This window comes from Akebia trifoliata, chromosome 5 (genome assembly GCF_017979445.1).
Source record: "Akebia trifoliata isolate Shusen 1 chromosome 5, ASM1797944v1, whole genome shotgun sequence".
NCBI classification, from domain to species: Eukaryota; Viridiplantae; Streptophyta; class Magnoliopsida; order Ranunculales; family Lardizabalaceae; genus Akebia; species Akebia trifoliata.
The window spans coordinates 5933927-6006015 of NC_141379.1; the positions used below are offsets into that span (position 1 = coordinate 5933927).

At 34.9% G+C, this 72089-nt stretch overlaps 5 protein-coding genes and 1 non-coding gene across 9 annotated transcripts; 5 read left to right on the top strand and 1 right to left on the bottom strand.

Annotated features, from left to right (window-relative positions):
* The first annotated feature begins 471 nt into the window (after positions 1 to 471).
* On the top strand, positions 472 to 6231 carry LOC147401246 (uncharacterized). 3 transcript variants are annotated; one of them, XM_086442455.1, is made up of 11 exons: positions 472 to 858; positions 1761 to 1852; positions 2171 to 2278; positions 3014 to 3096; positions 3307 to 3440; positions 3903 to 3952; positions 4142 to 4234; positions 4757 to 4848; positions 5274 to 5380; positions 5615 to 5661; positions 5740 to 6231. In XM_086442455.1, exons 1-10 carry the CDS (start codon positions 586 to 588, stop codon positions 5654 to 5656), a joined length of 1074 nt encoding a protein of 357 aa, XP_086298581.1. In that variant the 5' UTR covers positions 472 to 585; the 3' UTR covers positions 5657 to 5661; positions 5740 to 6231. The 3 variants fall into 3 exon arrangements, with proteins under 3 accessions (XP_086298581.1, XP_086298580.1, XP_086298579.1); XM_086442454.1 differs by having other exon boundaries at positions 5753 to 6231; XM_086442453.1 differs by having other exon boundaries at positions 473 to 858; positions 5763 to 6231.
* Positions 6232 to 10639: 4408 nt separating this feature from the next.
* On the top strand, positions 10640 to 12672 carry LOC147401247 (protein FEZ-like). Its single transcript, XM_086441678.1, has 3 exons — positions 10640 to 11238; positions 11619 to 11920; positions 12013 to 12672. The coding sequence occupies exons 1-3, from the start codon at positions 11058 to 11060 to the stop codon at positions 12670 to 12672; spliced, it is 1143 nt and encodes a 380-aa protein (XP_086297804.1). The 5' UTR covers positions 10640 to 11057.
* A 1942-nt stretch (positions 12673 to 14614) lies between these two features.
* TRNAL-CAG (transfer RNA leucine (anticodon CAG)) lies at positions 14615 to 14695 on the top strand. Its single transcript has one exon. It is a non-coding gene; the product is annotated as a tRNA-Leu (tRNA).
* A 1278-nt stretch (positions 14696 to 15973) lies between these two features.
* On the top strand, positions 15974 to 18256 carry LOC147401249 (glutathione S-transferase U9-like). Its single transcript, XM_086442456.1, has 2 exons — positions 15974 to 16310; positions 17509 to 18256. The coding sequence occupies exons 1-2, from the start codon at positions 16116 to 16118 to the stop codon at positions 17887 to 17889; spliced, it is 576 nt and encodes a 191-aa protein (XP_086298582.1). The 5' UTR covers positions 15974 to 16115; the 3' UTR covers positions 17890 to 18256.
* Positions 18257 to 28035: 9779 nt separating this feature from the next.
* On the bottom strand, positions 28036 to 31317 carry LOC147401250 (uncharacterized). The gene is made up of 5 exons (XM_086442451.1): positions 30842 to 31317; positions 29524 to 30724; positions 28898 to 29311; positions 28581 to 28798; positions 28036 to 28461 (listed from the first exon to the last, which is right to left on the bottom strand). The coding sequence occupies exons 2-5, from the start codon at positions 30146 to 30148 to the stop codon at positions 28210 to 28212; spliced, it is 1509 nt and encodes a 502-aa protein (XP_086298577.1). The 5' UTR covers positions 30149 to 30724; positions 30842 to 31317; the 3' UTR covers positions 28036 to 28209.
* Positions 31318 to 57175: 25858 nt separating this feature from the next.
* LOC147401251 (pentatricopeptide repeat-containing protein At1g74630-like) lies at positions 57176 to 60829 on the top strand. 2 transcript variants are annotated; one of them, XR_015178381.1, is made up of 2 exons: positions 57176 to 59669; positions 60425 to 60829. XR_015178381.1 is itself a non-coding variant. In XM_086442450.1 (1 exon), the coding sequence occupies exon 1, from the start codon at positions 57611 to 57613 to the stop codon at positions 59540 to 59542; it is 1932 nt and encodes a 643-aa protein (XP_086298576.1). In that variant the 5' UTR covers positions 57176 to 57610; the 3' UTR covers positions 59543 to 59891. The 2 variants fall into 2 exon arrangements, 1 of the variants encoding a protein (XP_086298576.1); XM_086442450.1 differs by lacking the exon at positions 60425 to 60829 and having other exon boundaries at positions 57176 to 59891.
* The last annotated feature ends 11260 nt before the right edge of the window (positions 60830 to 72089 follow it).

Here is a 72089-nt window from a genome sequence, read left to right on the forward strand (position 1 = left end):
ATGAACCACTCTAATACAGAATGGCTTTGAATGTTTTTTAATAACAAAATTAAGTAAAATGATTTTAAAACCGGATCCAAGTCATAATTTTAAATCTTGGTTTCCTCTCTCTTCTCATTCAAAATAATATTGAAAATGAATCAGATAGCTATCTTGATTTCTGAAACAATTTTGAAATTTTTCGCTAAATCTTCAAATCATAAAGAAGGAAAAGCTCGCACATTCAACTACAAATGAGAAAAAGGAATAAGAATTAGAAGACGAATTTAAGGATATTGTTATAAATCAGAAATGAGATTTTGTGGTTGTGGCACTTATTACTTCAATTTATAATAAAATTTATAATTTTAATATATTCTTCAATTGATCTGGAATCGGTTTGAACTCACACCCGCTTCAAGCCAGACTCAGCCGATCCGATCCCATAAGTTGAGTTCAGCTCAATCGTTGCACGACTAAACGGACATCTTTTTGAAATTTAAAGGTCACCAGGGGACTGACCTTATCTTCTACAACTCTGCGAAGCAAATCTGAGGGTTTAGGGTTTTGAGAAGCAGAGCGATTGAGCTGAACTCAACTTCAATCATGGTTGCAACAATAACTCCATCGCCCATTCAATCTTCGCTCCTCAGTTTCTCTTCTTTCCCAAAGCTCCTTGTTTCGAAACGAAATCACGATTTTCTTCTCAGAAAAAGCCTTAATTTTCCTCTTCGTTTCTCGCTTCACCAATCGAACCAACTTCTAGGGTTTCCATCTGTGAAGAGGTCTCCTGGTTATGAGAGAGGAATCTGTTCCATCTGTTGTAACAGCCCAAAAGAAGAATCTCAGTCTCAGAGCAATAATAATAATCAAGGAAAGGTGGGTTTCCTATCTAAGGAATTTTAAAATTTTTTTTTTTTTAAAGTCGTTTTCCAGATTTTAGTTAAATTTCTTTCTTTCATTCTCAAAGAGATTCTGTGAATTTAATGTTATAATTCTCTCTTCTTTACTCTGGCTTTGCTTTTCGATTGAAAGATGGAATCTTTACTTGAATTCAGATTGAGTTTTCATCATTTCTGTGGTTTTTTTTTTTTTTTTTTAAAAATTTGTTTGGATGATTGAGATGAATCCAAACTATATTGTAGGTTGAGAAATTTTTTTTTTTAATTATCTAAAAAATAATGGATGAGGGACACTGCAATTGGGAAGATGACCGTTGTACAGTATAGTATTATTTGCATATACAACACAATGTGGCATGAAAACCGATAACAATTGTTCTTAAAAAGTACCAAATCGGTACACTGTTCATTTTCATTCTAAATTCGGTAATTTACCAGTATCGGAATTAAAATATGAGTCATGATAATATGATTTGCCAGGTGGCATACTCAATCGACTCCCTGACGTGACAAATTTGGGAACCTTAGATCTGTACGCCTTGGGAGCCGTGTTGGGAAGTGCATTATCAGGACTCTTAAATTATTTTCGTTAAAGTAGGGAAAAAGTTCACTGTTTTATAAAACAGAACTTTTTTTTAATTGTTTTACTGAAATTAAAACAGGGAAAGCATTTACTGTTTTATGGACTAGGAAAACTCCTTGTACTCTTTTGGTAGAATATTTTAATTCTGAAAACACTAATTTACCATTTTTGGAATTAAAATGAACAATATGCTGTTTTGATAAATTTTCAATTTTACTTCACTGTTATGGTAATTTTCTCTAAAGTCTTTGGAGTTCAAAACGTGTTGGATAAATATAAGGTTGTACTCTTTTCAGGACACTGGACTGGATTGGCCCATCCTCAAGCGTTGGGAAGTGCCTTGGAAATGGCAAACATTTAGCCTCACCATGTTTGCATGCGGATTAAGGTACCTTCTATTCTTACCAAAATCTCATCTTGAAGTGCAATAAGATAATTTTTTGCTCTACAATGGGTTTTTTAGCTGAGTAGTGATCATGGTGGTCCCATTACTTGCAAAGAGATTTCTGAATACAAGTTTTCGGTGGATTTTCTAAGGGTGTTTGTAGCTCTCTTATAGTCTAATGGTTATTTTGTTTTCTTCCTTGTGCACACATATTTTCAGGAAATCCTGAAATTTGTATCCATTCTCAATCTTCAATTTTTTTTTCAGTGGAGGGATATGTAATTGTTATTGTTAGAGTGAAACTAATGTTTGTTCAGGCAGTTTTGGTTTGACAGGATTGGTAGAAGCTGCAGTTGTATCATATCTAGGATTGCAGATTGGAGAACTCAGTTTAGATGAGAAAGCAGAAATACTATTCATCGAACAGGCGTATGGATGACTATCCTTGATTCTTAGTTACATTAACTCATAGTTTTTTTTTTGATTGATATAAGATACTAGTGAGATAGACTTTTAGACGTCTACGTGCTGGATATGGTTCATAGGCAGGTATGAGATGAGAGTAGCCAACTAACCATCTGTCCAGTTGGGTTTCTTTTCTCAACCATTTTCCATATTCATTCAGACTGTCCAAAAGAATGATAGAACAGATTGTCAGTCATCAATTGGTCAAATTTATGCTCAGGATATATATATTTTTTTCCGATAGTTATAGGGTTAGTGGTTAGGAAATGAAGTTGGGTTCAAGGGGATTTTAACCTATGATGTGGGGACAACACTCCACACTTCTTACCACTTAGCCAAGTTGGCACTTCAATGTTCAGGAAATTCTAGGTGGGAAACATCAAATACCCCACCTAACACCATGTACTACACATGTATTTCTATGCCATTTTGAACATCCCCTTTTTCGTTTTTTGATAGACAAGCGCTTGAAGTTGGGTTTTGAACCCAGGTCTGTGGTACTACCAATCACAGACTTTACCAACTTATGAAGCTACACCTTCATTATTGTTGATAGCGACAATAAACTGCCCTTATGGTGGGCTAGTTGGGTACCTCAGATTTTCTCTTCTGTTTGTTGGGAAGTTTCCTCAGATGGACTTTGCAAACTCAAAATAAGTATAATATTTTCTTTTACAATCTCCATTAATTTCTTTGCAGCATAGCCACTGCAGTTGTACTGGGAGTTCTATATGGTATCGCCAACACTTCTAAACCTCTTCCAGATGATGTTTTCCGCTATGGTATGTGCATGAATACTTTTTAGTACTAGTGTTTTTCTGTTGGAACTTGGCCATTGAAAGATGACTCAGGATAAGAAGAGACAATGAGTTTTACTTAGTTTGTTGTCAAAAATGCAAAATTCAAATTTTACATGTTGCCATTGGTAGACATTTGGTTCTATGTGGATTCTTTTGCACTTTATATCACAACATAGGTTGTAATTGTTTCAGAATGGAAGGAACCTTTCAATCTACAGAACGGGTGGCTCCTGTGGGCTGGAGTTGGTTTTGTTGGTGCCCTTGCTTCTATCTCATTACTTGGAGTTTCCATGGCCTTGTTCAGTGGCGAGAACCCACAACGAGAGGTTAGATTTGGAATTTTCATTTTTTGGAACTTGATATAGAATTGTTCTCTTTATTATTACGTATTTGAGACTTAGAGCACTCTTCGCTTGCTTCTATCTCATCTTCATAGGTAATGTAGTTGAAAATGTCGTGCCTCAGGGCCTATGTGACATTGAATTTATTTATTAATACTTAATGATAAAGTAATTTAAATAACAAACACAACTTCTGTGTTTTCCCTTATTAATGAAACTAGGCTTAGTTTTCTTCAAATGATATTAGAGAAAGAATAACTGAATAGTCTTTGATACATACCTATACACACGGAGAGATATGAGCTTATATTCACATATTTTCACTTCCTCGATCCACATATCATCTGTTTGAACAAATGAGATGGATTTTTCTGCTTCTTTTTAGTTTTCCTTTACACTGCTCTAGGTATAATTTCTTTACTTGTTATTTTACAAAATTTCTTTCAGACTGATGCTCTAGTTCGCTTGCTGCCATTGATTGGCTCTTCAGGTATCAGGTAATGATGTATAGAAAGAAACACATGCTGATTTCCTGCCAATGTTGTGGCTATCAATTTCAAAACTAAGTTATTTAAAGATACTTCCCTTGTTTAACGTGATAATAATACTTGTGGATATCATTATTATGTTGCATTGCTATTTTGACAAACTAATAATATTTCAGTGTTCATTGTTGTTGGGTATAGCACTGCCTGTCTAGTGGGCATCACTGGTGTGTTGGCGCCACTGCTTGAGGAAACTGTGTTTCGAGGGTTTCTGATGGTGTTCCTTACTACGTGGTAAAATTCCTTTCTAATACTGAATAGTGGGAATGCTGATCCAGACTTAAATCCTTCCATGAATTGCCTCCCATAACATTGTTTGTTATATAGAAATGATACAACAAGATCTCAAATCAACCATGTCTTACTGATTTGAAGACGATTCCTCCATTAGGTCTTCATAAAGTCTTAAATTTTTAGACATTTTTCCTAATACTTGAGAAAATGTAGAACTCGAAGAAACTAGCGTGAGAATCTTGAATTGAGTCATATTTATTGACTTTTTAAGTTAATTGATGAGCAACGGAACTGTAACTGGAGCAAAATTCGCTAACCTGAAATTGGATTGAATTGAGCCAAATCTGAAATTTTCTGAACAAGAATCTAGATTTCGCCGTTAATATTGTTTTAGCTTGTTCATTCACCAGGTGGTGCAGGAACAAGATCTAGAGTTGTGGTTGATTTACTAATTAATTACCTGACATTTGGTTCTGAACCTTATTTATGTATTCTCTCATGATTGTTATATTATATCTGTAGGTTTCCTACTCCAGTTTCTGTTCTTTTAAGTGCAGCAATGTTTGCTCTTGCCCATCTCACTCCTGGAGAGTTTCCCCAGCTCTTTGTGCTAGGTAATACTTCTACTTCTATTGTATGGTCATCTTAGACAACCAACCCAACAAATAAAACATTTGTTGATATAGTTGATGGCTAGTTTTGAATATGCGTTAATATGTAAATACTTGTCCATAAAAAAAACACTTTTATGATGTTTAGGTCGATTGGAAAATGACAGAAATGAAAGAATTCTCCAAGTGGTGATCATTCTATCTAGTATTTGTTTGAAAATCACCTTAGGTCTGGGATTGGAATGAATTGCTATATGCTATAATTTTTGTGAATCAATCAGAGTGATAATTGAAGTCATTTTTTTTTCCCTCACTTTTTCTTAACCTTAATTTCATATAAATCATAAGAGATGTGTGAAGATCAAGTTTTGACTTGGATGTCTACTATGCTCTTTAAAGAAACCAACTGAATTTCATGATTCTTGCAGGGACCGCATTGGGATTCTCATATGCTCAAACTCGCAATCTTCTTACCCCAATCACAATACATGCACTCTGGAACTCCGGTGTTATCTTGCTTCTAACATTTCTTCAGGTAAAGCAATCAAATTTATTAATGGATTTAAATTTTCTTGATGTAGGCTACATCTGAATGTTGAACATTGATGTTACTACAAGAAAATAGTATAGACATACCTCATCATTTTTAATTGAATTCTTCCAACATACTGTTATTAAAAGCAATTTTTCGGCTCTACACCATTTAACTACCTAGGGCAATCAATTGTTTGCTAGTCTTTAAGCCCATGTTTGGTGTTTGTCCATGCAGTTTCAAGGATATGACATCAAGGAATTGTTGCAGGCATCCTGAATCAGGTTTGAATTTTTTGGTCCCGCTAAAAACTGCAGTGTTTGGAAGTTTGTGCAGTTTTCTTTATTATCTTTTCTTCTTAGTTGTTTTATTTAGTTTCATCCAGGTAAGTTGAACAAGGATGATCACTAGCCTGTATGAGTGGGAGCTAGGTGTGCCACGGGCTCTTATAATCTTATTTATATAATTTTGGGGGCCATCTACCAATCCTTATTATCAAATGATGGATGTCTCCATCATTGCAAGAGCTTTGGACAAAAAGAATCTTGTGATCTTAATTGATTCAAGATTGTCATTTGTAGTGATGAGCAGGACAAAGATGGTCAGCTTACTGCATTTGTGAATAGCAGTATGGATATGGTTTTCAAATTTATGTAACTTGTATTGTTTATGGAGTAGAGTTTGTAATCTACATTCAACTTTTCAACCTTCACTGATTGTTTGATTCAGACTGTAAAATTATTCTAACCATCTGATCAGTAGGCATCACGGTCAAGTATGGTATATGAACATGACATTTTGGATCGGGGTGGACCGAGTACCAATCTATCTGATAACAATTAGATTGGATCAAATTCAATTATTCGATTGTATATTTATAATGAGAGAAGAATAGGGTTGCAACTTGTGACACCAAAATTTTCTTCTAAAAATACTCCCATGATACATTTATTCTTACTAATTATTAGGATATTATTGGTCAAAACGAATAAAATTGCAAAATTCTCAATGCCCATATCCACATGAGATAATTTGTTAGTGGTGTATTAAATTATAAACTATGATATAAATTTACATTATTTATTTAATTTTTTTAAAGAAACTTACATATGGGCCTATCTTCTTTAATAGATCCTTTTCTCTTTGCTTCTGGGAGTCAACTTCCATGGGAATCTTAAATTTCACAAGCAAGCTGATACTACTTAGCATCAACAATGTGGTAGTATTTGAAAGAGTGGTGATAATATTACTCTCCCACGTGGCATATTCAATTAACTCCCCTTACTGGGTGTGTGTCATAACCATAGACTTTATGTATTGGGATACACAACACCACATCTCCATAAATCTGTGCAGTTGTGTATCCCGATGAAAGAAAATCTATGGTTCTAACACATCCCATTAAGGGAGTCGATTGAGTATATGCCACGTGAGGGGAGTCTTTCATACATAAAAGGCCTAATAGTAGGGTAAAAAAAAAGTCCAAAAATCTAGAAATAATAAGTTCAGAATAAAAAGGAAATAATGATTGATGTTTATAATATTTATTTTTGATTGTCTTTTATGGGTTGGGTTGGGTACTTGGAGGTCTCTAATGACCTTTCATATTAATTAAAGATGAGATTTGAATGGAAACTTGTAATAGAAGTAATTGAAAGCACACTTGGGTTATAATTTATAGAAGGCACAGCAAATTAGATTTGTGTAGCTTTCAACAAATTGATCCCTCTCAACAAAATAATATTGATCCAATTGGATGTTTGAGTGAATTGAAAGCCTGATATATTGACCTTTTGGGATACTTGAGGAATCTAAATCATTAAAAATAATAAAACTGAATTTTAAATTACCAGTAATTAAAAGTTTGATAATGTGGACTCCTACTTTGGACACATGAGTTTGTTTAAGAAGGGTTATGTTCACATCACATGGATGGTTGATCAAATTGACAACGATCCGCCAAAACAATGGAATCAATAGAAAACAATTAGTGTGGACATAATATAAATATTATAAAACCGAAAGAAAAGAAATCAAGTGATTTATCTTTTTAACATTCCCATCCATATCTAATCCTTCAATCATGATATACATGTTGAAAAAGCGCGCAGCCCGCTTCAAAATTTTGAAGGAACACTCTCCATTAGATTACACCTGGCATTTTCTCAACAAACCATTGCATTCACCCCTGCCGATCACAAACTCTTGTTTGCCTACAAAAGCGATCCAATAACAATCAGATCAGATCAGATTACTATCACATTGGGACTTGCAGGATCCAAAATCGATTCTATAAATTATCAAACCAGATTCTTATCAAAACCCAGATTCTTGAAATTTAAATTTCAATCTTTCAAATAATTTGACAATTACTATGTTGTCCAAAGGGTTGACTCAGCAGAAAAAACTAGTCAGGTGTTTGCCCCTTTTGGTCATGTTGTGTGTGCAAAAAACTTGGTGATTTCTTGGCTTACTCAGTTGTATGTTAGGAAACTCTTGTGGGGTCAACTAGTACCTGTAGTAGTAGTAGTAATAATAATAACAACAGCAGCAACAGCAACAGCACAGCAACAACAACAACAACAACAACAATGGCCTTTATATATAGAAGAACATTAACTACATGTGTAGTATGAGTTCAATGCCCGGTATGAATATTAATTCCTTAGGGGCCACCCGTGAGGGTACACCCTCATTTATCTGGTGCATGTGATGCGCAAGCAGTGCATGTGCCCCGGGAACAGTCCTTGGACCAGATCATTATCTATGGACTGGGCAAAGCCCAGATGCGGCCCAGTCTGCTGTCTATAGGGATACCACATTAGAAAAAAAAAAAAAAAAACACAAAACAAAAGAACATTAACTACATGTTACTATAACCATTATTATTTAAAATGGTACACTAAAACAACGTTTGGAGAGACATTATAAAAGCCTAATTTTTGAAACAAGTGACATTCATAAGGCAAATACTGTAAGATTGGATAGTCATGTTATAACCACGTTATGAACATTTTCTAAACAGCGTGGACTTATTAAATTAGAAATAATTTGATTTCGTGCTTGCGCAAGGGAAGGGGGGGGGGGTAATTTAATGTATGAAAGAGGTAGGAAACTTGGATTTTAAGAATTTGACAAAAAAAAATTAACTTGGGTTACAAGCATGAACAGCAAACCCTAGGTCAAGAAGTGAGAAACAAGGGTTAGATTTGGGGAAATTCACTAAATTTGGAGTTCCAAGTTAGGTATTTGACTTGAATATCTTCCCCATTTAATAGAGGATACTCCACTTGTTCTCCAGCTAGCAGACATGGTTAGCACACTTAAGTAATGGAAATTAGTTTAAATATGATGAGGGCTTTAAAGGAATGTGGACTTTAATGGTTTACCTTTAAAAAACCTCGTTTAACAATACCAATGATCAAGGATATGAGAAAATCCATATTTGGAGGTAATTTTTAAGTCTAAACTATCAAGTACATTGACTTATGAATTCTTTTACATGACTAAAATGCCCCGTAGATATAAATTTTAAAATCGGATTTATTTGTGCATGAGGATTTGAAAGCTTTCTTCTACTCTGGTTTTGGTGCAACATGGCAAGAAATTTTTTATTTTTTTTTGCTAGGTGGGGTTAGTGGTTAACAGTTAACATTAGTATAAGAAGGGGTTCGAGCCTAAAACCTTGGGAACAACCTCCACAAGGTCTTACCTCTTAAGCTAAGTGGTCATTCTTGCAACATGGCAAGAACTTGGAAAACTAAGCTAGTCAACCAAATGACCAATCCAATCATTCTAAGAAGGAGATAATGGTTAAAACAAGACCCACCTTATTTGCCTTCCCATTTTACCACTTAATATGTGATAATGACTTAGATAACTTAGTTGACTAAAATAGCATTCTGATGTTTATACTTTGTAGAAATTGTCACATTAAATGGCTCGATAACATTCCCAATTGGTTTAGTTTTATTATGAAAACTGAAGAAAAAATTAACAAGAGAAACTCTTTTTATGCCCCGAAGTTTGATGCTAGAACATATTGTAAGAGTACTCCCACATCGCCTAGGTATTATTGGGATGTGCAATGTTTATAGTGGTGGCAACCCTCTCTTTGCAAGCCGATTTTCAAGGATGAGTTAGGCCTATGAGCTTTAATATGGTATTAGAGTGGGTCTATCTCAAGGATGGGTTGGGTTAGTATCTCCAACCCTACGTGAAGGGGGAGAGCTGAGTGTCTCCAGTCCTGACGGTGAGGAGGAGTGTTAGTATAGTCCCACATCGCCTGGGTACTAATGGGATGTGCAATGCATACAGCAGGAACAACCGTCTCCTTGCAAGCTGATTTTCAAGGATGAGTTAGGTCTATGGGTTTTAACGCATATAAGTCACCAAAAATCAGGTAAACCCTACAGCCAGAATTGTCATTTTACATTGAATTTAGTATATTTATTCAACTGCTCAAGAAAGTCACCAATTACCAGAGTAAAATTATGGTTTGAGATTATACTGTTAAACAATTAAAATACAAGGCTAAAATAGTCATTATTCATAGACAAACATGATTTTTCCTATTCCATCATAAAAAAAACAGAAAAGAATAAACAAACTAATTTATTTGAAGGAAGGGTTACTAAGATTTCAAGACTATTAGTGCACCCTAAAACTTGCCAAACAGTTGAGGGCAATATAGTAGGTTTAGGGTTAGTTGCCTTAAAAAATAAGTAGTGGGCCCCTTTAATGGGGTGAGGTGGTTGTTTTACTCACAGGGTAAGTGGTCCCCCAAAGATCTAAAAAAATTCACTCTGACAGGTCAGATTTATATATCTGATTGTGAGAATGAAGAATAGAAGCTTTGAGTCAAAGAATAGAAATGGGATTTTAGGATCCTGAGATACTAAAACAGTATCTAATCCATTATCCATCTCTCTCTCTCTCTCTGAAATAGAGTAAAGGGGTCCCAAAGGAATTTTCAGTGAATCTTTTGGATTTGAATATAAATTTGAGCTTTTGTATTGTATTGGAACTTGGTTCCCCCCACGTTTACATAAAATAATTCAACAAAGATGATTTTAAAAAAATACTGTTACATTGGAAGCTTGCTTTGTCTTGGTTTGTAGAGGATAGAGGAGTTTCATGAGAAGTGTGAAAAAAAAAAATAATTTGATTTAAAAATCCACAAAAACTGCTGATTTTGTAGTCTCTTGAGATCCCTCGCTTTGGATTTAAACAACTCTTAAATGGGTACACAAGGGGAAGTGAAGAACTAAGAGTCTCCATTGAAAACTCACACCCTTGACTTTGGTTTCTTGATTAAAAACTTGGTTTGAGCTTCTCAACGAGTCACCGCAATCCTCGAAAAAAACACGCTCTCCATTACAGTCACCCCAAAAGGTGGCTGAAGCTGCGGAAGCAGACCCATTCTCAGGAAGCGTATAACTAAGTGAAATTGGGCTGTAAACTGAGTTTCTTGAGTTCTGATAGTAATTTGTGTCATAGCTTAAGCTACTCTACTGTTAGATACCAGTGTTCGAGGTTTTCGCTTATGGGTTTCGTTTAGAACTCAGTCTAGTTTGAGGAAGTCTGTTTTTGTTTGTCTTCTATTCGTGTCACCTTTCTTTCTTCCCACACTTCTGAGCATAAGTATAGAGTTAGAAGGGAGAGAGAGAAAAAGAGAGCTATGGAGGAGAAGAATGATTTCGACAAAGTAGATGAAATCATGCTCCCTGGGTTCAGATTTCATCCTACTGACGAAGAGCTTGTTGGGTTCTATTTAACGAGAAAGATTCAACAGCGTTCTCTTCCTATCGAGCTTATTAGACAGTTGGATATCTACAAATATGATCCGTGGGATCTTCCAAGTAAGTTAATGCAACTTTACTGCATGACTGACTTTGAGTTCTTTTGGTTGGATGGGAAGCAATTCTAGACTTCTTAGGCTTGCCTCTTTCTTTGATAATCAGCTTGTATGGTTTGGTTAATGAATCCAAAACTTAGATTTCTTGTGTTTTAGCTTTGCCAAGAAAGACTGACGAATGAAGCAAAGAAGTCTCATGTTTTATCATCTTTTTCTCTGTTTTCAGTGGAAGCGTTTTAGAACTCTTAAAAGATCCAATGTTTTAAAGTTAAACTGAATAAAAATATCAAAAATTTTCTTTTGCTTTTTTTTTTTATTTTCTTGTTTCCTTCATTACTTAGTTTTGAACTTGACAAACTAATTTATCCACATTTTTGCTATTAGAGTTGGCGACAACGGGGGAGAAAGAATGGTATTTCTACTGTCCAAGAGACCGAAAGTATAGAAACAGTGCAAGGCCTAACCGAGTTACAGGAGCCGGGTTTTGGAAAGCTACTGGGACCGACCGTCCTGTCTACTCCTCCGAAGGAACGAAATGCATCGGCCTTAAGAAGTCCCTTGTGTTCTACACAGGCAGAGCAGCCAAAGGGATCAAAACTGACTGGATGATGCACGAGTTTAGATTGCCTTCGCTCAGCGACACAGCTCCACAGAAGAGACCCATAGATAGAAACATCTCTGCCAATGTAATACTTTCTTCAGACTTCTATCTTGTTTTTCTATTTGGATGTGTCACTTATCAATTAATCACCAATCAATTATCTCCTTGGGCCCACAGGATTCATGGGCTATTTGCAGGATCTTCAAGAAAACAAATTCTATGGCACAGAGGGCTCTCTCTCAATCTTGGGTCTCTCCATTATCCGAAACTGCACATGGCACTCAATTCAGTTCAGAGAACATCTCTTGCACAACTGAGGCCAAATATTTACAACAACCCTCTCCTACTAATTTTTCTGTCGTAGATGTTTCGTCTTACAAACCTATTAATCCTAACCCATCTCTGCCTTCCATTGCAAATGGAGACCTTACCGATGGCTTCATATTTTCACCCCTTGATTTGTCAGGACCTCGTATGTGTGCAGTTGATGTTGCTTCCATGCTTCTAAACCTGTCTCAAGCCTTACCTGGGGACATCACTACAGCTTCCCAAAGTACAGATTTCTGTGGGATGCAACAGCAACGTAATAGTTTCTCTAACACTTCACCACATGAGATGCAGGGGAACATGGGCACTGGGGCAGAAGAGACGTTCTTGACTAAGAACCCGAACATATTCCATGTTAACAATCAGTGGGGAACCGTTCGATCAGTTGGGTTTCCCTTCAGTCCACCTCCCGATCTGTTTGATGCATGGAATCCTCGTTTATCGTGGGATTCTCCCTCGTATCCTAGCGAGATATCTACAAGTTATTCCACAAACACGTGCCATAATTGATTTAATTGTGATATACAGTACCATTATCTGTTTGCTTTGTGGATTAAGTCTTTTCGTTGGCCCTCAATCTTCTTTATGATTGTCATAGAATATAGACTAGGTTTCTAAAGTTTGAAACTAAACTGTCTTGAAGGCTACTAAGAAAATCCAAGAAGTTGAAACCACAAGTACACATAGGCAGACACCTAATCCATGCACATGATCAAGCAACCAAGATCACGATGCAATGTTAGTTGTTTTTTTTTTTTTCTTTCATATTTTGTTGATAAGTGAAAATCAAGGTTTTGGAAGGATCCTTCCTTGGACCTTTTACTGGAAGACAAGGAGCATGTTTGGATACGCATAGAAAAGTAACTTTTTTTACTTTTGAAAGTTAAAATGCTAGTTTTGATTCATTTTAGAAAATTACTTTTAAAAAGTAAAAAATCTTAACTTTTTAGAAAGCAAAAGATAACCATTTTCTATTTTTTAAAAGTTACTTTCTATCTAAACTACTTTCTACTTTCTATCCAAACGGACTCGTAAGAACCGATTGAAACGTATGAGCCTAAGCATGCTTTCACAATGCAGATATGTAATAGCTTAGCAGACTAATTGATGTTGTCAAAGTCTTGGCCATGTCAAGAAGTGACAATATTGTGAAGGACCATGAAATTTGATCTCTTTATGGCATTGGAAGACCATTCTAAAAGGAACCAGGGATCCGAATTTAGAGTAGATAGTCACTAGTGCACATCCATTAAGAACATCTCTACCAACTCTAACACGAAGATCATGCTCATGAACTTCCTCACATTTTCGTAAGGATGGAAGAGCAGAATGCATTGAGAACATCAGATAAGGTCACTTGAAGCAAGATCTCGCAGAAAATTGATCGAAGAAACCAGTAATCATTCCTCTTTGTCATGAATTTGTTACAGAACTCCATAAGCTTCCTCCAAACCACAACAATTGGATTGGATTACATTGAAAAAAATAATCATTCCAAACATCAAAAGCCAAGCTAACCAGATTTAAAAATTGTAGTATTGGACCTGTCTCCCCAAATGAATAGAGTATAAAATGTTAAGAACTCAAGTGCTACAAAATATAGAGTCACATACATTCCTGAGCTCCGGTCCTGCATAATGAAACCAAAAATAATAACTGCCTACGTCTCCATGTTTCTATGCATCCCCAAAGTAGACCAATTTAATCCATTTTTTTGGTAGATATCTATTGAAGAATATCTCTAAGTGGGATTCGAATAAAACCCAGATTTTTTATATAAAAAAAAAATATGCAGGAATGGATTTGGATAGCCTCTTCCCCATTGCTGGTTTAGCACAATCTGTGAATACTAGCAGTGTTTTTAAAGCCTAAGGAGTGAGGTTATGTGTTTCACTGGCCAAAGCTTTAAGCTTTCCGTAACTCCTAATATTGTGAGTTCTGGTTGTAACCCAATAGCACGATGTCCAATCCAGAAGATAAAGTTTGGGTGAGAAATTTGTTCGAATACGAGGAGGGCATTGCCCACTGTACCGGATTTAAAGTAGCATTTTCTGAGGAATTTGACACTGACGAGATCAGGTTGGGGAAGACTGTTTTGATGGTGTGGGCATGTTTTTTTAAAAAAAAAAAAAAAAAAAACTCTTAGTGGGATTTTGGGTTGTGGCCTGGTTATAAAACACTGAAATGGGTCGAAAGAGTGATCATTTTCATGTCCGCTTTAAAAAATTACCCGAAAAGGGAAAGAGACGATATGAATCTGTGAGAAAAGAGTGAAGAATTTGAATTGAACTTGAAGAGAGAATTCTTTTGGTTTGAATAATAGAGCTGTTATGTTGTTTAATCGTTTTCAAAAGCGCGGGAAACTGAACAACGGTAATTTGGTTTCATTTGTTTTTTCGTTTGCGACTCTCAGTTTTATAAAGAAAATTTGGTTTCTTATTTCCTAAACAAAGTCAAGATGGCCGAGTTGGTCTAAGGCGCCAGTTTCAGGTACTGGTCCGAAAGGGCATGGGTTCGAATCCCATTCTTGACAACCAATTTTTCTTTTTTATTAGTTTTAATTTTTCAAAATTAAATTGGGTGCTCTCAAGAATTTTTTTTTTTTAATCTAAAATTTTCATTTTTCAAAAAGATCTAGACTATAGATTCCCTACAATAGGGCCTATCTAGATTTGTCAATTCATCGGTTCATGTTATTTATTTGTGTCTTTTATTCGTCGTTAGGTAAGATCTCAATCAAGTGGTTAGGATAAATTCATTTTTTGAAACCTTATAAATAACAATGTTATAGGATGGTCTCCAGAACAAGGTAGAAGAGAGGTGTGCAAGGGTTTGCTTAGCTTTGAAACTAAAATTCTTGTATTTTTCTTTGATCATAGTAAAGAAGACTGGATCCATTTGTAGACGTAGGCATGGTTGTTGATCCGTTTGAATCATTGTATTCTCATTTCTTTACTTCACTTAACTTTACTTTCTTTATTTTCTTTATAATCGCATTGGATAGGCATCTTCAAAATTGCAACAATTGTTATCAGACTCATCTAGTTCGTATGGAAAAGCAATAACGATCGACTGTGCTTAGTAAATCGATTTTTCTCTTTGGTTTTGGAAGTTTTGTTATAATTGTAAATTTTAAATTCTTTTACATGCCAATTATCTTTATATAAATCCTTATGGATACTAAATTACCTAGTGTTAATGAAGAATGAATTAACATGACCAACCGGACTTGAGTTGGGTTGGGTTGATAATTTCATGTCCGAGGTCAGGTTGGGCATGGGCATGGGCATGGGTTGGTGTTTATCAAGTTAGGGTTGGACAAGGGTTGATCCCCAACCCGCCTAAATTGCAGCCCTGGTCAATCTAGATGGATGCTTTTTGTTTTCTATTATATTTTATTTTTAGAGGGGACATGTTGTTTGAACACGGATGGATTTTGTCCAAGTTCACCCCACCCTACAAGCATGAGATGAATTCCAGGTGCTGTATAGCATCCACAAAGAATTAACAAAGCTTTCTTGGGTACCAAAATTATGAATATTTAATCTTTGTGTTTATCTATTTTATTTTATCATGTATATGAGTCTTTAGAATCATCCCTTTTACCATGTATTTAGTCAGTTGTAGTCCTTATGTTCAAACCATTGGTTATCACAACCCACAGATCTCAAATACCATCCGACATTCCCATACTATTAATTTCCTCTGTTTCACTCACAATGGAAAAACAAAAAAAAAAGTCAAAAAGCAAATGTCTAATCATCCATAATACTTCATATTAAACATTACTTAAAGAAGAAAATCTGAAAAAATGGAGATGAGAGAGACAATGGGAGAAGGTGAAGGTACATGGTGTGTGGGCTAGTCCATTTTCAAAGAGAGTGGAAATAGGACTTAAGATAAAGGGGGTACCCTATGAATATGTGGAGGAAGATTTGTGCAACAAAAGTGAGATGTTGTTGCACTACAATCCTGTGTACAAGAAGGTGCCTGTGTTAGTACATGAGGGAAGACCCATCGTTGAGTCACTCGTCATCCTTGAATATATAGACGAGAATTGGAGAGAGCCTCATCACCCTAACCTACTGCCTTTGGATCCTTATCAACGAGCCAAGGTCCGCTTTTGGTCTCATTTTATCCACCAAGAGGTGAGGGTCAGGAGGATACACTAATATCTATTATTCGCATCTTGAGATATTTCAATCTCATTCCATTAAGATTTTATTTGATCTTTACTGTTATAATGAGAGAAGGCAGAGTAGAAGTGGTTCGACACCAAAAATTGTCCCCTCTTTTAACATTTAAACTTAATATACTCAGGGCCATTTTGGTAAAAGAAAATTAAGAAAGTTTTCAAAATTACAAAATATCCTTTCTTTTACTATGAAATCTTCAAAATTATTCTTTAATTAATATTTTAAATTGTAAATAAGCCCTTCAGAACTATGTGAGTTTGCACATGCCACCTTCTAGTTTAGTGATGAAATGGAATCAGTTAATGAACCTTCTATTTTTCTAAAAGAAAGAAAGATATGTTTGTTAGGCAACGAAGCTGCAGCATTTGCATTGGTGCATGTGTTTATATACATTATATAATGCACTTATAAAACATTGCACATATTCATCGTTGTCAACCCCAAAGGGTTGGCCTAGTGGCAAGTCGAGCCTTGATGAGCTCCTTAGGAAGGGTAGGTCAAGTGCTCGAAACCCCATGAAGCTATGAATTCATTGGGGCCACCCTCCAGGGTCAATTGACCCTTGACTCAACCTGTTGCATGTAGGACTTTCCAAGGGGGCGGTGCATCTGACCGTGGGATTAGTCCCACCCAAAGGGTGGCGATACCCGTGATATAAAATAATATATATATATATTCATTGTTGTCAAGATTCCTTCATTATTTGTCAAATGAATCACCGATCTTCAATCTTGACAGTTGATTAATCAATGAGGATGTACTTTGGATTGGAATACGTGAGCATGGTTATAAAAGGGTGTTCATTTGCATCGATTGTAAAGTAATTGACCATCAAATGATTGCTGGTTAAAGAGGTTTGAACATGAATTAACCATTGGATCATTGATTAAAGAAGTTTGATCATAGGTCAAACTGGTTTAATCATGCCCAAGAAAGGGGATCGTTGGTTTGAAAAATGTGCAACCTTCCAAATTGATCACTAGAGGTTGGCACCCACACGAAAGGGTCTGACCTTCTCACATTGACCATAATTACATAGCCATCTAAGTCACCTTGGTCTTGATCGAATGAGTTTGAGAACAGATCATGATTTCATACAATATTATTAGTCAAATTATGTTACTAATTCTAATTTGATCCATGCATGCAGTTGTTTCTAAGTCTTTGTGCAGTTATTCTGCAAGAAGGGGAAGAACAAGAGAAAGCCGTGAAAGAGTTTTTGGAGAATCTAAGTGTGGTGGAAGAGGGGCTTCAAAAGGACTTCTATTCTGCTCACACTCCCTTTTCCTATGCCACAGCCTCGCTAGGATTTCTTGAGATCGTCTTGAGTTCAGTTTTGTGCCCCTGTAAAGCTTATGAAGAAACAAGTGGTTTCAAGTTAATTGACCCGCAAAGGAACCCATTGATCTTCTCATGGGTCACCTCTCTCAGCGACGTTCCTGTGGTGGAGGAAACACTTTTACCAAATGAAAAGCTAGCTGCACGACTCCATTGCATTCGGGAGAAGATCATTCAATCACCTAAAGCTTGATCAAGTTCTAGCATCAGCAACAATAGTAGCACTAGTAGTAGTGAAATGGCATGGTTAAATAAGTGAGTGCCACTGATTTCAGTTATCTGTGATCATTGATGCTCTTCCTTGAACTTGTGAGATAATTTTATGTTTGGTACATCTATCATATGTGAGTTTGCTTACTATAAGAATCACATTCAATTATCCGGGCCCAAACTGAAATCGCTTAATCACAAACATCCAAGGCATGATAAGCTCTTAATCCCTTATTAGGCTGAATCATGTCTATAATGTTGTTACTTAAAAAAAAAAATGGATGTATTGATCAAAAGCAAGTGCTTATGAAAATGTTATTTCACAATTTTTGTAAATATTTTGATGTATACTGACAGGAATTTCAATATCTTTCTAGAGATATATAAGAAACTTAAACGCGATCAACTTTTGAATTTACAATTCCATCTCACTGTTCATTTTAATTACCAAAAAGTGAATGGGCAACAAATTCCGTGGTTTGAAAGTGACTATTTCTTAGGTCTAAAGTGACAATTTCACTTTTAACCTGAGAAATTGTCACGTTAAACCTGCGAAATAGTCACTTTAAAACCTCCAAATTCGTTACCCGTTAACATTTTAGTAATTAAAATGAACAGTGAGCTAGAATCGTAAATTCGTCAAAAGTTGATCACGAAAGGGTAGTCTACCCATCTTTCTATGCTATTTTAGTAAATTCCTCTTTTTTATCTTTCAAGGCTACTTCAATGTGAACCACAACCATTGGCATGAGCATGAGAGTTAGTCCTTGGAACGGATATTGTGGGAACTATTAGTTAATGAATGGATACAAGGTGATCATATTCATTATTGTTTGGGTGTGGTTTCTTATTATTTCTATCATACAAATGAACCCCTCCCCCCACCTACCCAAGAGAAAAAGAATTTTGAGCTTTAATTAAACATACTAGCCAATTTCAAATCTTTGGGATAAGGCTTTGTTGTTGTTAGTTAATGGGATTCATCGTTAGCTCATCTGATATCCATCTTTTTGTATAATATGCATGGATTCCAAAGCTTTCAATCCTTTCTTAGTAGAAGATGATTATATTAATAAATTGCAATCTCTGAGATGTTGGAAGAAACTAAAATGGTCGATTTCCTTTTGTTGGATAGTTGATTCTGACTTTGTTGCTCAGTCGGGTCTATGGGCCCAGTTTGAACTCTTCTTATAATGTAGTGCAACAAGTCCAACTACGCCCATGGATCAGGACATGTGATGGAGTAAAAATCATTAGAGGAGACCCATTCTAGATCTTCAATACACATATTATGGATTTTCATTTATAGGATTGATTCCTTTGTTTATCTTATTTTTTAGATGTTTTTACTATTTTAGAAAGTTTTCTTCTATTAATAACTTCAGTTATAGAAGTTAGAATCACACACTGTCGATTCCGCCTTACTTCTTGGATTAAGTAATATTTATTTCCATGCTTATATCATTTTTTACACTATTTTTAGAAATTTTTATATTTTTGGCTATTTTCATATTCTTTTATAGGAATAATACCTTTTCTCTATAAATGTAATTGTAAGTCCAATACGTGCGACATCTTTTATTAATAAAATTTATGTTTTTAGAGATTTTTCTTTTTCTTTTTCTTCTTCCAATTGCTTAGTGTGGCATCAGCAACAGTAGTTGGTGTGGCAATAGCATCTATCAACAATAGTTGGTGTGGCAATAACACATCTCTCTCTATTATAAATACAGTAGCTATCTTGTGGTAGATGTAAGAGAGATAGAAATCTGTAAATCTAGAGAGAGGGCTAGGAAAGATTACAAAGGAAGAGGTTGATCTTCTCTTTGATTAAAAACCAAGCCAACTTCTTGAGACGAACTTGCGGGTTGTGTAAGTCGTTGGTTTCTTCTTATAGTAGATTCTCCCTTCACCCCCCGTGGACGTAGGCACATCGCCGAACCACGTAAATATTGTGTGAGCATCTCTTTAATTGCTATTTACGTTCGTAGTTAGTTTTACTTTACTTTGATTGCTTGTAGTGTTGGTCATTGCTTGTTGGTGTGTTTTGGAACTTGGTATAAGTTCCGATTTCGGAACTTGGTATAAGTTTCGACAAATGGTTTCTCTCTAGGTGGTTTGCTTCCGTGGCTTCACTCCTAACAATTGGTATCAGAGCCCTTATTCAAATCAGGGTGGTTAAGCTCCGATTTGAGGTATTTGCTTGGGTATTGTGTAGTGTACACAAGGTGTTTGTTGAAATTCCTGAGAGAAGCTAGTGTTGTTAAACAAGCGGATAATGACGTCTATTAGCGGAACCGTCAAAGTGGGAAAGTATGAGATAGAGAAGTTCAATGGGAAGAATGACTTTTCCTATTGGAGGATGCAAATGAAAAATTTGCTAATCTCACAGAAATTGCATAAGGCGTTGGCAGGAAAAGAAAAGAAGCACAAAGACATGTCTGATGAGGATTAGGAAGAGTTAAATCTCGAAGCACGAGCGTTGATAATTCTATGCCTTGAAAGGGATGTAGCTTTCTTGGTAGATGGAGAGGTAACGGCTGCGGGTGTGTGGTCAAAGTTAGAAAACAACTTCATGACGAAGACTCTAACAAATCGGATCTATTTGAAGTCCAGATTGTATACTTGCAAGATGGAGGAAGATACACCAATCCGGGAGTACATTAACAAGTTTGATAGGATCATATCAGATTTGAAGGATATTGATGTGAAGGTAGAAGATGAGGATCAAGCACTTTTGTTGCTCCTTTCGTTGCCAAAGTCATATGAGAACCTTGTACAAACATTGATGCTTGTGGGTGAAAATTTAACGATGAATGAGACTAGAACATCACTTCTAGCGGATGATCTTCGAAAGATTGCAACTAGTGGCATGGCTATTAGTGGTAATAAGGAGCAAGCACAAGGGTTGTTTGTAAGAGGAAGAAGAAATGAGCGAGGAAAAGGCAATGGAGGAAAGTCTAGATCGAGTTCTAGACCTCTTGCGGAAAGATCGTGTTTCAAATGCGGTGAGCTTGGGCATTTCAAGGCAAATTGCCCTAACAAAAGAGTAGGCGGGAAGAAGAACAACAAAAGCAAGTTTAATGGGAAGCAACAAGGCAAGCAAGAGGCTAGCTATGCCTCGGAAGAAGGGGGTAGCGATGAATGCTACTCCGTCACGAGTGATGGAGAAATCTCCGGTAAGTGGATTCTTGATTCGAGTTGCTCTTACCATATGTGTCCAAATAGGAAGTGGTTTACTACCTACAAAGGCATTGATGGTGGAACCGTATTGATGGGTAATAATCATGCTTGTAAAACGGTGGGGCTTGGTTCAATTAGAATCAAGATGCATGATGGAGTGGTCAGAACCTTGATGGAGGTGAGACATGTCCCTGATTTGCGAAAAAACCTTATTTCTGTTGGTGCTTTGGACTCCGGTGGTTGCAAGATAGTTACGGAAAATGGAGTGAAAAAGGTTGTTCATGGTTCATTGGTAGTGATGAAGGGTATTCGTCATGGAAATCTCTATGCTCTTTTGGGTACTACAGTTACAGGAAATGTAGCAGTTGGAACAGCTGGAAGTGGTGGAGACCCAACTGAATGCACTAGGTTATGGCACAGGCGACTTGGGCATATGTCAGAAAAGGGTCTAAATCTGCTCGGTAAGGAAGGTTTGCTGAAGAACATGAAAAAGCCTTGCATGAAATTTTGTGAGCATTGTGTGTATGGAAAGGCACACCGGGTTCAGTTTTCTTCAAGCAAACACAGAAGCAGAGGTATATTAGACTATGTGCATACAGATGTTTGGGGTCCGGCTACGATAACTTCCAAAGGTGGTTCTAGGTATTTTGTCTCATTCGTGGATGATTATTCAAGGTATGCTTGGATTTATTTCCTTAAGCATAAGAATGAGGTATTCGAGACATTCAAGAAGTGGAAAGCAATGGTTGAGAACAGAACGAGCAGAAAACTGAAGACATTACGATCTGATAATGGTACAGAGTATACAGAGGGTACCTTCAAGGAGTTCTGTGATCAGGAAGGTATTGCTCGACATTGGACAGTTAGAAAAACACCACAGCAGAATGGAGTCGTAGAGATACTGAACCGAACATTGCGGGAGAGAGCAATGTGTATGCGCTCGTATGCTGGTTTGGGCAAAGAATGGTGGGCAGAGTCGGTTGCTACAGCTTGCTACATAGTGAACCGGTCTCCACATTCGAAGTTAGATGGAGATGTACCTTACAGGGTGTGGTCAGGAGAGCATGCAGATTATGAGAGACTTAGAATTTTCGGTTGCACAGCTTATTACCATGTCAACGAGGGAAAGCTTGCCGCTAGAGCCAAGAAGGCAATATTCTTGGGGTATGCAACGGGAGTAAAAGGCTATCGCCTTTGGTGTGTAGAGGATTCTAAGTTCATAATCAGCAGAGATGTTACTTTTGATGAGAGCTCTATGGTAGCTTTGTCAAAAGCTATGGTGCCCGGTTATGAAGGTGTTGAGACTTCAAAGTCTCAAGTGGTTGATATAGAACCTAAAGACCAACCAGGTTCTAGTCATGTTCAAGAGGAGCATCATAGAGACACTCAAGATGAGAGTGATGATGATCTTGAACATAAGGAGGTTCAACAAGAGAATGTACAAGCGCTTCAACAACAACAGCTTGAAAAGTCATTGGCTTCCACTAGGCCGAAGCGAGCATACAAGCAAGTTCAGAAGCTGGGTTCAGATCAGCCTCTTAGGCATTATGGGCAGGTAAACTTGGTTGAGTACGCACTCTCAGTGGAGGATGATGAGCCGGTCACCTTCAAAGAAGCTATTTGGGATAGAGATAGTGAGAGTTGGTCAGCTGCGATGGAAGAAGAGATGAAATCTCTCTGGAAGAACCAAACATGGGAGGTAGTCCCATTGCCCGTGGGAAAGAAAGCTATTGGTTGTAAGTGGGTGTACAAAAGGAAAGAGGATTCTTCCAATCTCGGCGGTACAAGGTATAAGGCTAGACTAGTTGCAAAGGGGTTTGCACAAAGAGAGGGTGTTGATTACAATGAGATTTTTTCTCCTGTGGTGAAGCATACTTCTATTCGGGTGCTATTGAGTATTGTTGCTCATGGTGATCTTGAGTTGGAACAACTCGATGTCAAAACAGCCTTCTTGCACGGAGACTTGGATGAGAAAATTTATATGCACCAACCTGAGGGCTACAAGGTTGAGGGTAAGGAACATCAGGTATGTCGCTTGAGGAAATCACTTTATGGATTGAAGCAATCTCCTCGGCAGTGGTACAAGCGATTTTATTCCTTCATGCTAAAGCATGGGTTCTCCAGAAGTGATTATGACTGTTGTGTGTATATTTGGAAGCTTCGTGGAGGTGATTATATCTATCTTCTTTTGTATGTGGATGACATGCTTATTGCTTCGTTGAGCAAGGTGGAGATAGATAAGCTGAAATCTCAACTTGGTAAAGAGTTTGAGATGAAGGACATGGGTGCTGCTAAGAAAATACTGGGTATGGAGATCAGAAGAGAGAGGTCAAACCAGCGATTGTTCTTAAGTCAGAAAGGCTATATTGAGCGGGTCATCGCAAGGTTCAGGATGCAAGGTGCTAAGTCAGTGGTGACTCCATTGGCTCCACATTTCAGGCTCTCTAATAAACAATCTCCCATTACAGTGGAAGAGAAGGCACACATGGAACGTGTACCTTATGCTAGTGCAGTTGGCAGTTTGATGTATGCCATGGTTTGTACACGTCCAGATATTTCACAAGCGGTCAGTAGGTTCATGGCGAACCCGGAGAAAACGCACTGGGAAGCAGTGAAATGGGTCCTGAGGTACTTGAAGGGTACCGCTGATACGGGTTTGTGTTTTGGTGGAGATACATGTCAGATTAGTGGGTTTGTTGACTCAGATTATGCAGGTGATCTAGATAGACGACGGTCTACTACTAGTTATGCGTTCAGTATACATGGTGCTCCAGTTAGTTGACGATCGATGTTACAGGCTACAGTGGCACTTTCTACTACAGAGGCCGAGTACATGGCCATGGCAGAGGGAGTGAAGGAAGCATTGTGGTTGTGGGGTATTCTAGATGATTTGGGGATTAAGCAGGATTGTGTGAACTTGTGGTGTGATAGTCAGAGTGCGATTCACTTGGCTAAGAATCAAGTTCATCATGCTCGTACCAAGCATATCGACGTCAGGTATCATTTTGTGCGGGATGTCATAGAGGAAGGTGATGTTTCTCTCATGAAGGTGCATACAAATGAGAACCCCGCAGACATGTTAACCAAGGTGGTGACAGGTAGCAAGTTCCAGCACTGTTTGGACTTGATTCATATTGGCCCGTGTTGAGTTGCCCAAGAGGGCATGGCCCTTCGGGGCGGAGTTGGGGTGAGGTGGAGTCTTTATGAAGAGATGAAAAGAACTACGATGGCTTGATCCCGGTCAGAGGGTACGTAGGCAACCATGGTCAGAATGGTGCAGCCGAGTTGGTGTTACAGGTTACTCTTGTGTGGTATAGCTTTGCATGCTTGCAGCTTCTTCCTTTCTTCGTCCAAAATTTGAGGTGTTTTTTCAAATTATGTACGAGGTGAAGAATTGTGGCATCAGCAACAGTAGTTGGTGTGGCAATAGCATCTATCAACAATAGTTGGTGTGGCAATAGCACATCTCTCTCTATTATAAATACAGTAGCTATCTTGTGGTAGATGTAAGAGAGATAGAAATCTGTAAATCTAGAGAGAGGGCTAGGAAAGATTACAAAGGAAGAGGTTGATCTTCTCTTTGATTAAAAACCAAGCCAACTTCTTGAGACGAACTTGCGGGTTGTGTAAGTCGTTGGTTTCTTCTTATAGTAGATTCTCCCTTCACCCCCCGTGGACGTAGGCACATCGCCGAACCACGTAAATATTGCGTGAGCATCTCTTTAATTGCTATTTACGTTCGTAGTTAGTTTTACTTTACTTTGATTGCTTGTAGTGTTGGTCATTGCTTGTTGGTGTGTTTTGGAACTTGGTATAAGTTCCGATTTTGGAACTTGGTATAAGTTTCGACAAAGGGTTTCTCTCTAGGTGGTTTGCTTCCGTGGCTTCACTCCTAACACTTAGTATTATGTGTGAATCAATAAGTTTTAATATACAATTGTACAGTATTATTTTGGGAATCAAAGAACTAATTGGAAGATTATTTTTCACCTTGCATCAATAGTAGAGTTTCTCCAAAGAATAACCAAGACAATAAGGAAATTGAGTCGAGCCCACTCTGCCTTTCTCTACTGTCTCTATTTCTACATTCTCTCTCTCCTCTTTTACCTTTCTCTCTCATACTTGTATGTTAGGTGAATTTTGAGGGTAGAGAGGAATGGACAATAAGATCCTCCAAACATGAATGAACTCCTGCTAAATTAGTACCATCACTAAAATAGTTATCATATACCAAACTGTATAAGACGGACTACAATAGCACCTATTAACACCTAAGAATGAGGTCAAAGTACAAGTCATACCACCTAATAACATAATTTCTCAACCGATGGACAATGTTTTAGTTCATGTAATCAATTTAGTTCACTATACACGGAATACATTTTATGCAATCAAAACTTTCTGAAACATTTAATTCAGTATCAAATACAAGATTGGTAGTTATTTGGCCATGTGGTACATCCCAATATAATTGAGCGTTACAAAATGTAAATTTTAAATTTCCACGAGAAGCAATTGCTTTCATCAAAGAGTTGTCCTCACATAGTTGAGTTCACTGAGAATGGCTTGTTGTACCCACTTGTTAATCAAGTTATAGACTCATTCAAAGTTAATATTTAATATTGGTGTAAATACATGATTTTCGAATCCGAAGATCACCTCTACGTGGATTTAGAATCGCCATCATTCTTTTTTAAAATAGGATGTGAATGATCACTCGAAAGATTTTTTTAGAAAAAGTTGTCATTTTGACATTGTAGTGACTCTCGTACGGATTAGACATTGATCCACCTAAGATCTAGGTAAGGGTTAGAGAGAGGGGAAGGTATTAGGCACCTCCCTTTCTCCATCAAATGATGGTAATCTTAACAACGTAGTCATTTTAGAGATATAAAAGAAAATAAAAAATGTAGGCCCAATCACATTTAGCCTTAAAACAAGTTTTGTGGTATGTGCACCAAATGTTTGAGGGTTTAAAATAATTTTCTTTTAAAAGTAGTTAGAACCCTTACACTTTCGACCGAACTGAAGTCCGATCTACCGAAAGTAAGGGAGGGTACTTATTGCATCCTATGGCATTCTAAAATCAAAATTAAAGACATGAGGGGGATAAATAGGAGAGGGATATGTAGAAAGGAAAGAGGGGGACTTAAAATGAAAATCCTACTATAAACTCACCTTGAAAGTTTTACTTTCTCTTTCTTTCCTTCTTTTCCTTTTTTTTTTGTGGATTTTCTTTTCAATCCTTGAAAGGGTCCTTTTGATTTTGATCTTGAAGTGTTGAGACTTTAAGGATGAAGGTAAAAATTATTTTAGTGTACGGATTGATATGGATTGAGATGTTTATAATGTGAAGATTTGAGAGGGATGAACTTTATAATTAATAGTTGTGGATATTGAAGTTGTGAGTTGAGAGTTTCTTTAGAAGGATTGAGAGAAGTGAGATAGATATTAAGAGTTGAGAGGCTTAGCATGCTTTTTTTGAGAGGGACAAGGAAATTTTTATAAGTTTTGAGGATGACTTTTGGAGTTAGAAATGTTAAAAATAGAAAATTAAAGGATAATGACATGGAGTGAAGGCATTGGAGGTTTATTATTTTGAGGTTGAGGATGAGTATTTGTGGAAGGTAATGGAAATGAGTCATTCTTTGACTCAATTAGATTGGATCCTTCAACTCATATGAGTTGAGTGTCAGGTAGGATTAAGGGGTGTGGGTGTTAGTTAAAAGAAGGGTTGTTTAAGGGGGGCAATTATGGATATTTTGAGAGAGTGGAGAAGATGGTGACATGTGTCCAATGGTATGGGGTGAGTGGGTTATGTGAATTGATTATGGAAATTGAGATGTGGGGTGGTATGAAGATGGCTTATGCGGTGGTATGAAGTGTAGGTTGTGTAGTTTTTATGGGTGATAATGAGGTTGGGTAAAATGATTTTGGGAGGTATGTTGTAGTGGTGATAAGCGTCCATCATTGATGATACGAATCTTTATTGGTTATGATTATGGATTTGGGCTAGAGTAGGGGTTTGGGTTTAGGATTGAGTAATGGTTTGAGTCCATTAGACTTAGGGGTTGGGTTGGACTTGATTAGGTTAGGGTTAGAATGATGATGGGGTTTAGATAAGTCTTATTATGGATCCATAGGACTTTTATGAGTCTTAGGATCTTTGATTTGATCAAAATATTGATTTTCGGGGATTTGGATTTTTTAGGCTAGTTGACAGATTTTACTAGAAAAATGATCTTTTTGGATCCTTTCGAGTGGGGGCCGTTCAAATTGAGGTATCTACAGCTGGCATGAAAACAAATTAGAGTTAATAAAAATTCATTGGAGACTTCAATCATACATGAATTAGAATTTTTTCAAGTCTGATTTTCACAGCTCAATTTGGTTTTCTTGTGCCCTATTGGGGAGGCAGAATTTGTAAACAAAAAAGTAATGATGACAGAACTAGGTTTTGTACTCTCAGTACTGTAGTTGCAACTCCACTCCTAGTCCTATGTAGCATTCATTATCATGTTTTGATATTTTTATTTGTTTCTCTGCTCAATCATGTTACCAAATTTTTCTTTAATCTAAATTGCTAAATATGGATTTGGCGATGAAAATCGTTTGTATGATCTGTTACAAGTGGATGCACTAATACACGTAGCATATATGTTCGTGTGTTCAAATTGTTAAATATCAATGGATTTCGGAGAAAACAAAAATGTTGTTTAATATTCAAAAGTAAAAAATAATAATTTATTGGATTAGTGATAGTTTTTTTCTTTAGCTCCCAAATTAAATTAGTAGTAAGAGCAAGATGAGAATCTATAGCTAAAAAGTGCAAGTTATATGTGAATTGAGACATCCTTCATAGGATATGTGGAAATGATCCTTTGAAGCTTGTATTGGGTCAAATGCTTTGAGTATAGATCAAGAGATGGTTGAATATGGTCATGGATTTAATGGGTTGGTGCACATATAACACCAAAACAGTGACACAATATCTTATTTATCAAACAATTACATGGCAAGTTTCAAACCAAATAGCAGAAATTTCTCGACTAATTATCCTTCATGAACATTGATCTACTCATGAACAACACAATACTAACAAATGATGAAGATAGCGATTTCAACATGGAAAGCCCAAAAAAGAGGGCTCTAAGTGAATCTTCCCATCTATAAAAGTAATATTGTTTAATTTCTTACTACACCACACAAGTTGATCAGTCGTTAATCTCGACATATTTAGTACTCTTGATACTAATTTCAGGTCGACCTGTAAGAAGAAAAGGAGCTGATATGATCGTTCTTCGTGATTCTTTTGAAACCTCTTTACAATGCAGTTTCCACTTCTCAAAATTTCTTTAAGTCTCTTCTCTTTCTGCATTGTAAGAGAAAGCAACGACAATTATCACACTTAGATTAAAACTACCAAAAAAAATTGTTAATTATGTGCACATATGTGGGATAATTAAGACTAAGAAAAGATTAAAAGACAACCTTTTGAAGATTTCTTTGGACATCCACAAAAAGCTGTGAATTTGCATGGTTATGATGTTCAACCTGAGGTCCTAAAATACCCTTTAAAATCACATTACTCTCATCCTTGTCGGCTCGAAGAAATTCCCAAAGGATTCTCATGGATTCTTCTATGATCCCCAACAACATTGAACATGTAACTGCATCTTTTCTTCTTTGTCCTTTGTCCTTCAAATCCTCTGCCATTTTTTTTAATGCAAAATGGACTGCTTTATCATCTATAATACAAAGGCAAGAATCTCAAATATATTTATTTTTCTAAAAAAACATTCACTTACCTTTAATAACTGGGACTTGAAGAAGATTCCTAAGAACGCATCGATTCTTGATGTAGTTTTGAACCCGGGGTCCTAAAAAGTATTCATTCTCTAGGAATCTTTGGATAAGCACTTGGAATTGTTGGAATTCTTCAGCAACTTGGTTGTATTGATGCGTCTCATACAGGTCTAATTCCAACATCTCTCGAGCTTTTCTATATTGCCAATGGAGGAATTCCCAAGAAAGACACACTTGCCCGACATACACCATTTCTAATTCGTTCTCCAGCTCTTTAGCAAGCTTCGCTGATGGGTCTGCTTTGGGTCTTCGACGTTTAGATAATCGGAAATTCTGTGAGAGGATTGATGTGAGTGTTGGAGTGGATGATTTTCGGGGTGAAATTGATTGGAAGGGGTCCTTCAGCTGAAGAAAACCTGTTGAACATATAAAAATATTTGAAGGATTAGGTTCTTCATATATAACGAAAAAAATTGAATATCGAAAGATTTTCGTTAATGGACTTATTGTGAGCCATTAATGGGTATTAGTTTAGGTTGTGGCCTATCAATTTGAAGATACGGATCAATGAGAATATTTGCTAATATACATAGAAATTATTGATAAAAGAGAAGGAATTGTAACTTACCTATAGCATACATCTTTTGATAATTCAAGATGTCGAATTTCCTCATTTTCTCACTATAGCTCTTGTAGAATTTGTGTAGCTCATTCATTCGATCTTCATATAAGGACTCCTCGTTGATCTTCGATGGGTTCAGATCTTCGGACATTTTCGGGGACTCGGATTCTTCAAATATGGTGGGGAGTCTTGGAGCTCTAATCTGCCTTAGTTCTAATTTTAGCTGCTCCATCAAGTCCTGGTGCTCCCACAGAATATCCAATTCATTCGAATCCTCCTCATAACTTGATAACAACGAATCCTGTAAATTGGGTTCTGCAGATTTCTTCTCTGAATCATCCTTCAGTTCTGTTTCCAAATCAATAGAATTCTCCAAATGAGGTTCTTTAAACTTTTCAGTATCTTCATGCCTACTTGGGTTTTGAACTGATGAAGATTGATCCCTTGTATCGATTGCTTGTGAGTCCAAAATTCTTGTATTCTCCAAATCAATTTCTTCGAAATTCGGAATATCATCCATTGATGATTCTACCTTTCCTTCGTCAAATTCCATCGTGCTTTCAGGTTCAAATTCTCCACCAAAATCTCTATCCGACAAGAACTCTTCGATGTTTGAGTCCATATTACTCATACCTGAGAACGTCTCATCCAAACTAATTGATTCAGGATCCGAATAAAAATCAAAGAATTCTTTTTTGGATTGAAACTGAACATCATCATAGATTTCAGATTCTAGTTTTTCAGAATCCTCTACATCGAAAGAGTCGCTCAGTACTTCATGAACTTCATCTGTCTTCAAATTATATTGTAGAAAATCTTTCTCCGGCAAGAACCCATCTTCATTACTTCTTCATTATTGAGTGAACCTTCATTCGGATCGACATACAATTCTTTAACAGTAAAGCTCATAACTTCTGGTTCTTCAATAAAGCAACTGAAATCCTTCCCAGGCAAGAACTGACACTTACTCGTCTTCGAGGCCTTGTCTGGGCTTCTTCGGTTATTTTCGTAATTCTGAAATTGAAATTTAAAATTGAACTTCGGCGTCTCTTTTTCTCCAAACCCATCATACTCAGAATCCTCAAAATTGATAACTTCAGGTTCAGTTTTTGCCTCGGAACGATTAGTATCAATTTGATTTTCTTCTTGGGGAAGAATAACAGGGCAATTTGAATTATTGTTTCGAGAACCATCATCAATCTGCAATCTGTGACGAAAGATCAAACTAATTAGTAAAAAAGAAAACAACCCATTGAAGTTTAAATTCATAATAATTGGAAGTATCAATCAAACATATATTTGTAAATATCGAAATTCCGATTACCTGAAGAGATATCTGGCTATGAACCCGAAAAGATAGAGCATGTAGATGGTGATAGAAAACCAGAAAGAACTAACAAACAGATCCATTTTCTTGAAACAAAACTCATTACCAGACTTTGTTCATCAAATTGAAATGGGTACAGAATATAAGTCTCTTTTAGGATCCCATCAAATCAAACCAACAATCTGTTTTTATTTTTATTTTTTTGGTTTAAGTTTGAAGCAAAGATTGAAGAAGTTCAAGAATGAGTTCATCCATTGAACTTTTCAAAGAGAATGGACTTACTAACTGTTAAAACGAAGTTTTAGAAGAAGAATAGGAGATTTAAGTGAAGAAATTCGGTTAAAAGAGGTTGAAATCTGACCTAATAAGCGAGATTAAGGGCTTCCATCAAGCAAGTTTTAAGGAGAGAAAGGAACTTGTGAGCGACTTGTCACATGTTGGTGTCTGGGTTGCTTAGAATTCTCTGGTTTCTGTTATTTTCACAAGATGTATTAAATAGCTAATATAAAATCAGTTAGGGAGTCTCAGTCTTTTGCTCTATTAGTGCCTTTTTAACTGAATAAACCCCAAATGCATGTACCATTCACTAATGCTCCTCTATATTTAGAAAATTCTCCCTACATCCAACTTTTTCAACTTTGTCACATTGAAATTTTGATTTATCTTAATGGTGTTTGGAAACAAATATTCCTAAGAAAAATGCTTAAGTAACATTGAAATGTACATCGATTCTCACATCGTTGATATGGATGTATGTATGTAACCATAGATGTTTTTCATCGATATACGAGTGAAAAGCATTTATGATTATGTGTGCACCTCCACATCAGCAATGTGAGAATCGATGTACATTTCAATGTTACTCTAGCACGACTCTATTAGAAAATACTTGGGCCGTGTTTTAGAGTGTGGTGCATCAAGTGGTAGAAGCACTTCTGTAAGAATTGTGGTTGTGAACTATTTTATTTGGTAGAGTATTTAGAAGGGGCTTTTAGGGAGGCAACTTCTTTCAATATTTTGATTTATATTATATTATTTTTTTGTGTTTTTTTATCATTGATATTTTAGAAAGTACTTTAGTCAATAAATAAAAAATAAGATCATTATCTTTCAAAACTTTAAAAAAAAAAAAAATTGATCAGATTATCGTGAACTTTGAAAGTGAAAAGTTGGTCTAATTAGCTTCGTACTTCTATTTATTTATAGTTTTTGAATATAGTGGGAAGTACTTCCGGGGCTTATTACAAACACTAATTAGAACCTTAAAAAAAGATTGTTTTTTAGCACCAAAAGCGCAAGAAACACTCACCAAATGCATTTTGAAATACTGCCTTATCAAGAACTAAAATACTCGAGCCCATAATAACCAAGTTTGAATACAGCATTATTTGACGGGGGATAAAGTTCGATAAAAAAATGGGAAGCAGCGATAGTGTGTAAAAAAAAAAAAAACACTAATTAACCTATCAACAAAAATCATTGATTATTTGAAAAAATCAATGATTTTTTTAAACAATACCCAAGTGGAAAGCTAAGCCCAGACCGCCATAAAAACCTATCTTTCTTCGTAAAGATTTATTAGAAAATCGCTATTTTTTTTTTTAAAGTAGTCAGTGTTTTCTTAATAAATTAGCGATTTCTTACCAATCAATCAATTAATTATCTAATTTTAGACAAACCCACTTTTTTTTTTTTTTAAAGAAAAATCCAACTATTGGATGATATTTATGACTATACTTGAGTGAGCCTACCAAGGCCCCATCCCCATCCTCATGAAAAAAACACCACTTGAATTGAGAGAAAGTGGGACCTTTAATACATTATTGAAGTCTTACCCTAACAAGAACCTATAAAACAGCAAATATATATATAAGCTTTAAGGTATGGACAAAAATAAGAATCTATATATACCTAATTTTTGTCTTGAAAGATATAAATTATTATTATTTTTCTATTTGCAGACTCATAAAAAGTTATTGCTAAATGGAAATTTTAGGGGGTGGTGTGGCCTGAAAATGACCTGTTAAACCAGTCAAAACCGTTGATTTCAGTCGAAGAATCCAGAATAAGAAATTCTGTTTAGGTAAACTAATAATTCAAAATAAAAACCTACTTGTTAATATATAATATTATAGACACTAGAAGGTGGTCCGTGCAAACGCACATGTATCAAAAGGTTTTATTTGTAAGTTTAGTATTGGTTATTGGGTTTTTGAACATGGCATCGTAAAAAGGATATTGCTGTAATTTCAAAAACTAAGCAAGTGATCATTAGACCGTTGCATGTTGCAATTTTCATGATTTTTTTTATCGAAATGTCCCTGATTATATTAAATTTAAATACAAAAGTGGGGGCATTTATGGCCATTTGAATTTTGGTGTGGACAAAATATTATAATAGTAAAGATATTAGAGATTGGGATATATTTACAAAAGCTCACCCCTACTAAGGAATTTATTTATTGCAAAATTAACAAACTCTTCTTTTTGTTCGATTTTTTTTTCTCTAAGCAAACAAGGGATTAGTGGTTAATAGTTAATGGTAAAGTTGAAGACTTGAGGATCACTAAAATTCAGGGATTTTTGGTTAGAAGTTGAAGGAAGGGGAATTTAAGTTATTTCTCATTAGTCTATGGCAGAAGGCCCAGGTCAAGTAGCAATGTCTTGCTACCTCGTCTTCAACTTGACATAAAAAATCATTGAGTTCTCTTCCCAAAACTACTTATTTGTAACATCTTGGTAAAATTTTATGTTAATTTTCAACCTTTAAATTATTCTACTTTAATTTTCAAATCTAAAGAACAAGATAAGATTTTTGAAGTAGAAGATAATTAGATTTATAGAAAAATTCTAAGGATTTTGCCACAAGGGATTAAGACGATAATCCAAACAATGGATTGAAGTTGAATTAAATAGATTAAAATTTATAGAATTTGAAAAGCTTGAAATGATTGGTTTCAGGAAGAAATAAAGGATTTTTTCAGTTGTAGATTCGAAATGAGACTATTTAAGGTATTTTTTAAGTCTAGAAAAAAAAAGATTAAGGTTGGAGAGGGTGTATCATTGGTTTGAACACTTCTGGGTATCTCATATATTCAATAATTTTAAAAAATGTCTAAATCACCCGAAAAAGGGGGATAGGGGGAGAGAGAGAGAAGGTTAAAGAGGCATATCATAAGTTAAAAAATACTGGTTGAAATTCGGGAGCAAATTCTATGTAGCCAATTTTTCTTGTAACTCACTGTAGTTATTATAAACGATTGAAGATTTATCACATAATCAAGAAAATTTCATCCAATCATTTAAAATTAAATTTAGGAGTTTAGTGATCATCCATGTTCAAACACTTAATCTAATGTTTTTTTTTTTTTTAAATCTAATCTAAACCATGAGTACAAGAGGACTGAGTTGTTATTTTATTTTTTTTCAATGTGATGTTTTGTGGATTGTAGAACAAGAGCTAGAGAGAGCTACAGGGAAAAGATGCTACAAATGACCCGTTCCCGTGAAATTTGTGATTTGGTGAGAGTATTTTGGAGTGGTTCCTAAGGAAAGCAACTTCTTTGAAAAAAAAAAAAAAAAAACTTGATAACCAGATATCCCTATAGATAGCGGACATGAATCGTATATGAGTTTTGCCCAGTCCGTAAAATATGGTTTTGTCCAAAGACTAGTTCCGAGGCACGTGCAACACCTGCACATCACATGCATAGGAAAATGAGGATACACCCTTGTAAATGGCCCTTGAGGAATTAATACTCATATTGGGTATCAAACTCACGACCTTTGGGCATTAATCACTTATCGATCTGAAATTTCCATTGAACCCACCCCTTGAGGTTTCTTTTTTTAAGATTTTGGTAATTATATTAAATTTATTTTTGTATTTTCACCATTGATTTAATATTTTAAAAATATTCTAAGAGGATATTTTCATCATTAAATACAAAATAAGATCAATATCATAAAAACAATCAGGTAATAATTTTTACTTTTATCAGTTTCTCGCAAATTCTGAAAGTGAAAAGCTGGTCTGAGCAGCTTCGTACTTCTATCTATTTTTAGTTTTTGAATACAGTGAAAAGCACAAGCTAGCTAAAAATGCTAATTTTAACTGAAAAGATGTTTTTTTAGCATCAAAAGCGAAATAAATGCACTCTAAATGCATTTTGAAATTCGAACTTACGAAACATTTAAGCCCATAGTAACCAAGTTTGAACTTGGCAAGTATTCGATGGGTATGTTCCAAAAAAATTGAGCGGAGGGATAGAGTGAAAAAATGCATTGAGTATTTGAAAAAATCAATGATTTTTTTAAATACTTTTTGTAATACACCAATGACTAATCATCTATATTTTTGGCAAGAGTCATGATAATGGGACTCCCCCACGTGGTATACTCAAAATACTCTCCTGACGTGTCATGTGCTTAAAGCATAGATTTTATGCCTCGGATACACATCTTCACATCCCCATAAACATATGCAGTTGTGTATCCCAAGGGAAAAAATCTATGGTTCTAGCACGTGCCATGTCATTAGAGTATTTTGAGTATGCCACATGAGAGAGTTCGAAAATCATTATTCTTTAGACAAACCCACTTTTTATAGAAGAAAATTTCTGAATATTCGATGAATTTTGTGATTATGCCTGAGCCCACCAACATGCCATCCCATCATCATTAAAAATGCCTCTTTGATTGAGAGAAAGTGGGGCCTTCAATGCATTATTGAAGTCTTGCACTAATAAAATTAAAAATATATAAAACAACATAAACGTTGTATGTATGGACAAAAATAAGATTTAAAAAAAAAAAAATATATATATATATATATAATATATATATATATATATATATATATATATATATATATATATATATATATATATATATATATATATATATATATATATATATATGGGGGGCGTTCAATGGCCAACTTTTTGGCAAAACATTTTTCAAAACATGAGTTAGAGGTTTTGGAATGGGCTGATTTTTGGTGAGGATGATCTCTACGGAGAGGAGATCACCCTCACCAAAAATCAGCCCATTCCAAAACTTCTAACCCATGTTTACAAGCTGAAAAATTGTGGACCGTCCATTTTTTGTAAACTATTTTTGATGGGGTTAGAAGTTTTGGAATGGGCTGATTTTTGGTGAGGATGATCTCCTCACTGTAGAGATCATCCTCACCAAAAATCAGCCCATTCCAAAACCTCTAACCTATGTTTTGAAAAATGTTTTGCCAAAAAGTTTGCTAAAAAGTTTGCCCTTGATCGCTACCCTATATATATATATATTATTTTTATTTGCAAAGTACAAATCAGAAACCACTCTTGAAAGTTATTAGTAAAGTTTGGACCTGAAATCGACCTGTTCAACCAGCCAAAACAATCCGTTTCAGTCGAACAAATTCAAAACAAGAACTTATTTGTTAAGATATATCTATTATGCATAATAGAGAATTAGTTAGAAATTTATTTATTTTTAGCAAAATCAACAAACTTCTTCTTGGAATTATGTATGAGAAATTGGAAATATACTTAAATTGATAGTAAGGCACCAATATTATACTTTTCAGAGCATTCTATCATCTCAAGTTTTGAATTTTATTCACAAAAAGAAACTTGTTAAAAGAATACTTTCTTATAAACAAATGTTAGACTTATCTTATTAGATTTATTGTTGGGTTATGTCTTCTATTTTTATATATGAGGAATTGTCGTGAATTCAATCTGAATCTTTTGATGATCTGCTAACGACCCATTTAATGGCCAAAATATTGGATCCATTTAGTTTGGATTTTGATCCGACCCGTTTATCCTCTTTGTAACTTTAAGTATATAAAGGGTGAGAGATGAAATTCTAATGGGGAGTGAGAGAGAGATATACGAGGGATAGTGAAATTGTAACATGTTCTTCTTTGATTATCATAGTGAAATTGTCGTTTTCACTCGTGGACGTAGATCAATGATTTGACCGAACCACGTATATCTTATGTCTTGTGAGATTATTATTGTTCTTATTGATTAATACTTTAGAACTGAGGGTTTTCTCTAACATTTATTTTAAAGTAAATTTATATTTTAAAATAATATTTACTTATTTAGTGGGTTAAGGTTTGATTTGGAGAATATGTTTGGTACAAATTTTAAAATTTTGGAAAGGTAAAGTTATCTAGTTATTTTCTCTAATATTTAATTCCACGTTAGATAAATAAACTCTCTACTAGGTTACACATGATTGTTCAATCGTAGGGTTTAAAAATGTTGTAGCGTGCTTGAGCCTATTGAGGATAGGTGGTTGATCCAATCAACTTAGTAAGGTGGCCCATGGCTGTCTCAAAGGACACATTGAATCCTCTATTAATTCAAGATCTCAAATAAGTCAATCAAAAAAGAAAATTATTGATTTACAAATATTATTTTGACCTCTACATCCAATAATTCTTATAAGATTGGTCGGATTAAAGTTAAGGACACACGTTAAAGTGCAATAAATACACTTGAGAGCTTGAATTTTGTACTAAAAATACCTTTAAAACAATTGTTTTTACTAAAATACCACCATATTCCAATTTCCCAAGTGTATTTATTACTCTATAACAAGTGCCCTTGAGGCACACGTTAACAATATCCTAAACTTAATTCAAGAACAATAACAGAAATATAGACTTCATTGTATTTTTTTAAATAATTTGTACAATACCCCTTGTGTACTCACAGGTTTCCTCAAAGGAGGATGAAGTTTTTTTCGGCTAATTAGGCAATAAAAAGATTTGTGGTCAAGGATGAATGTGGGTTCAATGAGGTTTGAACCTAAGTCTTGGGTTTAACATTCCACACACCTTAACAACTTAGTTAAGTCTCCATTTTTAAAATATCGATCTTAGATCTAGTCTTGAAGTCTGTAAATTTTCTTCTATAGTTATATTAATCCCATATTTTTTGAACAACAAATATACCCTAATATACACCCATTTTCATCATCACCTTCTTGAAGGAACCGTGAAATTATTTATGTCGTAATTGTGCAATTACTAAAATACAAATGCGGTCCAAATTTAATATGAATTAAACTCTACTGTAGAGATTTTGTAAAGTCTTGTTAGAATGATTCAAAATAGCATTATGTGTGCAAAAGAACCATTGATTTTTCTCAAGTGTGTGCAAGACTCGTATCTTAAGAAAAATTAGCTCGTGTTTTCTGCATGCTTTGTCCCCTATTAGTGCTACTCTAAGTGTTATTTCTAGTCACATTAGCCTTTTATTTTAAAGATTAATTCTAAACCAGCTCAAAAAAATGATACTCAAATACATTCAATTGATATGAAATGTGCAGAAAACCATAGTTTTTTTCCTTGTGCATCCCTAGGACATAATCTATGGTTCTTAGGATATTCCAAGAGTGTCTCTTTTGAGTAAGTTTAATTCTTTTTTTAAGGGAGTTGTTATTGGCACTCCAATTTTTACTTATTATACCCCCAATTTCTTAAACTATTTATCACACCGTAATTAAAGATTGAAAAACACCATTCCAACACTATAGAAGCTTAGTTCAAATTATTACCTCAACATTACAAACTATTATAACACATTTAAATAACTTCGGCAATTGTTTATAATTAGGATTAGGCTTACAGAAAATCCTAAACCTAACAAATTGATAAGAAGAGAGAGAGTTACTATTGGCACCCCAACATTTACTTATTCTTAGTCATTTTTTAGTTTTTATTTTTTATATTTTAGATAGATACTATTATCACACCATCTGTGAGCAATTCTTTGGTGATTGGTATAGGAGTTGGTGTGGCTATAACAATTCTCTTATTTTAATTGGGGTGTAATAAATAAAAGTGGGGTGCCGATAGCAGTTCTCTTTTTATTTTTATAGCAGCTCTATGTTCTGACCCTTGGAATCGGGTACATGGTAGATCCTGTACTTGAGATACCATATACATCACGTGGCAAGATCTTTTTTATCAACCAATCATATATTAACTCAAATAAGGACTAATCGTTATTTTCTCATTTTCTTTGTGGACTTTAAAGAGTGTGCAACGTGGCATTTAGAAGAGAGGAGTAGCTACATTGCTAAACAACGCATAGAAGTACACGTTCGGCTCCTCAACACGAGTTACTACATAGGAAGAAAAACAGGGTTGTACCATGGTGGTGGGGGATGGTAGCGAAGATATTGGTCATTTTCTACTAATAATTCAGTGGGAAGGAGGAGACAAAAACCACTTCTACTAATAATTCAGTGATAAGGAGGAGACAAAAACCGGACCACTTAGCTGACGAGGACCAACCACATGCAAGAAAACAACCCACCACTTGTATTTAGCTTTCAAAGGAAAATTCGCTTTTAATTTTCAGCCTTCCATGTACACCCGCTATTAGGGTATGTTTGATTGCATAAGGAAAATAAGTTGGATAACCGTTTTTCATGGAAAATGATATTTTTCATGTGTTTGATTTCAGTTTTACATAAAAAATGATTTTCCACCATCTTCTAAAAGTCCCACAAATCCTGGATTTCATTTTTCCACCTATATACTTGAAAAAATGAAATTCATACATATTTTCTATCCCAAATCCTAACTTTATATCTTCTTCTTCTCTATCAATACCACTTCCATAGCCATCATCACAGTTACTTTGTCCATTGTTGTTGTTGTCGTACCATCGCAATCTTCGTCACCGGTCACTCTTCTCTCTCTCTCTCTCCCTCTTTTTCTTCTTCCTTATCCTCTTCCCTCCGCCCCAAGCCTCTCCCTCTCCTCTCTTATCTTCTTTCTCCTCCTCCTCCTTCTTCTTCTTCTTCTTCTTCTTCTTCTTCTTCTTCTTCATCTTCCTTAGATATTTTTTCCATGATTTTATCTAAGTAAAATCAAACAATAGATTTTAATTTTTCAACTCTACCTATTTTTCACTACTATTTTTTCATGGAAAGTCATTTTTCATGCAATCCAACATATCCTTATTGGTTTCAAGACACCAATGTGACCCGTGGAGGTCAAATTTGTGATTGACCTCGAGATTTAATTTTTAGCAAGATCATTTATCAATAAATCGCAAAAATAATGAAAAAAAAAAAACGAAAAAGAGAAAGAATACAAAAATATTTTTTACGTGGTTCGACAAACATGCCTACGTCCACGAACTCGAAGAGCTGTTCCACTATAAATCTAATATACATGACCTCTCGTGCTCGGTCCCTTTCCTCCTTCTTTTCCCATTCTCCTTTTTCCTTATTTATAATGGCCTTAGCCCTTTTTAAATAGAAAACCCTAATCCTAATTCTAATTACATTGGAAATATCTTTTTTACCCCTACCAAATAAAATAATTACCTATTAGGAAAAAAATCCTTTCAAATTGGGATTCTTTCTTAATTACATAGAATCATACCCAAATTCTATGATGTACTTGTCTCGAGATACGTGTTGACGATGCGAATGAATGGTCTAGATGAGAGACGATTTTATTCCTCCACAATAACCCCCTCTCGAAGGTAGAGATTGATCTATCAAGATCCGCATTCGAGATATATTTTCGACCTCAGTGAATACCATATTTAATTTCAAACTAGTAAGATTATTGATCCCCCGAACTTATTTTCTTCATTATTTTTTGCAAATTTGATCTTTAACTTGGTCAAGCTCTCATAATAAGCATATGTTTCAATAATAAAATTGATCGCAAACCGGGTTTGATTTCTTTAATGAATCAAAAGTTTAACAACTGATAGAATAACCGATCGAAATCCTAGATTGGACTTAGATCTCAAAATGATCCAAGACTTAGATAAATAATAGAATAACCAATCGAAATCTAAGATCGAACTTGGATCCCAAAACAATCTAAGACTTAGATAAATAACAGAAAAATTGATCGAAATCCCAAATTTGACTTAGATCCCAAAATGATCTAAGACTTAGTTAAATAATAGAATATTCAACAAAAATCTCAGATCGAACTTGGATCTCAAAACGATCTAAGACTTAGATAAATAATAGAAGAACCGATTGAAATCCTATATCGGACTTGAATCACAAAATGATCTGAGACTTAGTTAAATAATAGAAGAATCAACTAAAGTCCTAGATCGGACTTAGATCTTAGAACAATCCAAGACTTAGATAAATAATAAAATAAGCAGTGCCTTTGCCTTATCGCTTTGTTGAATTGAAGGGTAAGGTCTGGTTCGATGAACCGACCTTACCCTAACCTTTGCCTCCTCGATTTGTTGAATCGAAGGGTAAGGTCTGATTTGTTGAACTGACCCTACCGTAACCTTTGCCTTTTCAATTCGTTGATCAATATGAAAAACTTGAACAAACATAGATTACAAAGTTCATAAAATATAATCTTTTCAATAACATAAATTCATAAAATAATCTTTTTATTCTTATAAAATTGAAAGAAAATCAAGTACATTTTTCTTACCTTACTGAAAACTTTAAAGAAAATAATTTTTAATACTATAATTTTGAAAATATTTTTTTATACAATCCAAGTCCAAGTCCAAGTCCTTGATTATACTTGGAATGAGTCCCCCCAGTAGGAATTAACAATTACACCTCACAGTTCAAGCTTAAGCCAAGTCCTCCCAAGTATCATTTAATAATTTTACCTCATAAATTAAATTTAAACTAACTCCCCCGAATATACCTTCAAGTCAATGAGTCAGAAACCCATGTAATAAATTGAATATTTTAACTCAATGGAGTCTCTAGACTCGATCAAGTTGAGCACGAAATTAATCCCCAGCCTTATATGTCAAGTTGACCCTACTAAAAAAGCTTGACTCGGCATGATCAAGCCCCCAAACAATTTAACTAGCTCGACAAGGTACACTACCTAATAAAGAAAAAAATCAAGCAATAAATTGAATCTTTTAACTCAATGGAGTCCTTAGACTCGATCAAGTTGAACACTAAATTAGTCCCCAACCTTATAGTCAAGCCGACCCTACTAATAAAATTTGACTCTGCATGATCAAGACCCCAAACAATTTAATTAGCTCAGCAAGATATACTACTTAATAAAGAAAAACTCAAGCAATAAATTGAATGTTTTAACTCAATGGAGTCCTTAGACTCGATCGAGTTGAGCACGAAATTAATCTCCAACCTTATATGTCAAGCCGACTTTACTAATAAAATTTGACTCGGCATGATCAAGCCCCCAAACAATTTAACTAGCTCGGCAAGGTACACTATCTAATAATAAAAAAACTCAAGCAATAAACTTGATTTGACGAAGTCTTGTGACTCGGCAAGTTGGTCTTGGTTAAGCCCCCAATTTATATTGTTTAACTTGATCAAATTCTTAATAAATAAGTTCTTGGTCTTGCTTAAGTTGGGCTTGCATTTAACCCTCATGTCACTTTTATGCCGAGTTAAGTAATAAATTGGGTCACATAGGACTCTATTATAGGTGTGACATAAGCCCCTAAGCAATATAATCACTCGACACTATTTATTGGTTGACTCGATTGAGTCGACAATTTGGTATCCCGATATAATTTGGTGGGAATTGGGGTTCCCCCAATAAATTAAATTGCATATGAATTTCAATATGCAATAAGTTTTAATGTGTATGGATACACGTTTAAAAAAAAAAAAAAAAAAAAAAAAAACTTTTTATGACAGATTTCCCCAAAGAATAGTTTGATTTCTGTGAGCATCAAAATTGGTGTAGTGCAAAGTACCTGATTCATCTCAAATTCCCTTTACCTTTATAGCTTCTCAAATTAAATAAGATGTTATATACATCAAGAATGATGCATGGACAAATCATCAAATTAAAAATCTTTTAAATTTAAAGATACTCGAGAACATCATTATTCTTGTTATAGTAGACCCTTTCTGGTGCAATCCTTTCTATGTTGTACCCTTATTGTGTTATACCACATGCTTGTGATGTATCCTCCACCATTTAAGAAACCCAACCATTAACCTATCTGATATAATCATCCTCCACATTAACCTGGATGGAACACACTAATTAAATCCGGTAATATCCTGCCCTTGAGCCATCCTTTTCAAATAAAATTCTGGTAGAAATGTCATTATATTCACGAGATTCCCACAAGTGGATAACATCCAACCCTCTACACGTTTTTTTCCAGCACGCACCATATTCACGCCTTCTATCAGCAAGTGCCCACACACGTGTGCAACTAGAACTGCCATTAATGGCTGCCTTGAACCTTTCCTCTCTGGTTTCCTTTTTCTCAAAATTGTGTTAATGTGTGAGAGCCACTATGTGCTGCTGCCCCTATTTTAGATTTTCATTCTCTTCTGCTTCACATTCTCCTGCACTCCTAACCAACCAGCAATAGCCCCCCTCTCCCATTCACGTTTCCTATTACCTGACGTGCGATCAGAATCGAAAAGAAGGGTTTAGTAACCCAATCTACGAGTTTCAAGTCACCAACTCATCAACTCTCAACTCTTTTCACCTTTTCAACGAATCCTAGCAATATTTTCCACAGCCATTAATTTCTATGGTTTGTACCACGCTTCCTTAATAGGTGAATAAGATCACGAGCCATCTCCATTTGCAGATCGTTTCCCTCAGTCATGTGTACGGCGTGTTCCTTTTTCTTTCCCATGAACGATGCTAAATTGTAAAGGTCAAATTTGTTATTGACCTCAAGATATAAGTTTTAGTAAGATCATTTACCAATAAATTGTAGAAATAATTTAAAAAAAATTATGTGATTCGACAAATGTGCTTGCGTTTACGGGTTTGGGGAGTTGTTCTAGTATAAATCTGATTACATGATCTCTTTTCTTTGATCACTCTCCCCTTTTTCCCCCTTTACAATTGCCTTAACTCTCTTTAAATAAAAAATCCAAACCTTAATTCTAATTACATGGGAAATATCTTTTTTACCTTTGTCAAATAAAATAATTACCTATTAGAGAAGAATCCTTTTAAATTAGGATTCTTCTCTAATTAGATAAAATCTTACTCAAATTCTTTCATGTGATTATCTCAAGATATGTATCGATGACCCGAATGAATAATTCAGATGGGAGACGATTTTATCCCTCCACATGACCCATGCATGTGTGGACCTAAGAAATCCCATGGGTCAATAATGGGTTTCGATTAAATGGGTTTAAGACTTGCTAATTTCATAAGTTTGGAAAGTTGAATCATAAAATTTGGAAAAATTCTTAGAATTAGGGACCAATCGATTAAATCAGCAAATTAATAATTAATCAGTAATTTGTCATTAATCGGTCCCTGTCTCTCTCCTTTTCAACCTCAAGATTCTATCTTCTTCAACACATGAATTTCAAGAAATAGGATTTTTGATTTTTTTTTTTCTTTTAATAAAACAAAACCGCCCCTATTTGTTGAATTAGATAATTTGGTTACTATGGTTTGGATGACCTCGATCTTTTGGTATGAGGGCAAGGTTCTAAAAATCGATTGTGGTCGCAATAACTTGGTGGAGCCATCTCAATCTTGGAGGTGATTGCGGGCAACAGTCAATGTGAATGGTCCACCACATTGACAAATCCAATATCAGAGATGATTCATCTTATATTTTATTCTAAATCTTAGCCTAGTCAAATGGGTTTTGTTTTTCTTATGTAAAATAATTTTATTTTTAGTGATTTAAATATGTGTTATTTATAAAAATGAGTAAAATGCACATGCGTTTCATATGAACAATTAAATAATTATTAAAAAATCATATTTATCTTTTGATTAAAAAAAAGTGACTTATTTTCAAATGATGACACTTATTCTAGTCTTTGAAGACCTCTTTTCTTATTATTTAAAATTATTTGTTTATAATAGTTGGAACTTGGAAAGAATTTTAATTTTGAATCTTAATATGTGAGATGTTAATCTTTATTATTGAAAAATAATAATAAATTAACCTATCAATTGCATGTATATGTATCGAACTGGTGTGTTTGGTACATACATCTAAAGCAAGAGCGGAACTAAGATTTTCTTGTAGGGGGCAAATTATATTTAATAGTGAGGTTCTTGAGTTTGAAGATACTTGTTATAAGGGAAAAACTCAAATGTTTTTTAATATAATTAGAAATTTCTCATTAGTCATTAGTAAATGAGAGAATATCCAAATCAAGAGGACAATGTTTATGTAACAGCATAAGGCATCTCATATTCACCAAAATGCCTGAGTGCCTCCTTGACCTCAGTCGTCTACTTCAGATTGAATCTGTCTTGCCTTTCAGCCTCACCTAAAATTCCTAGAATTTAATAATGAGGATTGAGAGATGAAAATTCCCTAAAAGAATAAAAATTTCAAAAGGAAATAAAATCCAAAGCCTAGAAAACATCAGACCAACTCTAAACACATTAAAATATCCAAAATAAAATGCAATAAAAAAATTGAAGATAAAAAAGAGAGGAAATTTAGAAGAGATGAAACTACAACCTCTTAGTGTCACCTATTTAAGATTTTTATTCAACTTTAAAGCTCTGATTGACATGGCGAAGAACTAGTCTTGAGAAAACCTGCTCTACAGATCAATTTCTGCTCTTTCGTCTATGTATGAACAAGAAATCATAAACAAATTGAAACCACATAACCCTAATGGCATTTACAAAAATTAAAATGTAAAAATAACAAAATAAGTAAAAACTTATTTTGAAGTTAAATAAATTTTGAGCTTCAGCTGAATCACTCTTAAAATTTTGAAGTCAAAATCCCGCTATTCTCTCACTGTCCTCCTTCCTCATTGACCTCTATATGAATACTCGACAACGAAACTTTCAAAACTATCAAAAAATTAATTTACTAAGATGTAGAAGATTTTGAATGTATCTAATTTTAGAAAGAAAAATTACATATTTTTTGTTACAAGTTGAAATAAGGATGTTCAGGATTTTCTATTAATCTAAAACTGAAGAGCAAGTCATGTCATTTGTTTGAAAACCCATTGGTGGTATCTCAAATATTAACCATTGTAATTGAGGAGCTATTATTGACACCTCAACTTTTACTTATTACAACCCAATTAAAAAAAATAAAAAAATTAAGTCAAAGGTTAAGAATAAGTAAAAGTTGGGTGTCAATAGAAACTCCATTTTTCTTTTTTGTTAAATATAAGATTTTATACTAGCCTAATCATTATTGCAAACAACTGCCTAAATTGTTTGAATGTGTTATAATGCTTTGTAATGTTAAAAAGTAATAGCTTGAACCAAACTTTTGTAATGTTTGAATGGTGTGTTTTAATCTTTAAATAAGGTTGGATAATAATTGAGCTAATAACAGCTCTTTTTAACAAATGAGTGCCTAAATCACCAAAAAGTTTTGAAAAGGTGGCGGACAACTCACAACAATGTCAAAGGAGGGCATGTTAATATATTATAGCTAGAACGTGGGGATTCTCAAATAATCAACAAATTATAGAGCAATTAAAACAATTAAAAAAAAAAATTTGAGAGGGGGCAACTCCCCCACCCCCCCTGACGCCTTCTTGGTTCCACCATTAATCTAAAGCAAATGCAAATCTCTAGCATGAAAATATGTAATTTAGATGTTTAAATATCTTCATGATAACTGGGCATTAGAACATTTTGCCTTAAGTGACATCACATTTATATGTGAACTTGAGATTAAAAATATCTCATCAATTTAAAGTTGAGAGATTTATTTGGTAATCTTATCTGCTGTATTTGTGTCATAACAATTTTCTTAGAGTTCTAACAACTCCAAATGAATCACATTTTATCTTGGAGTGAGACTCATATCATTTTAAAATATTAAATACTTATAATACCCTTATTTCTTTATATAAAAAATACTTTTCTTACTAATTTCAATAAGAAAGTTTTCATAACCCAATATCTTGTGGCATTCAACAAAAACATGATCTGTTGCCACAGGGTTGAAGAAGACAAAATTCTTAGTACTTTGAAATAAATAATTTCAATAATTAAAAAAAAGAAGATAATTTTCATTATATAAACTTAATTTAAAATTTGGGAGTTCAATAACCGTTTATTTTCAACACCCTATCAAAGCCCAATTGTTTTGTATTTTTGAATATGCATTAGAAGGCTATGGTGTTGGATTTCTAATGTGATAATCTATGTGGGCCCCAACCTGGTTCAAAGTTTTAAGAAAAACATTTTCCCTACTAACTTAGTAAGAATTTAACTCTTGCTATGGATCCTTGAGCTCAAATGGATTATTACGTTGCAATTCAACACCATAACCCTCGAGATTTTCTTGGAAAACTCAAATCTAAAAAGAAAAAATATTAAAATTTGGGGCTTGATCAATGATATTGAAAATCGACGGCTGTTGAACTTCCATGGAACTCCCTAATTTAAAATTAAAATTCATCGATGAAAAATAACATTTTTTTTTAAAAATATTTTTTCCAAAATTCATAAAATTTTGTCCGCTACAACCTGTGGCATCGGATCATGTTTTTTGATGTCACAAGATGAGCTCAACAACCCTTTGTCAGATTTGAAATTTCACCGTCTAGATTTCATGGAAAACTAAGATCCAAAAATAATTCAAAATATTTTTAGGGGCTTGATCAATGGTTTTGAAAATGGAACGCTATCGAACTTCCATGGAACTACCTCATTTAAAATTGAAATTTAACTGTGAAAAATAACATTTTTTTTTTAAATTCATAAGTTTGTTTTTCCAAAGTTTTGTTGAATTTTGTCCTCTTCAACACTTGGCATTGGATCATGTTTTCGGATGTCACAAGATGAGCTCAATTACCCTTAGTAAGATTTGAAATTTTACTAACTTAGTAAGACTAGCCTTACAATTTTTTTTTCCCCTCATCAATGGCTTTGAAAATGGACAGATATGGAAATTCCCAGGAACTCCCTAATTTAAGATTAAAATTCAATTGTACAAACATTTTTTTAATTCTTTTTAATTATGATATCAAATCATGCTTTTGGATACCACAAGGTGAGCTCAACGACATTACTAAGATTTGAAAATTTACGAAGTAAGGGTAGCCTCACTCAAGTATTGACATGTGATTTCACTAAAGAGACGTATGTGTTATACACAACTATTAGTTTTAGAGTTTAGACTCAGGATCACATTCGGTATCCCTTTTCGTATAAAATAGGACAACACATCTATACGATCAGTGGAACACCAAAAATGCCACGTGGAATAAAATGAGGTGACACCTAACTTTGATTAGGAACAGGATACAACATGACAATTTTGGAGACCCACTTTCCATATGGATATGTAGTCCATTCCTTCATGAACCTACGTACTAAAAATCATAGTGTTTGATAACGTATATCCACTAGTTCTAAGCTCTTGAAAAAGAATTTAAATCCAACGATTAGAAATCATTCTTAAGGTAATGTTAATATCAATGGATGCGCACCACCAATCAAACTCATCTTTTGTGTGTAGATTCACCAAGGGATGGATCACATCCATAGGGTCAGTGGGTCACCAAAAAATGCCATGTAACCTTGATTAGGAATGCGACACCATTCTGGATCCCTACTCTTAGTTTTAAACGCGTAATCTGCATGCACAACTTCATTAAGAGGTCGAGGTGATTTAACCACCAACTAATACTTGCCACACTGACACCATTCTGGATCTTGATTCTTAGTTTTATATAATTCCCAATAATAGAATTAAAGACATGTTAAGACGTGTGAGTTATTTTTATTGATATTTAAAATTTATTTTTTTAACAAAAACATAAGAAAAAAAATTTGCTTTTTAAGGAAGTAGTGGATATGATTTTATGACAGAGCATCTACGAGCTGAGTCTACCCTTCATATATTTATAAAAGATTTTATAACCATTTGATTCATCCACAATGTGATGACTCGAACAAGTCAAGATGGTATGGGGGGGGGGGGGGGGGTAGACAAGACGTGATATTAGGTTCTGAAACCATGGTCATGAGCTCAAAGTATTCTACATCATGGATATCAGCCTAGGGATTGTTAGAATATTGAGTATCAGTTTGTTATTATGAAAATCATAGGTTGATCAAGTATCAATTCTTGGAAGCAAATCAAGATATAACATGTTTCATTTACTATCAATTTATACTAGTAAAGATATCGAAATTATAAACACATTAATAGACCTATATTGGTATTTTTAATTTAAATTTTTTTATTTAATATAGTTTTCGATCAATGACTTTGTGGTGGAACAGTGAATGGTTTCCAATCTCCGGGGCCATCACCCCCACTAGTTCCAACTTGTTGGGTTATCGCTTTCTCGCTTCTGCGAGGTTTATAGAATAAAATAACCCTTCCACTTATCTATTTCCAAATCAATGCTTACGAATATCCACCCTTCTTTCATTATAATAGTATAGATATTACAAGGATTTTAAGTCATTGACCCGAGTTCTCTTTCAACCCTTTAAACTCTAAACCCTAAACATAGAAAACAATTGCTTATAGGCATTTTTATTTTTCAACAAAAAGAAAGGTTAAAGGACATATCTGTAAGTAAAATTCATCAATAAAATATTCTTGATCTTGATTATTATGATTTTCACATACAATTCAAATAACATATATAATTTTACAAAGATAAATAACATACCCGAATCCATAGCAATTTCTTTAGTTTATTCTTGATCTGAAAATATGAATTTCTCCAGGAGATAAGTTTCTCTCTCTTGACCCTTTCTCTTAAAAGAAAATCTGCATTTTACATACTAATTATGGAAACTGTATAATGCCTCTTAAAAATGGGTAGAAAGAGGACCCATTTCCTTTAGTAACTGCTGATGTAGTTTTTGTAACTACCACTCCACTTCCCATCAAAGTTAGAAGTTAATAGATAGAGGAAACTACTTCTCTAACTGTTAGTAACCATTATTCTAGAGATTAGATCAGTAACTTCCTTTTATAAAAAACTAAAAATCATATACGTGTCTGTAGACACCCCATTTTTGCATCCGCCTGATTAATCAACTCGTCAACCCGATCGCAATGATTCCCAATGATGGATTTGTATTCTATTGCTTTATTTTGTTACCAGATGTGTTTCAGAAATCCGGATGAGGTATCTCAAACTGACAAAACCTTAGAAACCACGCTACGCTAGGAAAATACGACCCCAGAAACATAGAAATCATCATCTTGCAGACCAAAAAGAAGCTTCACGATAAAAATCACTAAAAATTACCAAATTACCAAAATACCCCTAACATCAAAACAACCATAGAGCCTACATTACACTTAGGAAAACTCTTTCGAACCCATAAAATAACAAATCGGAACCAAATAAATCATTTCACCAATTTTAACAGAATTTGACAAAATTACGAAAATGCCCCTCATAAAGTTCACAATCATTTCACATAAAAATTTTCATAAATGACACAAACCAACATTCTCATTGAATTCCTTACGAAAAACCGATTCTAAAACATCCTAGAACATTAAAAACCGACTTGAAACGTGAAAAGTCCTCTCCAGGGGCAAAATGATAATTTCACAATTTTCATAATTAAAAAATTCGAAATTAATAAATAAAACATTAAATAATTAAAGTGAAACATTAATGAAATTAATTTAAAATTTTGAATCTAAAAAATCGATTAATCGGACTCTTAGGCAAAATTGTTGAGGGTTCGTGGGATATTTCTTTAAGGACCCCTCCATTTGGGGGTCCAAAGAATTAAAGAAATAATGGGGGGGTTCTCCAAAAATTAAAAGTAAATCAAGCAAGACTGAAGTCAAGGTATTAAAGTCAATCAAGTGAGACTGAAGTCAAAATTAAAGTCAATTAAGCAAGACTGAAGTCAAAATATTAAAAGTCAATCAATTAAGACTAAAGTCAAAACATTAAAAGTCAATCAAATAAGACCAAAAGTCATAATAGAATTATAATTGATTAATAACTCTATCTAATAGAGTTCTAACTTAAAAATAATTCTACCTAAAACAATTCTAATTAAAACACAATTCTACCTAAAACAATTCTAACTAAAACACAACTCTAATTAAAAGATCTCTAATTAAACACTAACTCTATCCAAATCAACCCCTAAAAACATCTATAAATAGAGGTGCTCACACCCTATTTTCGGATCAAATTATAAACCCTAAGAGAAGTAGGTCTAGAAGCTCCCCTAGCCCCCCATAAACCCTAGTTTTGGAGCCCCAACTCCTTAACTAACATCCCTCCTTCAATTTTAGTCTAGAAAACACCCAAAAGCCTTCTAAAAACACCCCCAAATCCGCAACGGAATTGAAGAGTTCAGATTCAAAAACAAGGAGATACCTTGCCTCGGAGATCCGAAGTCAAATCCGGAAGCAGAACGAAGTAAGGGAGCACGGTACAAGGAGTTCTTTTTGTCAGATCTGAGGGAACCAAGTCTTTGCCATCGGAAAGGTAAACCTTTTATTTTTATTTATTTTCTTATCTAGGTTTTAGCAATGTAATTTACTTGGGAATTTAGTAGAGACCGGCTTTGGCTGGGCGGGGTTGGTGCCTAATACCTTCCAACCCCGTAACTTGATCCCCGAATTCAGTTTTTTTGGTTTTAGATTAGTTTTTATCCGTTTAGAGTCATTGATCGGTTCCTAGACCGTAATAACTAGGTGGCGACTCCCAAACCTCAAGGGTCAAAAGCGGATCCGCGCACCCCGCGGATCGAGGGCGCTTTCAGTGTCATGTGGGACAGAAAATATATATGACAATATCCATTTATCCTTGTTATGCAGTTTAATATGATTCACACTAAAATACAGGAATTGGAAACACACAAAATTTAACTTAGGCAGCCTAACAATTAATTTGAATGGTGTGACCCATTAACTCACTATTTTTGTGTTTTTTTTTACTCAATTCTAAATAAAGGAAGAGTGCCAAACATTTCATGACACACATACATCTAATTTGGTACCCTCATCACATTTTAATTTTACATGTAATATATGTTGAGTGAGGAAAAATATATTTTTTTTATAAGATTTTTTCATATGATATATAGAATACTCCATGAGTTCAATTCTTTTATCTAGCATTAGCCAATGGATTTAGTAATAGAAATTAAAGAAATTGAAATGTTGGAGGAAACTAAAAGACAACATATTTTTTTAACTTCTGTTATTGTTTTGTTTTATTATCAGTTATTGAGGAATTGTTGTATTCGAATGAAGGACGGAATAAAAAGAAGAACCTAGAGATTAAGAGTATATTTGGTAACACTTCTAAAGTCTAGTTTTTGCTTTTTTGAAATTTAGAATCTGAAATCTTGTTTTGAAAAAGTTGTTTGTTACCATTTTTAAAAGTTTCTGATAACAAACAGAATTTTAAAATATAATGGTCATTTTGACAATATTACTATTTTTTATTTTAATAAATTGTTGATCAAAAAACATAAAAACATAGCATGTTATGCATAATGAAACCATTCATACATTTAATTTTGACTTCTGACAAATCAAACACCTCAAAAATATTATTTTCAAATTGAATTCATATTTAAGAAATTATATTCCAACAAGATCATACTCAAACCCTAAAATGTGGTATTAGTGATCATGAATAGAAACATTTTCAAATTTCTTGAAGAAATAATCTTTATAAGTATAATCAATAACACCTACTAGGTTTCTGTCAATCGCTTTGCTAAAATTTATGCAAAATCAAGTACACATATTGTATCTGTTTGATGAAATATTATATTTTATATAACTAATAAAGTTGGACATTTGTTGGAATAGTAATGTCAGTCATTACAAAACATCATCTAAGAATTACTTTGTAGTTTGAAAAAATAAAAATCTAGGAAGAGTACATAAAGAAAAACTACAGAGCTTTCGTCCACATATTCAATTAGAAAGTTCTCAATTAAATCCACAAAACCCAATTTTGATTTTGCAATTTTTCACTACCACCCAACTCTAAATTCTCTAATATTTTTAATTTTTAGAGTATTGAGGATGGATAAATTTATGAGGTTTTGACTTCTAGAAGAAGGCTTTTTGGATCAGAAATTAGTTTAACAAATTAATTTATGCATAAATTTACCTGACTTATGGCATTTGATACAATTTCATTACAGTTATTGATAACATGCAAAAGAAGATTACCTACCGTTGAGACAAGAAGCCACTGACTTAAAGGAATTGTGAGGTAGAAGAAAAAGAATAGAAAGAAGAGTTGAAGAGATGAAAATGACAAAATGATTTTCTAGGGTTACTATAAAGAAGGGATAAGAGCTGGAAATAAATTATTAGATGGGAGTAATTTAGGAAAAGAAATATAAACCACAAATCAAAACTTTCGTCTAGCGTGATTCCATGCTGGTTCACATCTTCTAATTTAGCTTTTGAAATTTGAAGTCTTAAAATTCTAATTTAGCTTCTGAAATCTGAAGTCTTAAAATTAAACAAATAAGTTTTTTGCTTCTAAAGTCTGGACCACCTCCATTCTGACTTCAAAAGTGTTACCAAACACACAAGAAGTTATTTTAATTCCTTGCAAATTAAGTCTTGAATTCAATTAAAAAATTTATTTATATATTATTTAATTTGATATTTTCATAAAATATTTACTTTATTAAGGTATATCCTCAATTAGAGTATAGATTTAAAATAGAAGAATGAGAATTCAAGAAATTAGAGAAAAACCTAAACAATCTTAGATTTAAGGTTCAATAGATTTATAGATTAAGTGCATTTTTTTAGTTAGATATGTCTCAAATAATGTTTCACTTCGTGAAAAAATTTGTTGTTGAACAAATATACTCTATTGTATCCAAAATATTTTTATAATATAAGAAATTCATAATAAAAAAATCTTCTTCTCAAGAATATTTGTCCTAAAATATAAATTCTGACCATTAAATTGTATATCGACAGGATTGAATCATTTATATGTCCATATTTATTACACCCTTGATATATATGCCCATATTTATTATGACCTTCATTTTAATTAACAATCTTGAAGAAAATGTAAATAAGCAAATCAGTTCTAACATTGTAATTTCCATTAAATAAGATCATTTTTCCCGAACTAGATTATTTTCTTTATTTTGTGGACAATTTTGAAGTGACTTTGGATTTCAGTCAAAATTACTTAAAAGGACCTTGGTGGAGTGATTTCTTTCAATTTAGTCCCCAAATTTTAGGACTTCTCTTAATAGGTCATTTTAGTAAAATTTTCTTTTCTAATCAATCCCAGAACCCCATTAACCCCATTTCTCACGATTGAATTCGTCCAAAAAGAAATTAGATTTTTGACATTCCAATTGGGTATAAAAATTACCATTTATTTTATTTTCTATTATTTTGGTAAAAAAATTTCTTTCCAAAAATGATGAATTATCCTTTTCTAAATTAATTTGAATAATGCACCGTTTTGGGAATTAATCAATTTTTTGTGCATGTTTTGATAAATTAGCTTTTTTGAAAAGTAAAAGATGATGGATTTTTGTTGGAAAAATCAAGGGTTTCTCTATTGCCAAAAGGGGTAGAAGACAAAGTAGAACATAAAATTAAAGATGATGAGGTTGAATTGGCTAAAATTTTTTCCCAAAGAGACTGAGGTGCTTGAAGATGACACATTTTTTGCGAGAAGAGTATTAAGTTTTTTGCTCGAGATGTTGAAAATGAGGTATTTAAGTCATTGTAGAAAATCTTGTAGACGAGATCAAACATCAAGTGGGTTATGCCACCAGTAATAAAAACACGGGATATCTAAAAATATTAACCAAGACATGTAGGGTACGGAGGGAATCCTTTGTAGTGCCATTTTCCTGTAGCGTCTTCTAACACTTATTTGATGGTTAAGAAAGTGCCCGTCACCCACAAATTTACATTTAACCATTGAAAAACAATGGTTTAGTGACCATCCATTTTCAAAATCATGGATTATGTTAAAATAAACTTTTTTCTTTTTCAAATCTGATATAATTCATCAATAGATTAGATCTGAATTATTATATTTTTTTCAAAAGTGATATTTTGTAGACGATAAAAGAAGAGCTACATGGCACTACAAGAAATTGTGGCTACAGAGGACCTGTTTCCGTAGGAATATATATCTAAAGAGAGATTCCATTGGCACACCAACTTTTACTTACACCACACCAATCCTTTTGAAGCCTAACAAATGTTACATCTAGATAGAGCGCTGGATAATACTCACTCACCCAACTCATCCTACTCAAGTTATCCAGGTATGGTTACAAATTTTTTATTCGATTACAAATTCAGATAAATTTGTCTGCAATTATTTTTATCTGAATATTTCTAGGGTCGGATATGGATATGTGTCTTATCCAACCCAAATATCCATTTATCTGAGTTTAATACAATAAATTCATATTAAAATATATGTATATTCCAAAATTAAGGTTTTTCCATTATGTTCACAATGAGGTATATATATCCGACTTGGATATCGCCGCTTGAAATTTGGGGACAAGTTGGATATGGATATCCTTTAAAAAAATGGATAAATGGTCGAATATGGATATCCTTAGAATAAGTGGGTAAAAAAATCAAATATGGAAAATTGAATTTAGAGTTGGATAAGGATTTGTAAATAGCTTCATCCGGCCCACACCTGACCCATTGCCAACCTACATGTAGAGTGGTGTGTTATAAGTAAGAGGTGGTATGTTATAAATCACATCTCTTTTTCTCAGACAATTGTAACTTAACCATAATTAGTAATTCGGTAACAACAAAAAATCAGTATGAGAATAATTCTAATACAATTCAGAATACATATTTAGTAGTTCATACAAAAATTCAGTCAAAAATACAAAGAACAGCATAAATGCGATACGAGAATGATTCGAATTCCACACTATATAAATATTACAAAAATTCATGTGTATACATACTAAATTCTTCACACTCATATCCAAAAATCAAGAACACTTATACTTCTATGGATGTTTATCAAACATATAAGCCAAACTAAAATCAAGAACACTGGGATACTTCTAGATAGAAAAATTTTAAAACTAAAAATATAATTACTTTTAATAATTTATCGTACTATTAGCACACATCTTGATAATGCAAAACACATACTATTATTTAAATAAATAAAAAAGGAATAAAATGATTAAAATGGGAGAGAGAAAGACATAAAAGAAATAATAAAAAAAATGATTGTTTAATGGTGAAGCTTTAGGTGTAAAGAGAAAATAATGAGCATATATTATCGTGCGATATGAGATAGTTTATTTATTTATTTTAATTTATGAAAATAAGGGTTAGTGTGTGTTTTTACCCCCGGAAGAAATTCAGGTATAATTGGCGAACTAACTATGATCATAACCATGAAGCTCATTTATAAGTAGAGCTGTCAATGGGCCGGATTTTGGCCCATATGACTTGTTATGGATCGGATTTGGATTTAGTTATTAAGTCTATTTAGTTATCGGGCGGAGCAGGCTAAGTTCGTTTAATAATAGGGCCGGGTTTGAATTTTGATTGTAAGCTCTGTGGGTGGTCTGGCCTGTTGTACTATATTAAATATAATACATAATACTTTTATTATAAATTAATAATGATCTCCTTACCTTCGTGGTGTCTTTGAAAATAGATTTGGCCAGATTCGACCTGGAAATGGTCCGAATGTAGGTGGAAGTGGACCGAGCTTAGTCTAAGGTTTAATTTAATAAGCCCGGTCCATTGATCGCCCTACTTATAAACTTTTGAGATTAGTGTTTAGAGAATCATTTCTTGTCAATAATACTATGTATCAATGGCTACTTTTTTAATTAAAAAAAGATGGACACTTTAACATAGGATGTCAAGATAGACTAAGGTGTTGTTTGTTAAACTGAAAAAAATAAGTGTTGAATAACATTAGGTGCTGAAACTTATAAGCGCTGAATTTAAGTGTTGAAAAAATTATTTGTTTAGATGTAGAATCATTTTTGTTACACATTGTTGAAATTGATAAATTATTTTTTTACCCTTATAATCATATTATACATTGTTTGCATGTTTCAAATGCATATTTTTTTATTAAATATAATAAAATATATTATTTCTTATAAAATTAAAATATAATCCATTTTTAAATAATAAGTAATACTAAAATTTTTAATTTATAAATATAATTTTTATTTCTAAAAGTCCATAAATTTCAAATTAAAAATAATAATATCATACAAGTCATCAAAATTTGAAATTAACATTGAAAAAACTTAATTTGAGATGAATAATTTTCGATGGACATGAAGGATGTGCAATTTTAAAAGCACACCATAAATTAATAAGGACAACTCACACCATAACCAAATTTTTTGTCTTATATGGGTTAAGATTTTTTAAATGAATCAATTTTTGGTGAGGATGATTACTCACCAAATCAGTCCATTCCAAAACTTCTAACCACATAATGACTCAACACCTTTTGATGCAGAAATCTTCTACACAAGGAGTCACCAAATTCAGATTCTATGCTCCAACTACCATTTCAGGATCTTGCTGTGGGTATGATTTGTTGAAGCTCCATGTTCAGTGCTGTATGAGTATTGAAGGCATCTCAATAATGAGGTAATTTTTCACTGATGGTTCAACGAAGTGGAGAGGTCAAGGCGTGCTACTTTTGTTGGTTGCCTGGTCTGGTTTATTCCAATAGACCAAAGATAAATTTCAATGTAAATTTAGTGGTAGAATTATGAATGAAGTAATGAACTCAGCCCATTACGCTGCTCAGGTGCGAAACAAACCTTTCTTGTAGCAATTGGTATTCTAATGATTATTTTTTAGGCATAATTTCAATGTGAAAATGAGCTGTAGCGAACAGCTCTGCATCTCTTTGTTGAGAGAATGTAAAACTCTCTACAATCTCAAACAAATCCACGCCTATGCATCTAAAACTGGTCTTCATAATGACCCTTTTATAGCTGGAAAACTCCTCCTCCTCTCTGCTGTCTCCATTACCGATGCTCTCGACTACTCCCGTCATTTATTCCTTCAAATTCCCTCCCCTGACATCTTCATGTATAATACCCTTATTCGAGGACTATCCGAATCAAATTCCCCTCAAAATTCCCTTCTAACATACATTGAAATGCGTCGAAGATCCACACCACTCCCTGATAGTTTCTCCTTTGCTTTCGTTCTCAAAGCCGCAGCAAATTACAAGTCGTTAAATTCTGGAATCCAACTCCATTGTCAGTCCCTCATTCATGGGCTTGATACCCATATCTTCGTTCGGACAACGCTTGTGAGCATGTATGCTGAAAGTGGGTGCATCGCCTCCGCAAGGAAGGCATTCGATGAATTACCGCAACCGAATGTTGTATCGTGGAATGCAATTGTTACTGCTTGTTTTAGGTGTGGGGACGTAAAGGGTGCGGAGATATTGTTTAATAGGATGCCTTTCCGGAATCTTACCTCGTGGAATCTCATGCTTGCCGGATATATGAAAGCCGGGGAGCTCGAGCCCGCGAAAAGAATGTTTGCAGAGATGTCTGTGAAAGATCCCGTCTCTTGGAGTACGATGATTGTTGGGTTTTCTCATAATGGTCGTTTTGAAGAGGCTTTTGTATTTTATCAAGAATCGCAATCGGTGGGGATGAGACCAAATGAGGTGAGCTTGACGGGGGTACTCTCAGCTTGTGCACAAGCCGGTGCATTTGAATTTGGAAGAATTTTACATGGGTACATAGTAAAATCAGGATTTGATTGGATTGTTTCTGTGAGTAATGCGTTATTGGATACATATTCAAGATGCGGGAACATAAGCATGGCCCATTTGGTCTTTGATCGGATGATACAAAAGAAGAATATTGTTTCTTGGACTTCAATGATTGCAGGGTTCGCAATGCATGGTTATGGTGAGCAAGCTATACAACTCTTCCATGAGATGGAGGAATCTGGAATGAGGCCCGATGGCATTACCTTCATTTCGATCCTTTATGCTTGCAGTCATGCTGGATTGATTGAACAAGGAAATGGGTATTTCCGTAAAATGAAGGCGGCTTATGAGATTGAACCATCCATAGAGCATTACGGTTGCATGGTTGATTTATTTGGTCGGGCTGGCCTATTGAACAAGGCCTATGAGTTTGTAATAGGAATGCCCATTGAGCCCAATGTTGTTATTTGGCGAACTCTTCTTGGTGCGTGTAGTATTCATGGGGATGTCAGATTGGCAGAACGGGTGAAGGAACGGCTTTGCGAGCTAGATCCTGACAATTCGGGTGACCATGTTTTGTTATCAAACATATATGCCATAGCTGGTAAATGGAAGGATGTTGCCTTTGTAAGGAACTCAATGACTGATCGAAGGATCAAGAAGGAACCCGGTTGGAGTATGATTGAGGTCGACAAGGTTATGCATAGTTTTGTGGTGGGTGAAGGGATGAATGGGGTTACAATGCAGGCTTATGAGAAGCTCGCGGAGATTATGTCGAGAATCAGGATTGAAGGAGGTTACATCCCACAAGTTGGGAGTGTCCTGCATGATATAGAGGAGGAAGAGAAGGAAAATGCGGTCTCTATGCACAGCGAGAAACTTGCGGTTGCCTTTGGCATGGCGAGATTGTGTAAGGGAAGCATTATAAGAATTGTGAAGAATCTAAGAGTTTGTAGGGATTGCCATACCGTGATGAAATTAATATCAAAGGTGTATAAACGGGAGATTGTATTGAGGGATCGTAATCGGTTTCATTCTTTCCAAGAGGGATATTGTTCTTGTAGAGATTACTGGTGACATTTTCGCCTGAAACAACAATCGATGCCTGTGAAAAGGAATAAAGTGCACAATCTCATTTATATGAAGTTATTGAAGCTGTTGAGCTCATGAATGATAAGCACAAAAGATGACTAGAAGGAAGAAGGTTGGCAATATGAGCCAGCCATTCTATACGTTTATACCATATCCTTTTCCACTTTTCAAATGATTTTGTTTGTAAGGATGGGTAGGAGTGTTTAGGGCTAAAAATGGGTTGGACCCTGATCGGGTCTAAGTGTATCAATATTCAGATCTGAATTTTTTATCTCGATCCAAATCCGACTCGGATCCTATTAGATAAAATCATATCCAAATCATTTTGTTTTCACTTAAATTGGATCTAACCCGGCCCTACCTGAATTGTTTGATTTAGATTGGGTCGGATCAGATATCTGGATTGTTTAACATTTTCTACCATACTTCTTTGCTTATTGCTATACTATTCTATTTTACCATTATAATCATTTTATTTTATAAGAATTCATATTGTATTAAAGTAGTAGAAAAATGATATTTTGAAAAACCTAAAAATATAATTTTTAAAGTAAATATATCATTCAGATCTAGACGGATATAGGGATGGATCCGGATCCAACTCAAATCAAGGAACATCAAACCATATTCGACCCCTTTTTTTTATTTGGATCCATTCCAAGTGTCCAAACCCACTAAATTCGAATTTCAGATAAAATCCCACCAAATTTTATGTCCTAAGAATGTTTCATCGGGTTAATTTCGACCTCAAATACGCATTTGCATCTGTAACGTGTCTAGGAGTAATTTTCATCTTTCAAAGTCTAATTTATACTCAATGTAAAAGGATGATATAACCCAATAATGACTGAACACCTTTTAATGCAGAAATCTTCTACACAAGGAGTCACCAAATTCAGAATCTATGCTCAAACTACCATTTCAGGATCTTGCTGTGTGTATGATTTGTTGAAGCTCCATGTTCAATGCTGTATGAGTATTGAAGGCATCTCAATAATGAGGTGATATTTTCATTGATCATTCAACGAAGTGGTGAGGTCAAGGTGTGCTACTTTTGTTGGTTGCCTGGTCTGGTTTATTCCAATAGGCCAAAGATAAATTTCAATGTGAATATGTTGGAGAATTTAGTGGTAGAATTATGAATGAAGTAATGAACTCAGCCCATTAAGCTGCTCAGGTGCGAAACAAACCTTTCTTGTACCACTTGGTATTCTAATGACCTTTCTGCTCTGATTATTTTTTAAGCATAATTTTTTATGATGCTTAAATTAGCATATTATGATATAACATTTGTATTTGATTGCTTAAATTAGAATATTATGATATATAAATTTAATTTGCTTATTTAAATTAACATTTTAAGATATAATAATTTCATTTGCTCAAGTCTGTAACCTTTTGATTGTAATTTTATCAGATTTTCAAGATAAACAGATTGAATTTTTCCGTAACATAGACAATTATGTGTTCTGCCCTTTGAAGTCAGTAATATGTGTGACATTTTTACTAGAACATTGAAAAAAAATTCATTTAGCTGGTACAATTATGTTTCCTACGAACAAACTCGTTTTATCGACATATGTTCTTTTAATCATACGTAGATCCCTCCATGAATACTTGGGTAATGTTGAATTGCTTGAGTCAGATGGTCAGCTGCTAATTTACACAATTTAATGGGATGAGTCTGAGTTTGATGCGAAGTCACGGATGCCCGACATGTCAGTATGCATTTTGAATTCAATGCTCCACACCTAAATCTTCTCTATGCTAAATGACCTAAATGCACTCATTTTCACTGTCTAACAAACAAATCCTTTGTTTTTCTTTCCAAATCAATCATCACCTTTGAAACCCATATTCAATGATCCACTACCTAAATCTTCTCTATATCAAATGACTTAAATGCCTTCATCTTCAATGTCTAACAAAAAAATCCCTTGTTTTTCCTCCCTTAAGACCAAACATCTTAAATACTTGAATTTTCATCTTCAAAACCGACCCTTCAACTTCAATGATGGTATTTTGATAAATAAATAAATAAAAATAGATTTTCTACAAAGGATTAATGTTAGGTTGAAAATGGTGGATTTGAAGTAAGGTTTTAGAAACATAAATAGAAGAACATGAAAGTGACTGACCGACTAACTGGTTTTGGAAAGAAAAACAATGGCTTTTTGTTTAGAGGTTAAAGATAAGGGTATTTAAGTCGTTTTTTCACAGGGAAGACCGAGAAAGTGGAGCGTTGAAATTTAGAAGATGATGTGGTGGGTATGCATGACCCTTATTATGCAAAGTCCTCGCAACAAACTCGCTTCCTATTGGTTTTGGTTTTTTTCGGAACCTAGGTATCTAGGCCTCTTAGAGCACTGGACCAATCCTCTGGGACGTGCAATCCCCTTCCCCAACACGCACCAAGTACTTTCTACGATAAATCCCTGAGTGTGGCCCCTAAGGGATATTTTAAGGGCTTCCTAATGGGATTGTTGTTGCCAATTGTAGAAATCCCTATTAAGAACTTACCTGATTAAAAGTGCTAGCTAGCCTAATTGGTAAAGTCTGTGAATGATGATACCATAGACTTGGGTTCAATTCCTGTCGTAACCAAATTAATGATCTCATTAGACTCTTGAGTCATAGAAAGTTTTATCCAAGTTAAGGATTAACTTAGTGTCTGTTTGTTTGATGTGAAGATATTTTCACAATAAAATCATTTGTTTGGCAAATTGCTTTTATATTAGTTTGAGTCTCCACAATTGCTTAATGAAAAATGGACCCTTTGTGATGTCCACCATTTTGACTACTTTTTTTTTTCTTCCAAAAAATCTTCTATGCTATCAATTGATAATAGTACTAATGTTTAGGGAAGTACTGCAATTTTACAGAAAACAGATTTTGATATATCTTTTAGATTGTTTGTGTTGGAGAAAACCATCCTTTTAAGTTGTCAAAATTTACAAAAATGTTCCAATCCGTCAAATCTGAAATGAAACATAACAAGGAACTTTTTTTTTCTGTCTTGTTGCCATACCTTGCTTACTTGACTTGATTCATGCGGACCTCCCTGCCCCCCAAGCTCAAATTGGTTACTGTTCATTTGCATGAAAATGTATAGTAATAAACCAGATCATCTTTTACTAGAATAGCTAGTTAGTGAAAAGATTGGATTGATTCCCAATTTATATTTTTTATTGATTATGGTGGTATATTTATATACCAAATTACAACTGAAACTAAAACTAAATCTCCTTGAATCAAGGAGTACATATTTATCTACGATTAACATTCCAAGAATAGAAACAGAATCAAAATAGAATAGGAAATAGAATGTGCACAGTGTGCATATCTTTATCAACAAAATCAAAACAGAAATAGAATGTATGTAGTGTGCATATCTTTATCACTCCCCCTCAAATTGGAGCATATATGTCGATAATGCACAACTTGCGAATTAAATGATGAAATTGCCGTGCACCAAGAGCCTTGGTGAGCTTGATGATCGGTAGAAATATGCAAGGTGCGAATAAGACTAGCTTGAAGCTTCTTGTGAACAAGGTGGCAATCGATTTCAATGTGTTTAGTCCTTTCACGAAAGACTAGATTGGAAGCGATATGGAGAGTAGCTTGATTGTCATAGAATAGTAGCGTCGGCTGAAGATGAGGTATATGTGAATCTTTTAATAAGTAAGTCAGCCACGTAACTTCGCAACAAGTGGTGGCCATGGACCTATATTCTGTTTCAGCCGAAGACCGCGATACATGGTTTGCTTTTTGATTTCCATGAAACCAGTGAATCTCCATAATGCAATAGCCAGTCATAGATCGACAAGTGGTGGGACAACGTGCCCAATCAGAATCACAAAATGCTTGTAGCTAGATGGAGCTCGAAGAGGACAAGAATATGCCTTGGCTTGGCGATTGTTTCAAGTATCGTAAGACACGGTGAGCAGCTTTTAGATGTGTGTTTGTGCAGTTTATCCATAAACTGTCTTAAAATTTGGACAACGCACATGATGTCTGCTCTAGTAACCGTGAGATAAATAAGTCAACCAATTAAGCGGCAATAGGTAGAGGTGTAGACACCCCAATTTGAAAGGACCCCTACTCGAAAGGGCCCAAAAATACCAAGTTTTCAACAAAATTTGTCAACAGGCTTCAAAGGCCAAAATTAGTGAAAAGTGACATTTTGATCGAACAGAGGTTCCTAAGACCCCCTAAGGGTCTAATGGGCCCACCAAAAGGATTTGGCCTACACTACACCTTCCCATCCTTTACCGCTCCATTCCCGAAATAAAAAATACCTAATTTTCAATAAAATTTACCAACGGGCCTAAAAAGTCCAATTTGTTAACATGTGGCATTTTGACCAATCTAAGAATTCCTAAACCCCTTACAAAGATGAATAAATTTAAAATGAGACTTAGGATGATTACCACTTTCTTTACCTTTCATCGCTCCACTCCCGAATCAAAAATACCCCAAGCCCGCTCAAAGCCCATGAACCTCAACTTTTTAAAATTAATTTATCACCTTACCCCCCTAACCTAAATTTAATTCCACATCACCCAAACCTTAAAACCTACTCACTCTCAAAAACTCATTTCAAAATGACCCTAACCAATTCCAAATAACTCAAAATCCTTCATAAAACTCAAGGCCAATATACTAAGGGGACGGTTAGAGGGATGTTCGAAAAACCGTTTGAGAAACCGATGTTTCTCATACATTAGATTTTGAGAAAATAACGATTGAGATGCTTTATGACGTCATTCGGAATGAGAATGTAAGTTTTACATTTTATAAAACAACTCCCTCATTTTGTTTTTTTTTTTTTTAAATAAACTCTCATTCTCTCATTCGTCTCGACAGAAACCCAAACCTTCGTCTTGACAGAACGACTGAAAATCGATTGTTTTCGTCTCCATCGATCAACTGAACTCTCTCTCTCTTTCTCTCTCTCTCTCTCTCTCTCAACAGAACGACTGATCGACTGTTGTTGTGTTGTGCTGTAATTGTAGATCAGCTCATGTAATAGTAGTGATGGGTTGGTGGAAGGGCAGCTGATGATGATGAAGCAGTGGTGGTTGAAGAAGAGAATCCTGATGATGCTGCAGTAGAGAACAGTGGCATTAGGCCCACGTTGTTGCCATTGAGGCCGCCGTGCATTTTCCATGCCCAGTTCAAGGGTCCGGTTGGACCTACTTCGACCCTCTTCTCTATCGCACTTCCCTGTCATATAAGAAACAAAAAAAGTCAAACACTATCTCAGAGAGAGAGAGAGAGTTCAGTCGATTTGAACACCGAACCATTGGATAGAGTTGAGAAAGAGAAAGAGAGAGAGAGAGAGAGAGAGAGAGAGAGAGGAGGGGAGGAGGAGGTTGAAGACGATGAGCTTGCCCACAATCGTGGGTTGTGAGTTCGTTGATAGAGAGAGAGAGGAGGGGAGGAGGAGGTTGAAGACAATGGGTTTGGGAGGAGGAGGTTGAAGACGATGAGTTTGCCCACAATCATGGGTTGTGAGTTCGTTGAGAGAGAGAAAGAGAGACAGAGACAGGCACAAACAGAGGAGGGGAGGAGGAGGTTGAAGACAATGGGTTTGGGAGGATTCATTTTAATAAGTTAGAAAATGGATAAAGTTTTTTGGAAATATATAAAATCTTTTACAAAAATAGTTGGTTTCCAACTGTTTGACAAATGCAATCCAAGCCGTTTAACTATCCAAATCCAACGGCTTTACAACATCGATTTCCAATGGGGTTTTTCAAACGTCCCTCGAACCATCCCCATATATTAAAGCTCACAAATCATTATCTATATCTAATCCACCTCCATACCCATACCCATAACCCTAACCTACAAGCTATTATCCATTTCAACCAATCACCATCTTTATCATCAAATATGACACATGTCATCACCCATTCTCACCTCCCTCATCCAACTACCTACCCACGTCACTTTTTTCTAACAATCTATCTACCTACATCACCTCTCTCCACAAATCATCTCAATCCATACCCTTCTCTAACCACTCACCTCACATTTCTCTTACACAACCAACTACCCACATCACAACCCATATCCCTTACACCTTAACCCATCACCTTTCTCTAAACACTCCACCAACTCACATCACACCCCATACCTCCCCTCATCATTTCTTACAAAATTATTCTCACAAACTTAACCCACACCCCTCATCTTCAATCAAACACTTACTTTCACCAATCTATTCATCTAATCACCTCACCTCCCTATCTCCTTTTAACACATGTCATCATCTCCTTAACCTCCCTAAAAGTCCAAACACCTAACTCCTTACACAATCCATTCTCGTAATCTAAACACCCCACCTCTTCAACCAACTGAACACTCAATCAAATACCTAACTCCTTACACCCATATTCTCTCTATCACACATCACTCATCTTACCTCATCAAACACTCTACCCAAATGGATTGGATAAGATCCAAACCATTTGGATCAAAACATTATCCATTTTCACTTATTACACAATTACCCTTCTCCTAACTCTAAATTTCATACCCCTCACCTTCAATACCTATGTCATTCTCTACTCTCCCAACACTTCACCCCATTGTATCCCTAAAGTATCCTCCCAACACCTTTAAATACCCCATTTATTTCTCAAATCAAACCCCCACCAAGTCTCCCATTAAAAAAATTTACTCTCTACCCATCTCTTCTCTACTCTCACACTAATCTTCTAAAAAAAGATATACTCTCATGTTCTACTAAGGACTCAAGAAGACATAGAAGAAGGAAAAAAAGAAAAGCAACTTTGAAGTTTTAAGGTGGGTCAAAGGAATCTCCTTCCTCTTTCCCTCTCTACCCTCTCCATATCCCTCTTCTATTATCCCTTCTTTCTTTTTAATTTTATTTTTTAAAAAGACTTAGGATGTAATGTTTTCCCTTCCTTATTTACGGTAGATCGGACTTCGATTCGGTTGAAAGTATAGGGATTGTAACCATTTTCAAAACACAACCGTTTTAACTCGTCTAACTATTTTGTGACAATCGACATTTAAGTCCTTCTCAACCCATGCGAATGGACCCCTATCCATTAGCTAACACTTTTCAAAAGTATGTCATGTGAAGGCTAAACTTCTATATGGGTCATCTCCTTCGATGAGATGTTTCTTATAGTCTAAGCCGACATTGAGTCCCTACTTAAGGTACAAGCCACCGACACATGACACTTTTATTTCATCTACATTCTCAATCAAAATGATCGAGTTGAGTTGAGGTTACTTCCACTTAGTGGGGAGAAAAGGGTGCCTAACATTTCATTTTCTCCAATCGAACCGCTTACCCCGATTTCAAGGTTGATTAGTACTTTATTCAAGCGAGAGTCACTAAATGCCAAAAATGACATTATTTCGAAAAAAAACACATTTCAAGTGACCATTCACACCCTTTTACAAATCTTAGTAGATGTGGTACTCGTAATTAAGAATCACACATCTATAAGAGGGATCCGCCAAAAATTCACCCTTAGTAGTACTGAGCTTAAGGTTTTGTTCCATAGGAAACATAACCAGACGTGTACCTAAAAAACCAATGTCTTGTAGAACATCAAGGGCATATTTTCGTTGAGAAAAGAATATTCCCTTCTTAGAACGGGCGACCTCGATCCCAAGAAAATATTTAAGATGTCCAAGATCCTTGAGGTAAAAACGAGAATGAAGATAATATTTTAAAGCATCAATAGATCGTAAATCATTACTTGCAAGGATAACATCATCAAGATAAACTAGCACGACAGTAAAAGAAGCACCATTGGAGTGAGTAATGAGGGAATAATCGACTTTAGACTGAACATAGCCAGCAGTAAGAAGGGCATTTGAAAATTTGAGCAACCATTGGCGAGATGCTTGTTTCAGTCCATAAAATAACTTGTTAAGTTTACAAAGGCGAGTCTCCCCCTTACTATCAAACTTGGGTGAAAGATGCATATAAACCTCTTCATCGAGATCACCATGTAAGAAGGCGTTGTTGACATCAAGTTGATGTAAATGCCAATTGTGAATCGTAGTAAGAGCAAGCAAGACTCAAATAGTGACCAATTTAGCCACTGGTGCAAAGGTATCCTTGTAATCGAGCCTCCATTTTTGGTGGTATCCTTTTGCAACTAACTGAGCTTTGTAGCGCTCAATAGTCTCATCGGCTCTGTGTTTGATCTTGTACACCCATTTGCAGCCAATAGGGGTTGTTCTGGGAGGTAAAGTGGTAAGTATCCAAGTATTGTTGGCTTCAAGTGCTTGGATTTAGGCTTGCATAGCATCTCGCCATTTGGAATCATGTACAACCTGTGAATAGCATTGGGGTGCACTAATAGCAGAAATAAATGCTACAAAAGCTTTATGAGCTTGGGAGCAACGATGATATGAAGTAAACTTAAATAAAGGATGGGTTGTACTGACTGGTGTGACCAATGCCGAGATGGAAGATTAGGCTGAGCGAGAAGGTAGTCCTGGACCAACATGAGAGTCTTGCAAGTAGCCGAGCTGCTTGATAACACAATAAGGCCAAGAGGGAACAATATCCAGTGAAGGAATGGACGAAGTCTCAACTGGGGATGTAGGTGAAGGTGGAATTTGTGAGATTGGAATCTCTGGTGGGGTGATTGAGGCATAGGATGAGAAGGTGAAGAAGTTGATTCAATGATCTCCACGAGTTCACTGGGGAAGACAGTAGACATGGTGCCTGAGGGTATAATGGGTTGAAGGATAGGTGAAGGTGATGCAATAGAATTAGTGGGCATGGAAGAAGAGATATTTCCAAGAAAAGGAAATTGATGTTCATAAAAGACAACATCACGAGAAGTAAAGATTTTATGAGTCTCGAGGTCATAGACCTTGTAACCTTTTTGGCCGTGTGGGTATCCAAGAAATATGCATCGTTTGGCTCAAGCATAAAATTTGAAAAGCTTAAGTGCGTGGGTGGATGCAAAACAAAGGCAACCAAATACTCTCAGATAAAGATAAGATGGTGTCACTTTGAACAACATTTCATAAGGTGATTTCCTATATAGTAAAGGGGTAGGGGTCCGATTAATGAGATAAGTGATTGTGAGAATGGCTTTCCCCCAAAATCATTTTGGTAAACCGATTTGAAATAATAGGGCTCGAGCAACATTTAAGAGATGGCGATGCTTTTGCTCCACCACTCCATTTTGTTGTGGGTGTCTAGACAACTAGTCTGATGTATAATCCTTTTTTCGGAGTAAAAAATGGGCATGCGAAATTTCAAACTATTATCACTACGAATGATTTTAACCTGAAGATCAAATTGAGTTTCAATTAATTGGATGAAAGACTTTAAATGAAAATGAGTTTCTATTTCATGTTTCATCAAATATACCCAAGTGCACCTAGTGTAGTCATCCACAATGGTAAGGAAATACCGAGCCCCAGAGATAAAACATGTGCGATACCTACCCCAAATATCAATTTGCAACAACTCAAAAGGTGAAGAAGTAGATCTATTACTTAAAGGAAATTTAAGTCTACTTTGTTTAGCTAAAGGACAAATAGAACAAATTGGAATATCATAACAAGTAATGTCGGAAACATTCTTTCAAATAGAATGTAAACATTTATTTGATAAATGCCCCAATCGTTGGTGCCAAAGCATGGAAATTGACGAAATCGTTTCTGATGCAGCACAGAAAGAAGCAATGAGGTAGTATAGTCCTCCTCGTTCTCTACCTATCCCAATCATTATCCTCGAGCGTTGGTCTTGAATGACACAAGAATCAGAAGTGAAAATCAATTAACAATTGGAATCTTGTGTGAGTTTACTAATAGAGATAAGATTAAATTGAAAATAAGGCACACATAACACATTTTGGAGTGTCAATAAGGATGAAATAACCACATAACCAACATGGGAGACAGGTGCAATAGTGCCATCTGGAAGTTTAACAGTACTATACCCATAGGAATGAATAGAAGTGAGTAGAGATGGTGATTTGACCATATGATCTATTGCACCACTATCAAGGATCCATAGTCTAGAATCAACAATGGATGAAAGGCTTAAGGAAATACCTGAGAGATCAGAGGTGGAGGTTGTGCTACCTGCATGGTTAGCAATATGTGATGGCTTGCTGAAGAGGGCTATGAGTTGGCGACATTGTTCTTGTGTGAACGGGAGATCATTTCCATGTTGCTGGTTGTTAAAGGCTGAGAATGCCACTTGATTAGCCTTTGCACTAGTTGAAGCTTTGTGGAAACGATGTCCCAGTGGATATCCATGAATAAGATATCATTTGGTCATTGTGTGACTAATTTTGCCACAATGTTCACATGTGGGTCATTCGCAAGTACTTCTGTTCTTCTTGTCCCTGTCTTTGTGATTCCCTATCTCTCGTATTGTGATGTTACCTTTGGAGGCAAGTGCAGTGGCTTCAGGCATAGAGATAACTGAGGTTATCTCTCTTTGTCACTCTTCTTGCAGTACTAAAGAGAAAACTCTATTGACTGAAGGGAGTGGATCCATTAGTACAATTTGGCCTCGAACCATGGAATATGATTCATGTAATCTCATGAGAAACTTCATGATTCTTTGCCGCTTTTTGGTATTCAAGAGCTTCTTTCATGGCATCACAAAAACAAAAAGGTGTGGGGGATAGTGCATTAAGTTCATCCCAAAGTCCCTTCAGTTTTGTGAAATATGCAACGATGAACATGGTGTCCTGTGTAAGATAATCCCACTTTCAATTTGGAAAATATGGGGAGCATTAGTTTGCAAAAAACATTCATTCAGGTCCTTCCACATTTCGTGGGCTGATTCGGAATAAATCACACTGAAAGCGCCCTCGATCCGCGGGGTGCGCGAATCCGCTTTTGACCCTTGAGGTTTGGGAGTCGCCACCTAGTTGTTAAGGTCTAGGAACCAAACTGACTCTAAAAAAAGCAAACTAATCTACGAAAGAGAAAAAGAGTCCGGGGATCACGTTACGGGGTTGGAAGGTGTTAGGCACCAACCCCGCCCGGCCAAAGCCGGTCTCTACTAACGTCCCAAATAAATCACATTGCTAAAAACCTAGATAAAAATAAAAATAAAAAATTTTATACCTTTCCGATAGCAAGGATTTTGTTTCCTCAGATCTGACAAAAATAGCTCATTGTACCGTACTCCCTTGCTTCGTCCTGTCTCCGAATTTGATTTCGGATCTCCAAGGCAAAGTATCTCCTTATTTTTGGATCTGAACTCTTCAAGTTTGTTGCGGATTTTGGGATGTTTTTGGAAGGCTTTTAGGCGTTCTTTAGGCGAAAATCGAAAGAGGGATGTTAGGTAAAGAGTTGGGACTCCAAAACTAGGGTTTATGGGAGGCTAGGGGGGCTTCTAGACCTATTTCTCTTAGGGTTTATCATTTGATACGAAAATAGGGTGTGAGCACCTCTATTTATAGATGTTTTTAGGGGTTGATTTGGATAGAGTTAATATTTAATTAGAGTTCTTTTAATTAGAGTTGTGTTTTAGTTAGACTTGTTTTAGGTAGAATTGTGTTTTAATTAGAATTGTTTTAGGTAGAATTGTTTTTAAGTAAGAACTCTATTAGATTGAGTTATTATTTAATTAGAACTCTATTATGACTTTTGGTCTTATTTGATTGACTTTTAATTTTTTGACTTTAGTCTTAATTGATTGACTTTTAATATCTTGACTTCAGTCTGTCTTAATTGACTTTTAATTTTGAATTTAGTCTCACTTGATTGAATTTAATACCTTGACCTTAGTCTTGCTTGATTGACTTTTAATTTTTGGAGAACCCCCCTCTAAAATATTTTTAATTCTTTGGACCCCCAAATAGAGGGGTCCTTAAAGAAATATCTCACGAACCCTCAACAATTTTACTTGAAAACCCGATTGATCGATTTCTTCGGTTCAAAATTTTAAATTAATTTCATTAATGTTTCACTTTAATTATTTAATGTTTTATTTATTAATTTTGAATTTTTTAATTATGAACTTTGTGAAATTACCGTTTTGCCCCCGGAGAGGATTTTTCACGTTTTAAGTCGGTTTTTAATGTTCTAGGATGTTTTAGAATCAATTTTTCGTAAGGAATTCAATGGAAATATTAGTTTGTGTCATTTATGAAATTTTTTGTGTGAAATGGTCATGAACTTTATGAGGGGCATTTTCGTAATTTTGTCAAATTCTGTTAAAATTGGCTAAATGATTTATTTGGTTCTGATTTGTTATTTTATGTGTTCGAGAGAGTTTTCCTAAGCGTAACGTAGGCTCTAGGGTTATTTTGAGGTTAGGGGTATTTTGATAATTTGGTCAATTTTTAGTGATTTTTATCGTGAAACTTCTTTTTGGTCTGCAAGATGATGATTTCTATATTTCTGGGGTCGTATTTTTCTAACGTAGCGTGGTTTCTAAGGTTTTGTCAATTCGAGATACCTCATTCGGATTTTTGAAACATATCGGATAACAAAATAAAGTAATGGAATACACATCCATCATTGGGAATCATTGCGATCGGGTTGACGAGTT

Coding starts and splice junctions, on each gene's coding strand:
- LOC147401246 (XM_086442455.1), top strand. CDS start 586: ATGGTTGCAACAATAACTCCATCGCCCATTCAATCTTCGCTCCTCAGT. Junction 859..1,760: donor ATAATAATAATCAAGGAAAG/GTGGGTTTCCTA, acceptor TACTCTTTTCAG/GACACTGGACTGGATTGGCC. Junction 3,441..3,902: donor GCGAGAACCCACAACGAGAG/GTTAGATTTGGA, acceptor AATTTCTTTCAG/ACTGATGCTCTAGTTCGCTT.
- LOC147401247 (XM_086441678.1), top strand. CDS start 11,058: ATGGAGGAGAAGAATGATTTCGACAAAGTAGATGAAATCATGCTCCCT. Junction 11,239..11,618: donor TGATCCGTGGGATCTTCCAA/GTAAGTTAATGC, acceptor TTTTGCTATTAG/AGTTGGCGACAACGGGGGAG. Junction 11,921..12,012: donor ATAGAAACATCTCTGCCAAT/GTAATACTTTCT, acceptor TTGGGCCCACAG/GATTCATGGGCTATTTGCAG.
- LOC147401249 (XM_086442456.1), top strand. CDS start 16,116: ATGTTGTTGCACTACAATCCTGTGTACAAGAAGGTGCCTGTGTTAGTA. Junction 16,311..17,508: donor CTCATTTTATCCACCAAGAG/GTGAGGGTCAGG, acceptor CCATGCATGCAG/TTGTTTCTAAGTCTTTGTGC.
- LOC147401250 (XM_086442451.1), bottom strand. CDS start 30,148: ATGAGTAATATGGACTCAAACATCGAAGAGTTCTTGTCGGATAGAGAT. Junction 29,312..29,523: donor TCAAAAGATGTATGCTATAG/GTAAGTTACAAT, acceptor TATGTTCAACAG/GTTTTCTTCAGCTGAAGGAC. Junction 28,799..28,897: donor TCAAGTCCCAGTTATTAAAG/GTAAGTGAATGT, acceptor AAAAAATGGCAG/AGGATTTGAAGGACAAAGGA.
- LOC147401251 (XM_086442450.1), top strand. CDS start 57,611: ATGAGCTGTAGCGAACAGCTCTGCATCTCTTTGTTGAGAGAATGTAAA.